Raw genomic sequence first — 72,089 nt, 5'->3', positions numbered from 1 at the left:
CATATTTGGCCATTATTTGCTATTTTTGTCCAGAAATAGGGTCAATATGTTGTCAAATGTCAAAAATAACCATTCCATTAAATTCCTGGGGTCAGAATTGTATGGGAAAATGTGTTCATTTGTCTCTGTATGTTGTTTACTTCAAATGTTATGCCACTTTCTATATAATTTTTTTATTTTATGGGTTCCGGTCGGGTGCAGCAAAGGGTTAAAAATGAAGCCTTTGGGACATTATTTCAGCTTGGTACCTGGCAGATTCTGAAAATAGACACTTTAAGGATTTAAAAAAAATCAGGTGGCATAAAAAAAGCCAGGGGGGGGGGGGGGGGGGGTGACCGTGGACCCCTATTTCCATCTAGACTATAAGTGTTGTGTGCTACTTTTTAAGTGCTTTGGCATTAGAAGTTATGACAGCAAACAAATTGTCACATCTTTTGTGTCGTAAATGTTCCCCATGGATAATGGTTCCCACATCTTCAGCATTCACCTATGAAACCACCTTTTGTGTTGGTCTCCCTTTAATACAATAAAGTCATGCTATTATTATCATCACGGATCTAACTGAGCCTTTCTGGGTCTGAGAATCAGGAAACTTTAATGAACCTCAGGGAATGTCGGGAATGTTTTGTTGTCTACTGATGAAATGTGATTTTATAACTAACTGAACTAGTTGACTAAAATTATTCAAAATAGTTTAGAATTATTGAGAGCAACCTCATGAGGGTCACCTGCTATTGTTATATTCTGCACTACTTGGGCTCATTTGCTTTTGCACTCAGTATGTCCTGTAAAAAAAGAGGAGCACAAAAACAACAACAACAACAACAAACAAAAAAACAAAAAACAAAACAAAAAAACACACACACACTTTACGTCCCCCAAACCTTCCTGCAAGTCAGGCTGCCGTTTGGACATGCAAAGAATATTGGACCACCCAGTCATCAAATACAGCAACAAATATGTTTCTATGCCAATGGGAAACTCAATGTGAGCATGATCCTATATTAATCTCTTGTGTGGCAATGAGTATCAAATCACATCAGTACACATTCTGATTTATGTTTCTTTGTTGAAACAACAATCAACCAAATTATGTTTCCCAGTCTGAACTGAATGTGGACCATTTGAGTAGCTAATCGACATTCAATCACAAGAACAGAAAGCTCAATGTCGAAGCTCAATTTCGAAGCTTTTCTTAAACCCTTTGACATGTTGGAGTCCTGAGGAAAAAAAGCAAGAAAGAGGAAACACACAACAAAGCGAAGGTATTTAAGGTATCATTTTCTCTCCGTCATGTTGTTCCAAACCTGCATGGTGATTCATACTGCGTACAACAAAAAGGGAAAAAAGTGCTATCATAAAAGTTTAATTAAAAGTAGTTAATTTGACTTCAATGTGTTTCATTCCAAGTATTTTGAAGTCCCTTTCATCTTTGTGTAAGAAACCGACTTGTCGCCTCCCTTCGCCTGAGCTCATGAATCTCATTAGTGCTTGCAAGACTCCAGTGGTTTGTGTGTCTCGTGATCAATGGGGTGATTTATGTTCCTCAATGAAGGATATTGTGGAAGGGAAGATTATCAGTGAAGAATGACTTAATAGTCACCTTTTACAAAAAGAGCAAAAAGTCCCAGTGCTGTTAAACTGTTATCTCAACACTCTTGGACCTTGGCCCTATAAATATAAGCACATTAGCATATGTTTATAAAGAGTACTTATGAAAATAATATATTTTAAAATAATATACTTAACTGAATGTAATGTATTTAATAAAGCAATAAACCACGTGAAGCCATGACTGACTGAATTTACAGCTAAAACCCACTCAGCTGTTCTAAATTCACTGTAAATCACGACTTCACAGGGGTTATTGCTTTTATAAAACGGTTATTTCCCATACCTGGCAAGGTTTCATAAAATAAACACACAGACACAAAAGTGTAATGCTATTTTTAAAAAATATTATTCTTACGCCAAGCAATGTAGTTCTTCAGAAGCAGAACTGTTGACGCTGCAACACAGACGTAATGGTGTAGTGATATTGATGTAATGCAGTCACAGGTTGAAAATCACAAAATATACCACATAACCTAGTGTATAGAAATGAGGAAAAAGAGTTTTAGTTTTAGTCTAGTTTTAGTCGACGTAATACAATAAGATTTTATTTGACTAAATCTACAGTAGATTTAGTCGACTAAAATCTAATGGGTTTAGTTAAATTGTAATGCATTCATTTAGAATTTCTCTAAAATTTCCAAACTATATACTCCAGGAGAAAACATATTAACCTGTTAAAATGAATGATTTTAAAGTTTGAACATGCAATAGAGACACAGATTTAATGTGGCAATGAAATAAAACCACTTCTCCTAAAGTAGAAAACAGTCTTTTTAATGAATAATGTATGCATTCTTTATAACAACTTGCATACATAATTTTTTTTTCTTTCAAGCAGACACATTTATCTGTATAAATTAAATATAATTAATCAGTAGTAAAGAGCAGTAAATGCTTTTCTCTTTTTCTTTTGTTGTTTGGTTAATATCAAGTGCACAGACGGCATTAGGTTTATTACGTAGGCTACTGTCACTTTAAGACCAAATGTGCGGATCCAATTGCACCAAATGCACATCCGATATTTTTCTCACAACTGTTTACATTCTGTAAAGACATAACTGTGTTAAACGTGAATACTCTCCAAAACGGACATTTAGACATTATGTTGTGTGTATTTGTCCATTCAGACGCGAAAGAGAGCTCGTTTCAGTCCTCGCAGTCTCGCTCGCTGTATAGCTTTCTATGTGGATGGCTGCACGCTTTGGGTGTGGGCGCAATGAAAACCGTACCTTATAGAGCGCTCTTTTGCGTCTTATCTGCTCTTCTCTTTCTCCCAGACGTTTACATTTTTTAACATTTTATAAAACATGCATCAAGCGCATGCCAACTCATGTCCCGCTGGGTAGCCTAGAGCAGCAAGTTATTCAAATGTGCGCATCTACCACCACAAACACAGGACATCAGTTCTGACCGGAAATCTTTCCTACCAAACATTTTCGTCTTGTTTTTATTCGTTGATGAAAATGTCAATAGATTTTCGTCATAGTTTTTTATTTAGTTCTCGTCTCGTCTGTGAAAAAAATTATAAAATGAAGAAAACGAAATGAACACTGGCCTGAACCTCATTTGGCTGCTTTCAACACGGAGGAGCAGCTTTGTCTCTCAGGGTCAGCCCAGAAATTGTGTCCGTTTGTATCCCTGATATGGTTCTTTCAATCAATACTCAAAAATTATAAACATAGGTGAGGTTTGGAACATTGATCGACTAGTAAATTGAGAGCTTTGCCCTCAAATGTAGCTCTCTCTTCAACATGATGGTCTGGTACAATGCCCACATTACTGCCACCACCGCACCGATCCGCCTGTCGATCTCATGCTACAGTATGACCTACTCTCACTCGTGAACAAGATCCCGAGATACTCCAGCACTTGGGAAAGCAGCTCACTCCCCACCTAAAGTGGGCAATCCACCATTTTCCAGCCGAGAACCATGACCTCAGATTTGGAGCTGCTGACCCTCATTCCCACCGCTTCACACTCGGCTGCGAACCACCCAAGTAAGCGCCGATGAGGCCATCAGGACAACATCATTCACAAAGAGCAGAGATGCCACCCTAAGGCCCCTAAACTGAACACCCTCTACCCCCGGCTGTGCCTTGAGATCCAGTCAGTGGTCCAGTGCTCAACAACAAGCTTGACTTATTGCAGAGAAAATGAACGCAGCGTTTCTCCGGTACCCCGTACTTCCGAAGCACCCCCAACAATACACCCCGGGGAACATGGTCATAAGCCTTCTTCAAGTCCACAAAACACATATAGACTGGATAAGCAAACTCCCATGCCCCCTCCAGGATCTTTGTCAAGATAAAAATCTGGTCCACTTTTCCACGTCTGAGACAGAATCCGATTGGTTCCTCCTCAAGCCGAGGTTTGACAGTCAGTCGGATTCTTCTTTCCAACACTCTGGCGTAGGCTTTCTCAGGCAGGCTGAGGAGTGTGACCCCTCTATAGTTGGAACACAACCTCTGGTCCCCTTTAAAAAAAAAAAAAAAAAATGGGTACCACCACACCCATCTTCCAGTCGGCAGGCGCTGTCCCGGATTCTCATGCGATGTCAGCCAAGACAGCCCGACTTCATCCAGGGCCTTTAGTACCTCAGGGTGAATCTCGTCTGGCGCCTTGCCACTTCGGAGCATTTTAACTACCTGACTTCCTCCAGATTATATTATCTGCATGTAGGTTTTAAAATATACTTTTAAGATTGGAAGTACACTACAAGTGCACATTCATTACAATTACGCACACTTCTTTAACAGAACTGTTGTATCATATTATAAATATTGTAAATATTAATTTGGTTCATGTCTTCTTTATTGAACTGTAAAAACAGTATCACTCATGCAATCATGTCGTCGTTCTGACATGAGCATCGTTGTAATCAAGGCAGCCGATAAAGGGGGACAACTGGTCCTTTTGTCTTTGGGCCTGGCTTGAGGAGGGCCCAGAAAGTGACATAAATCAAAAATATTTGTTCTTTCTGAGATCCCATTTCCAAAGTTAACACAGATTTCTTTAGTTTCACCATCACCTTGGTCTCAAAGCTGGCAGCTCCTCCCTCTCGTTTATCTGCATCTTTAACAGGTCAAGTCCTACAGTTCCCAGCCTTTGTTCCCAGAGCAAAGGATCTCTCATATGCCATATACATTTCACATAGGAGCTATAGGAAATTATAAAAGTTATATGATGATGTTTTAGACAACACTTTTTTCTGGGTTAGGTTGAATAACCATGGTCATAAAATGCACAAAGTAGGCTATGTGACACAGTTTGTTGAAAATAGGGCAGCTCAGACTACAACTGTCATACTCGTCATCACAAAGATGTCTATCACGCAACATCTGGAATAACTACAAAATTAGACAACTTTAGATAACATTATAGTTTGATAAAAAAAAATAAGTCAGCCAAGTCAAGAATATATCATTTTCTTTCATACATGAAATCAGTTTGAATAGAAGATAACTTGGTAACACTTTATATTACGACCCGCAAACAACTGCGTAAGTAAACCGAAATTACGGTGTACGTTTCTGTAATTATAGTGTACTTCCGTGTAGGTATAAGGGAACAATAATTAAGTTTTGGGTAATAAAGGGGTAACAAGCAGATATACAAGAAAATTATTTATAATGTAATTATTTTAAAACTAACAGGTACCAATTCTGTTAATATATTCCAGGCAAAAATTGTTCGTCTGTTGTATATAAAAGTTTTTTATCACATTTCTGGCAAAATATGTTCTTGTGCAATGTAGTTACAGGGTAATTTTGACATTTTTTGTCAATTTTTGACAGGTTGTATATCTGCTTGTTACCCCTTTATTACCCAAAACTTAACATATTGTTCCCTTATACCTACACGGAAGTACACTATAATTACAGAAACGTACACCGTAATTTCGGTTTACTTACGCAGTTGTTTGCGGGTCGTAATATAAAGTGTTACCGATAACTTTGTATCTGTCCAGTAAGTTTCAGTGGAAGTACCTCAATAGCTTCTTTATATAATATTCTTCATTATTCATGCTGTACCAAACCTGTATGATGCTTTCTTCAGTAGAACGCAAAGTTATACATTTTGAAGAATGTTCACACCATTCGTTTCCATACAATGAAATTATACCAAGGGCTGTCAAGGATAAACAAAATCTGATTAAAGCTACACTGTGTAACTTTTTTAGTTGATTCTTAGCAAAAAACACTTAGTTCTTTCAAAAATATATGTGCTCATTAATGTATATTTACTTCTTTCAAGTAATAAAGTATTCTCTTAAGTTTATAATCTGCCATTGAAAGTACATACGGGTGAGGGGTTCGAATGCCGGTCGCCATGTTGCGCCTCCATCTTGAAACTACATTAGCCAAAGAGGGACATACCTGTAAATTCAAGCTTCGCCTTTTGCGTTTTTCACTCAGTGACACCGTGACGAATGCGAGGGGGAGATTACTCGCGAGCTCGCGAGTGCCGGCAGATTTGAAAGATAGTGTGGTGTGTGTGTGTGTGTGTGTGTGTGTGCGTGCGTGCGTGCGTGCGTACTCACATTTGAAAGAGAGAATTAAAACGTCAACGCGACAGACAAATCAGCAAGACCATAGTCAATATTGGAGTAACTTTTCCTAGATGGAAAGAGCTCATGAGGAGAAAAGATTTTAAAACGGACGCCGAGGTTGCCTGCTTTCTTCTCGACAGGTAATTCAACCAGTTGTAATTCATTTGTGTAAATTCGAAGTTTTATAGTTGCTTGTCTAACCATAGCATGGTTGTGCATAACGCCAGAACGACCTCTAGTATAACTTCATCCTCGCGTCAATGGTGAAAAAGTATTGTTTACCTTGTAACATAAATCTGTGCTGCGACGGATCACAGGTGATGAATAGTTTTAAAGGCGCAATTTTTTAAGCTATATAAAAAAAAGGACACTGTAAATTTTAGTTATTTTTAATTGCTTTTACTTTGTACACATTGTAACGTTAGCCTAATCTGATTATGCTGGGATAGCCGATTCCAAGGGTGACGTTTACCTCCTGACATCTGTCCTGTAGTTTTATTCATTTTAGACGTATTGTTTATTATTGTCATGGACGAAGTCGATAACTGGAAGCCATGTTAATCTTGGAATAATACGGCCACCGTAGGAGTTAAAACGCCCTCGGTATTGAGAGGAACAGAAACTAATATTCACTGGGTAGTCATATACAATTTCACCGCTAGATGGGGGTAAAAATCACACAGTGTAGCTTTAAGTCTTTCCCTGCCATTGACGATATTTTCCATAGACTGTAAAAAAATATAGACGACGCAAATTCACTCTCTTCCATTGTAGAAAAGTGTCCCAATATGGCGCTGACATCTCACGCTGATTACACAGATTACCTAGTCTGCCTACTTCGCTCAGAGAAGCTGTCAATCTCACCTGTCAATCATGACATCACACTGCCGTTTTTATAGCATCAAATAACTAACAAATAATTAATTGAAAATCATTTGAAGTGCAATTTGATTGTTTAGTTTGGCTAGATTACATGGAGAGGGCTGGGTTTATGAGCTATACTGCATCCAGCCACCTGGGGACGATCAAAACATTTTGACTTCACTTTTCAGGCTTTGTGCAGCACACTTGGAATTTTCCATCATTTATGACACAATGGGTGCTTCTCAATACTCAAATTGATGCTTCCTCGTTTCCTCGCTCCTCTATCTTCCTGTCACCATTATGTTCTGTTCGTTTCTGTTTTCATGGACTTTCAGTTTGTTTTCATTTGTCATGTGTCCTTGTGCAGATTCCTGCCACTCATCTGTCTCCTTGGTTGCCGTCATTATTAGTTCATATGTGTCAGCTGTGTTTAATTAATTATCCTAGTTTGTCCTAGTTCAATGTATCTGTGATGAAGAGGCTGAGGCGGTCGGATCCATCTGCAGTATTTTATTAACACAGGTGATGAAACAGAGATAAGCAGACATTCAACTCAGGAAGGCATAAATGAAGGGACAATGCAGTACTCGAAGTGATACACAGGCAAGGGTCAGGGCAGGGGGCGAAGGTTGATTAACAGAGTCCAGAGTCCAGAGTCCAGGCAATGATCTAAGGTCCAGGGAAACACAGGGCACGGAGAAACACCAGGGAAATGCTTGGAATTGTCTGCGGGGCAAAATAAGACTTCACAAGGGGACAATGGAAGGAGCAGTCCAGATAAAGGGTAGATAATGGTGCACAGGTGATAGTGATGAAGGTGATCAGGGAAACCAGGCAGGGATGGATAATAATGAGAGCAGAGGGGAGTGATGGGAATTGCAGTTCTAGAACTCAGGAGAGAGGGAGCGAGTGAGACCAGAGGGAGGCGTAGCAGCACGTTCCGTGACAGACCCCCCCCCCCCACCCCCCCCACCCCCCCTGCGAGCGGCTCCGGAAGCGAGGACCTGACCAACGACGGGGTCTTCCACGGGGTCTTGGAGCAGGTCGATCTGGGTGTTTGCGGTGGAAAGTGGTGAGCAATGTAGGATCCAGGATATCCTGAGACCTGACCCAAGAACGTTCCTCGGGGCCGTAACCCTCCCAGTCAATGAGATACTGTAACACCCCGCCTCGGCGTCTGGAATCCAGGACCTCTCGCACGCGGTAAGTCTCCTCGCCGCCGACATCAATGGGGGGAGCCTGCACGGAAGCGACCTCCTCCTGGACCTCCTCTCTCCTGGGAGCAACAGCGGGTCTGAAAAGAGACACATGAAAGGTGGGTGAGATTCGGTAATGTGCAGGGAGTGCCAAACGAAAAGAGACTGGGGTGATCTGACGAAGAATCTTGAATGGCCCGATGAAACGAGGAGATAATTTCTTTCTTGGGAGCTTAAGACGAAAATCTCGGGTGGAGAGCCACACCCACTGGCCAGGTCGATACAGGGGTCCACCATGCCTCCTCCAATCCACATGATGTTGGTAGTGGCGGATGGCACGTTGCAAGTGGACATGGGCGGTGTCCCAGGTAGCCTCGCTGCGTCGAAGCCACGCGTCCACTGCAGGGAGGTCAGATGGCTCTCCAGCCCAGGGAAAGAAAGGAGGTTGAAAACCTAAAACACACTGAATTGGTGTTAGACCAGTGGCAGGCTTTAACAGAGAATTCTGAGCGTATTCCGCCCAGACCAGGAAGCGGCTCCAGTCCTGTTGGTTTTGATGGCAGTAAGTCTGCAGGAAGCGAGTGAGTTCTTGGTTTAAACGCTCAACCGCCCGTTGGCCTGAGGGTGGTATCCAGAGGTGAGGCTGACGTTGATGTTGAGCTTCGAGCAAAGTTCTTTCCAGACACGGGAAGTGAACTGAGGACCACGGTCAGAGATGATGGGAACAAAGAGGCGATCCGCTGGGCATTCTGGCGGAGCTGGATGTTCTTGCTGAGATGCTGTGACCTCAGAAATTATGTCCCACTGCACGGGTGCCACAATAAGAGTAGAGGGGAGAATGGGTTCTGGCTTGGAGGGTTCGCTGGGACTGTCGAACTGACGGGACAGGGCGTCAGCCTTCCCGTTCTTGGATCCCGGCCTGTAGGTGATTTTGAAATTAAATCTAGAAAAGAACAAGGACCAGCGAGCTTGACGAGCATTCAAACGTTTGGCGGACCTGATATATTCCAGATTTCTGTGGTCAGTGAGAACGGTGAAGGGCTGACGCGCACCCTCCAACCAGTGCCTCCACTCCTCAGAGGCTGCCTTCATGGCCAGGAGTTCACAATCACCCACATCATAGTTGCATTCAGCCGAATTGAGCTTGCGAGAGTGGAAGGCACAGGGGAACATCTTGACAGGACTACCATGGCGTTGAGACAAGATCGCACCCACTCCAGCTCCAGTGTTCGAAGCATCCACCTCTACGATAAACTCCTTCTCGGGGTCTGGGTGATGGAGAATGGGAGCTGTGGTGAACTTTTCTTTCAGCCGTTCAAAAGCCGAAGTGCACTCGGGAGACCACCTGAAAGAAGGGATGTAAGAGGGGCCACGATGAGACTGAAATGACGTATGAATCTGCGATAAAAGTTGGCAAAGCCCAGAAAGCGCTGTAACTCCTTCACAGATGTAGGTTGAGGCCAGTTAACAACGGCTTTGACTTTGCTGTCATCCATAAAGACACCCTCGGCACTGATGATGTAGCCCAGGAAAGCGATTCGGGTCTGATGAAACTCGCACTTCTGGATCTTGGCATATAACTGGTTATCAATTAAGCGCTTGAGGACGGCTCGCACATTCCTGACCTGCGCTTCGAGGGTCTCGGAGTAGATCAAGATATCATCAAGGTAGACTATGGGCCCTATCTTGCACCCAGCGCAATTGACTTTGTACACCGACGCATGTATCATTCCTATTTTGCACCCGACACACAGAGGACTTTTCCCTCCACAGACGCACGTCGGTTAACTAAGAAATACACTTGCGCTCCCGGGGGCGGTTCAGCGCAAAGAAGGAGGCGTGTTCCGGCGCAAACTTTTGCTAACCTCATGCTATTTTGCAGGTTTAGAAAACAATTCCGCCACTAACCGAAAAAAACTAGTTTAAAGTCAGTGGCGCGTTGCGCATGTTATTCATATGCTATTTTAAGGGCGCATGCTTGGCCATAATCAATGTAGAGTGTGCACAACGTTACTTGTTACCCACAAAGTTACTTGCGTTTTGCGCTTGATACTTGCATTTCAGACCGTTAAAATAGGGCCCAATGACTTTCTGATTAAGCATGTCTCGGAAAATTTCATTGACAAAAGCCTGGAAAACGGAGGGACTATTGGAAAGGCCGAAAGGCATTACCCGATATTCATAGTGGCCAGAGGTCGTAGAAAAGGCTGTCTTCCACTCGTCACCCTTCCGTATGCGAATGAGATTGTATGCATTCCGTAAGTCCAGCTTGGTGAAGTACCGGGCAGTCCGAAGCATCTCCAGAGCAGCTGGGACTAATGGCAGAGGATAACGATACTTCACAGTCACTTCATTGAGACCCCGAAAATCAATGCATGGCCGGAGACCCCCATCCTTCTTCTTTACGAAAAAGAAACCGGCAGATGCAGGAGACGTAGAGGTGGTAATGAAGAATTGCAGTCTAGAACTCTTGGGAATTGCAGTTCTAGAACTCAGGAGAGAGGGAGCGAGTGAGACCAGAGGGAGGCATAGCAGCACGCTCCGTGACAGTATCCTAGTTTCACATCTGTCACAATAATTTTCATTTATGCTTTACCTTTGCAGTTTAAATAAACTATACATCAACAGGACATCTTTCTTTATCTTTATTATTAATATATTTTTTTTAAATAGCCAAACTTTAACAACATAAGGGCATATCATTTGAACGCAGCTGATGACGCTGTGAAGTGACGCTCGAGTGATCAAGAATTTTCCAAGATACAAATAAGCTTTTCCTTCGACTCCTCCGTCCTCATTTTCTTTCCTTCCAGCCTTCCCTCACATCCTACAGGGGGTGGAGCTGAGACGTGAGGAAAGGAAACAAGGATGCACAAATAAGAAATGAGAAGCACCCTATGCTTTTGTGATTTTCGGGCAATCCATGTTTTCACAGTTATACGATAGGGGGTGCTATGACGCATCTTCTGAAAAGGTACTGAATCTCCCACAGAAACAAGCGGTAGAAGCATTGCTTACGTATATGAAAAATAGCGTAAACATCAAACATTCAACAACATACAGTATAAATCAAAACTGCCTAATGTTACTGAATGAAATGTCGACCCAGGACGACATACAGGACTGTGAAGCTTTGGGGGTGTTGATGGACTCAATCTACTCCATCTGTGTTTTGATATATTTCTTTTGATATATTCCATGTTCAGATATCTGTACAACCAAACATTCTGGGTGGCATGAAAGTTTTGTGAAAATGATCAAAAATACTGTTGCTGGCTGGGAAATATATAAATAAATACAGTGGTGGGGAAAGAGTTAAAGTCACCATAAAAGTGGGTAATTTGTCTCATGCACTATATTCCATAATGATAGCTTTATATGAGGAACAGACCAAAATCTAAGTTTTTAAGGCCCAATATAGCAAAAGACTGAAAGGGTGTGAATATCATTAAAACAGTTTGCCAAAGCAAACTTTCCAGAAATCTTTGCTGTAGTTGCAAGGTTACTTATAGTCAGTAGAATGTCTGTTGAGGAGCATTACAATAAAGTATTAGCAGATATTTAACTGACGATCTACTAATACTCTAATGACTGATAGATGACATGAAGTTTACTTAGGAGAATGTCTAAAACATATTAACAAAGTAAAGTGTAACACAATTAATGTTAGATGGTCTTATGTACCTTTTGTAGAAGTTCTGAATCCCAGAACAGTTTTAAGTAATAAAATCAATTTTATACTATTGTTTGTTTGTTTTGTATTTCACACAAAAGTTTTTGAAAAGACACATCAACTTTAGTGCCAATTTATCAAAGCTGACTAACTGACTAACATGACGATGACATTTTTTATCTCCCTTCCACTCTCTCTATATGTTCTTCCCATCAGTCCCTCCCTCTCTTCTTTTCTCACTGTTCCTCAGGGAATTAAGTTGGAGAGAATGGGCTCCCGCGGGCCCTACTGATTGGCTCTTTGGCCACAGGTGTTCCTGCTCTATAGCTCAAAAGAGTCCAAAACAACTTTTGTGCCTGACTATGTAAACCACTTTTTGTAATAGTTCAGGTATTGTCAAAGATGAGAGGGCTGGAGATACTAGGTGTTGTAGTTTTGGTGACTCTAACTCAGGTAGATTTATGATTCTGTACAATTAAAATATTTGAATATGAATGATTTTTACTAAATGGATTACATGTCTATAAATTATTTTACCAATTTGTTGTTTTTAATCTATTTTGGCACAGATATGGAGCACTCAGGCACAAGGTAAGTTAACTCTTCTAGAACAGATTTGTTTCATTACAGGACAAGTAATTCAGGGGTCCTTTCACATTTCAGATCTTTATGAGGTCTAAATTTATGATTGTATGAAGAAGTGATAGAAAAAATATATGGTTGCTCTAATGGAGCTAGTTAACTAGATCTAGGGGATTTTGGGATGGGTTTATCATTGTAAAAATATGAAAATGCAGATGTATAAGAGTATTAAGAAATATAAAACACTTCTATTTTGCCTATCATCATGACAATTTGAATTTTCGTAATATTTTATATGTATCACAAAGGTGAAAGGTCTCCAACTGTTCATTTATTACACTTCAACAGAGGCCACAAATAGACGTGCAAAAAGTTGCTATAAGTGCAAAGTGCAAAATGTTTTTGAGATCAACTCTTCATCATTTATATATATAAACACATTTTTACTTAACCTGAAGATCATGATCTTTAGCATTATGTTCCGAAGAACATCTGATCTTTTCAAATCAGTTAATAAGATCAATGTCACAAAAATATTTTTAGTGATTAGTCACAGTAGTGTTAGTGATCACATTAATGATTTTGTACTAGAACATGGCTCTTATGAGTGATCCTTTTTTTTTTCACAGATTGCACAATCTTTTCTATAACTTCTCCTACGGCATCATCACTGTTGGTTCAATGGAACAGAATCCAGGGAGCATCAAATTATTTTTTGGACCTTCGGGTTGCGAACGACACAAGCACCAGTCCAGTTGTAACGTCGGTCCCTGGGAGTGTGTCCAAGAAAGAGGTCTTTGGTTTAAAGACGGGGACATTGTACACTGTCACACTTAAAGGGTTTCAGCTTTATACTTCTGTGTGTGTCGATACAAAATTAGCAAGGACAGGTAATTTGTTGTTAAAACTGTTTTGTTTTTTTTCAATGTTTAAATGTATGTGAGCCAACAATCACAATTCATCATCAGGAAAAATAATATCAACACAATGAATAGACAAAGATTGTTAACAATGATAAGATATAATTTGATATGGCTTTCTTCAGCCTTCTTTACAACACAGCAATAAATTGTGTGCAGATGATATGATAACAACACTCTTTTCCTTTTGTGCCTGCTCTAGCACCGGGTACATCTCAGATAACCTATTCAAAGGCAATATCAAGTACAGCCATCGGGCTAGAATGGGATTCGGTGCCAACAGCACAACAGTACTTTTTGCTGATAAATTCAACATTGACCGCGGAACAGTACAACTTTTCCTTTACAAACAATAGCGCAGTGGTTAGAAATCTTCGACCGGCAACTACATATGACTGTGTTGTGGTCACATCCAATGCTGGAGGTCTAGGAGCAAGAAGCAATGTCCGAACTGTCACTACATGTAAGTGAACCTTACCCCACTTCTTCACTTTGAAAGTCTGTGAAAAAATCAAATCAAACGCTACAGTATCATTACCTCACTACTCAGATAAATGTTAACCCCACTGATCAATGTCTTGACTCTCAGTGATACAGCCTCCAGCAGTGATCACAGTCCAACAGACGGGGACCCAGTCTGCCCGCATCAGTTGGCAACCTGTAGACAAAGTTCTAGTCTACCAAGTTACGGTCAAAAATTGGAATTCACAAAACACTATAATATACTCAAACAATGTGTTTGGCATCACATTGGATGTGCAGAATATTTTACCCTGTTCTTCATACCAAATCTCAGTGTCTTCACTTAATGCTTTCTTGGAAGCTGGAGAACCCAAGCAGGTCAACTATACAACAAACAGTAAGCAAAGCATTTTTCGTTTGTATTATTATTATTATTTATATTAGACATGTATTATCACATTTTTAAATCTGATGGTACTCTAGATGCACTTGATAATGGAAATGGTGTACAGGTAATTGTATTAGCGATTTGCCAAATAGGGCATCCTTTTCTTGGTCCAGGGACAACATTCCTACCAAAATTATAATCCTAACCTACCCCTGAATCAGAAGGAGATGATAGGATAACAAGAACCATCACATTGTTTACATCTGGTATTAAAATGGACAAGTATTCAACCTGATTGCTTTCATAGTGTAGACTCTTGTGTTAGAACAGCCACTAAAGAATGTCTACTCTACTGACTCAATTTGTAATCATTGTGGGACATGGAAAGTCCACCAAAACAAGCGATTCCCACTTTGCTGCAGTGTAACAAAACATACAGATCACAGTTGAAGATGTTGGAGATGCATTTGAAATGCATTTTAATACCAGATGAAAACGGCGTGCGTCTTGGTTGACCTGTGATCAGATCACTGAAAACACATCTTAACACCAGGTGGAAACAGGGCCTAACTAACTTCAGTCTGTTGTTTGAACTCCAACCCCATATAAATACAATCTTAACCTTAACATATGACTGGTTGTTTAAGACTTAGTTCTTCAGTCAAATTCTGGTTATATTTGGGTTGTGTCTTCCTTCTTTTGGCCTTGAAACTTTAACAAGCTTACCCTGATTTTAAATTCAATTTTTAGCTCTAATTTTGGATTCTAACTTTGGACAATAGCATACCACATAATGATTACACCTGATTTTAAGATTCTGGGTAGGATATTAACCAAGAGATTGAACACAGCTGGGTATCTTTTTTACCACATTATTAAGTCCACAGTGGCATAAAGAACAAGAAAAGCACTTCTATTATGGTAGTAGAATGACTCCAGAAATACAGAAAAGCAGAGAGATAGTTACATTTTATTTAGAATTACTTATTGAGTTTATCACGTTTCCTTTGGATAAACATTGAAATCCTTACCTTCACCTAACCTTAGAAACCCTGACCAAAACCCTACAACCTGGGCTGCGTTTCCAGATAACGATGGATAGCACTTACGAGGATTTTCTATGAGCGACTTTACGAATTTCATTTCACGTGTGTTTCACAAAAACGCACTTAGCACGATCACACGCAGCTGTGCTTTAAGTGCTACTTAAGATTCGCTGTCCGTTGAAATGTCACCTTGTAGAATGGCTGGTAATTGTAGCACACACTTGTATTTTGAAATGTTTAACCTAACTGTTTTCATCTGATGTGCATTTTCTACGAGGCCAATAATCTATAAAAGCACAAACCTACGGGTGGAGACATCAGCAAAATGGCTGAACCAAAAAGACAAAGAAAATAAATTTTTCAAAAATAGGAGATTAATGTCATTTTAGAGGAGGTGGAGCTATACAAACATATTATTTTCAGCACGTTTAAGGGCAGTCATACAAATAATCAAAAACAAAAAATCTGGGAGGATATTGCTACAAAAGTCAGGCCAACTTAACAGGGAGGAAGATGAGGAGGAATAGGAAGAGGAGGAGGACAAAGATGGCATGGGACCACATGATGGCCAACCAAGAAATGTCTAATACATGGCTGGTTTTCTTGCATGTCAGCAAGACATTAACATTAGAAATTTTTTTAGTTCATCCCTATTTTTACTTTGAAGCATATTACATCTTTTATTATTATTATTTTTGGTCATTAATTTAATTTAGATAAAAAAGAAATGAGTAGTAAAGCGTACAATAAAGTACATTCAAAACCTTATAATCACATTGCACTTGAATACAGTTAAAGGTGTAATCTGCCGGTTGTCCTGCAGGAGACCTCATAACTTGAGGATTTACGATTACTCCAGAGCACTCGTAGATCTACGATGATTTTCAAGTGCTACTTAAGTTACGATACTTTTGGGAAACAGACCGTAATATTAAGATCAGTCGTATGATCGTTTTTACGATGTACTTAGGCTTACGATGCTTTTGGGAAACGCAGCCCTGGTTGGTTGATAAGAATGCTGTTCAAGGCCCAACCCCAGCCCTAAACCTAACCATTATCTTTAAATCATCATTTGATAGCAATGTTGTTCCAGGACTAACAAAGATGTCGATCCACAAACTTGCCCTACTTGGGTAAATCAAGTTAAGCTTGAAATGGTAGTGTGATGAGATGAAACCATGGGGAACTGTAAGAGTGCTATGCTTTGAATAAATAAATAAAGCCTGTTAATTATGGAAAATTGTTAACTCTCTTCAATTTCAGTTTTGTCCATTAATTCAGAAGCTCTTTCACACGTCTCTCTCTCTCTCTCTCTCTCTCTCTCTCTCTCTCTCTCTCTCTCTCTCTCTCTCTCTCTCTCTCTCTCTCTCTCTCTCTCTCTCTCTCTCTCTCTGCCAGCTTTGGGTCCAGTGACATCAGTCTCGGTGGACTACAGCTGTGCTAACAAATCTGCGGTGATCTCCTGGGCAGCTGTGTTTGGAGCCACTGCCTACCGTGCCACTGCCATAAGCCAGAGTGGTGCAATTCTGTCCTGCACCTCAGACAGTATAAAGTGTCAAATCAGAAATCTAACATGTGGGGAGAACTATACGGTATATGCCACAGCCCTGTCAAATAACTGTGAGAGCACCGGCAATGCCACCACTTACTTTCAAACAGGTGAGATGATGGAACAAAAAAATCTCCAACCTCTTTTCCTCTCATTCATCTTTCATAACCTTACTGGTGGCATTCAGGGAACTAATCTGAACAAGAATCAGCATTTTGCCAGCATTGTGGTGTGCATCCTGCATATCTATACTGCACTTCTCATTGTCAATGCCCTCTATTCATCCATGATGTTTAAAGACACCCGATCCAATATAGAGAAGTCACACTTTCCCTGGAGATACCATTGTCTCTGCTGCATTGTTTTTGAATAGTCTCATAACAGCAAGTGTTATTTTGTTATGCTGACCCATTTCAGATAGATTTCTGTTGTTAGACAAAGAGCCGGGTCACAGTTTGGGTGGGAAGCGAGAAATTGCTCTTCATTCAATAGAGCTGTATTTGTTACAGGAAAGATATGATGCTTATTGCCATTTATCTTGATTGTGAGGTCGTGAATGTGGCACATCATCTGAGAAGGCGTTGATAGTGTGGTGATAATCCACTTTAAAGGGATAGTTCACACAAATATGAACATTTTGTCAAAACTCGTAAGACTTTTGGTTATCTTTGGAACACAAATGAAGATATTTGTGATGAAATCTGAGAGCTTTCTGTCCCTCCACTGACAGCTACGCAAAAAGTTCATAAAGAGATTGTAAAACTAATCCATATGAATTGAGCGGATTAGTCTAAATTTTCTGAAGAGACTTGATCACTTTTATATGATGAACAGATTTAATTTAGGCTTAATTCACATTTAAACACTGATCATTAAACATGAGCAAAAGCTCAACCTGCTTGACGCTCAAGAAAAAAACTCTTGCTGAAGCTCAAACGTGATGCGTAACACGAGAATGAACCTCATTGGCTCTTGCTGAAGCTCAAACGTGCTGCGTAACACGAGAATGAACCTCATTGGTTCTTGCAGAAGCTCAAACGTGATGCGTAACACGAGAATGAACCTCATTGGCTCTTGCAGAAGCTCAAACGTGCTGCGTAACACGAGAATGAACCTCATTGGTTCTTGCTGAAGCTCAAACGTGCTGCGTAACACGAGAATGAACCTCATTGGTTCTTGCTGAAGCTCAAACGTGCTGCGTAACACGAGAATGAACCTCATTGGTTCTTGCTGAAGCTCAAACGTGATGCGTAACACGAGAATGAACCTCATTGGTTCTTGCTGAAGCTCAAACGTGCTGCGTAACACGAGAATGAACCTCATTGGTTGTTGTTGAAGCTCAAACGTCCTGCGTAACATGAGAATAAATGAATGGTTCTTGTAAAATCTAAATAAAATAAAATTGAATAATTTAATGAATTGAATAACAGCCTAAATTAAATCTGTTCACATTATAAAGTGATCACGTTTCTTCAGAAAATTTTGACTAAACCGCTCAATTAATTTGGATTAGTTTTATGATCTTTTTATGAACTTTTTGAAGCGTCACAGTGTCAGTTGTGTAGCTGTCTGTGGAGGGATAGAAATCTGTCAGATTTAATCAAAAAGATCTTCATTTGTGTACTGGAGATGAACGAAAGTCTTATGGGTTTGGAACGACATATCAGTGAGTAATTGATGACCGAATTTTCACTTTTGGATGAACTATCCCTTCAATGGTATTAATTCTCAAATAATGATATTATGGATGGTTCCCTGGATATATTCAAAAAAAAAATTGGACAGACAAATGCAAGCAACAAACTCTAGTGCTCAAGGGGACGATAGAGGTATCTTCAAATGTCTGTGCAATTAATCTGGATGTTAAATTTTTCAAGTAGCTAGCAATACAAATGTTTAACTATACGTTTCAATTTTTATAGTTCACTTTTTTTTTAGTTAAGTTCCAACAAATTTTCATCAAACTGTTGCTGCATCATAATTATGGAGAAAATGTTATAGTGCCACTGGTGGCAATGCTGAGAATACAATGAATACTTCTAAATTGTACTCTGGTTTCAGTGCAGTTTCAATTCTCTACATCTGAGAAACTGACCTTCAACGTGACAAAATTCCACTGGGCCTGTGCATTGTTCCCCGTTTTGAAACTTGAGGAATGGCAGTATAAGTAGACTTTTAGTTAACTCTCAAAATAAAAGAGTTATTTTGAACTCTTTTTCAAAATCAGACAAGAGCTATCCCAGGTGTTGCGTGATCTCAGAGTTGTGTTCTCCCTAGAGAACATCTTCTTTTTTGAGTCTTGTGGTCTACGTTACATGCATCACTCTTTTCAGAGCAGCAAGAATTGGAGTAACAATACACTGAAACCCATTATAGAAATTCAAATAACAAGATTTAAAGATTGAGGACGCCAAGGACTTATATTTGCTTTGTATTGGCAATTTTATTTGTTCTTCCTTTCATGCTTATCTAACTAAACTTTTATCCTTCTCTTTCCATGCACACCTACAGTTCCCTGCTCCCCATCCAATCTGATGCTGTACCGGGAGTGCAGCAGCAATGTCATTGTCTTTTCCTGGGCTCCAAATAATTACTCAGCTTACTACCTTGCGAGGGCCGTTGACTCCAACAACAAGATAATGGAATGTATGACCAGAGACACATCCTGCTTCTTTACCGACACCACATGTGGACTCCTTTACACCTTCACAGTCTCTGGTCTATCATCGTTGGTTGGAGAGCAGTGTACCACCGCAACCAGTTCATCCATACAGATACGAACCGGTAACAATAAATATTTTTATATATATATATATATATATATATATATATATATATATATATATATATATATATATATGTATATATGTTTATCTTGACTGTAGGCTTAAGTAAGGCTTAATTTTGACTTTAGGCTCGACTAAACTCACATTACAATACTTATTTAACTTTAATCTCACTCCTCAGCACCCTGTCCAACAAGGAACATGCAGTCATCAAGCAACTGTCAGACAGGCCTTCTGACCAGCAGCTGGGAAGGTGCAGAGGGAGCAACGAGTTACACAGTGGAGGCTTTTGGTAACAATGATAACCAGAGCCACTATATGTGTAGCTCAGTGACACACAGCTGCACAATCCCTGGCATTAACTGTGGGGAGAGTCTCACCATGATAATCACCACTGCTGACGATGAGTGCTCCAGTGTTCTGTCTCTGGGAGAAGTAGGCCATACACGTAAGTGACAACGCCCCCTGGTGGACAAACAATATGAGCACATGCACACAATTAGTCTATCAGAGCAATTAGTGAAATAGGTGATACAGTGGCTCAGTGGATAACACTGCGGCCTCACATCAAGAAGGTCCCTGGTTTTAAATAGTAGAATCAATATGACAAGTGGGTCTTGGAAGCTTTAAATTACATTTTGTCAACTTGCACCAAACTTAGCCACTGAATTAGACTGCCCTCCATAATTTCAACCACATACCTTCTCCCACAATCCTGTCCTCCAAAGAAATGCAAGCAAACCAGAATGTGGAAAATTTGCTATGCAGAGAACTTTTCTAATTGGCTGAGTGTTCTGATTGGCTAAAAATGTGCTGGCAGCTCTCAGGTTCATCTTTTGCTGTTTACAGTTTATGTGACAATTTCCACATGTTTTAAATAATCTTATGCTGTTGTTTATGTTTTTTATTTGATTTTTTTTATCCAGCCCCCTGCGTACCTCAAAATGTGACCGCAGTGATGGACTGCAGCTCAAATTCCATCAGTTTGAGATGGCAGGCCTCCTTAGGTGCTTTCATATACATTGCCACGGTGGTGGATCAGTTCGGGACTGTTCACACTTGTAAATCAATGGATCCAAATTGCCAGATAACTGGGCTTAGCTGTGGAACCATGTACAGCGCCTTTGTGATCGCATCCAACTTCAAATGCAACAGCTCCTTAAGCCCCACCATCAGTGTAGAAACAGGTACACACATGCAGATATACAAGAGTGTAATTATCGTGACGTCTGACATCTCATAACCAACTCCCTGCCCCCTCTTTCAGCTCCCTGCCCCCCTGGGGATGTACAAGCTCTGCTGGACTGTCAAGAGAATCAGGCGTTTGTGAGCTGGCTCGGATCTCGGGATATGATATCCTTCACTGCCACCATGGAGGACCAGGTCGGTGGTCTTCTCAGCTGCAGCACCACTGCCAGCAGCTGCCGCATCCCCAACCTGAAGTGCGGCCAAGCTTACGCCGTTAGTGTCATTCACCATGATGGAATCTGTCCCAGTATGCCTTCCCAAGCCATACAAATGAAATCTGGTAAGGGAGGTTTAGTGCTCTTCGCTTTTGTTATAGATTGTTCAAGGTGCATTCACACTAATTATGAATAAAATCATCGGAGGTCACCAGTCTCTGCTGTTGGTTTCTAGTCGGTGTTCTTTCTCAACTAGTTCAAAATGTAAAACATCTTGCAGAATGTTGCAGTGTTAATTATTAATGATTTATCCATGCGCATCATTATTTTTAACTTGATTCGTTATTTTTTTTAATTCATTTAATTCATCAATTGTTTTTGACGTGAATAAGCTTTAAATAAATGTAAACAAAAGTATATTATACTGCACGATGGCAGCATAAAAACGACTTACCTTATTATACTGCACATAAGGTTGTACAATCAGAAGTAATTCCAATGCTATTCTTTTGAACAGTCTATTCATCAAAGAATCTTGAAAAAAAAGGTAACAGTATTTTACAGTGTCCTTGTTACATGTTACATGTACTTACCATAGTAATAACAGTAAATTATGCATAATTACATGCAACTAACCCTCAACCAAACCCTAATCCTACCCTAACACTATAGTAGGTACATGTAGTTAATAAATATCACTCAGTACTTAAATATATAATTACACTGTAACAATGACACTTAAAAATAAAGTGTAACCAAAAATATAAAATATAAAGTAGCACAACTCTTCAACATTGATAACAATCAGAAATGTTTTTTGAGCATCAAATCAGCATGCTTTCTGAAGGACCTTATAAAATATACTTAAAATATATTTGTCACATTCACTCTAATGGATGAATAAATGAGACAAAGTAATTCCAATATAAATGTAGTTTATAGTCCAAGTGATGAAACACAAACGAAACAGTGTGCGGGGACAAACAATACCGGACAAAAAACTGAATGCAAAGAGGAACTTAAATACACAGTGATAATGAACTAAATACAGACTGGTGTGCTTGTTAAATGAATGTCCACGAAAACTGATTAGTGGCGGGAAACTACAACAAAGTAAACAGATAATTGAAGAGAAACAAGAACAAGAAAATGAAACTAAAGCTAAAGTGAACATAATGGTGACAATAAAAACAGTTCTTTAAAATGACAATAATATTTCACAATATTGTTGTTTCACTGTCATTTTGATCTAATAATTGCAGCCTTGGTAAGCAGAATAAACTTTCAAATACATTTAAAAAAAATTTTTTTAAACATAAAAAAACAGACCCCAAGGTGTTAAACGTTAGTTTATGTCTCCATGTACATGCGTGAGTGTCGGATGACTCTATTTTCTGTCAGACAATGGAATGAATATGAAATAGTGACTGACTATGTTAACCAGCAGTCCAATAAGTCACTAGATTTGTCATTTGTCGCTAAAGGGGTCTGAAAAGTCAATAATCTGGCGAAAAAGTCACTAAGGTAGCAAGACTGGTCAGCAGTGAGTTCAGCTCCAACCCTAATCAAACATACTGGAACAAACTATTCAAAGTCTTCAGAATATCTAGAAAGATAAAGGCAGACAAGTTTGATCAGTTTTGGAGCTAAACTCTGCAGGACAGTGGAAACCCTCGACCCCCAGCATTGTGGTTGGAAACTGTGCATGGACAAGCACCCTCAAAACTTGTATTTTTTCTCTTGCTATATAACATTAAATAAACTTTTCTTAACCAAATACCTTCTCTGGCCAGATATCTGAAGAACTTTCAAACTCCTTCCATACCAGATAATAAAGATAAAATGATCTCTCCACAGTGCCGTGTGGTCCAACACATGTTCGGGGTGAGGTACAGTGCCTCTCAGGGGTTCTCTCAATGAGCTGGGACAGGACAGAAGATGCTGAAGGTTATATCGCCACTGTGGTCTCCACGAGCACTGGAGGACTGGTTTACTGTAACTCCACCATGCCTGCCTGTAACGTGAGCAATCTTCAGTGCGGTGATGCATACTCTGTGCAGGTCAGGTCGTACAACGGCTCCTGTCTGAGCATGCTCAGTGAACCTTTAGTGATTAGAGAAGGTGAGGCGCTGGTACACTCTCAAAACATTAGTTTCATATCATCATTTGATTCAGTGCTGCCATTTGAGTGTTATTCTAATGCTTTCTACCCTGCCCTGCTAGTGCCATGTGTTCCTACTAATGTGACGGCTCAACGGACCTGTGGCAACAGCTCAGTGGACGTATCATGGCTTGCAAGCCGTGGTGCTCAGTCCTATGTTGCTGTGGCTGTGGGTGAAAGTGGGCACCGGACCAGTTGTTCCTCCAACACCACGACATGCAGCATGCTTGACCTGCACTGTAGCAGTGTGTACTCCATCAGCTTGATGGCTGTAGACAGCAACTGCTCCAGCCTGGAGAGTCAGAGTGTGACCCTGCACACAGGTGAGGGGAGTCTGGTTTACAACACATCGTTCTTTTGAAGGATTCTTATGAACCAGTAGCCTGGTTGACACCAGACCCTTCTCAGTCGTAACTGAGATTGGGTCTGGGGAAGCTTTATTCACATCCCATTTCCAAAGGGGCGTCACCAACGGACGTTGCTCAAATGCCTCTATAGGCGCAATTGGATAGACCTAAAACCAATCAGAGTGATCGTCATCGTGTAAAGCCCGCCTCAACGTTTGTGATTGGTGCCAAGATTTGGAAAGATTGGAAATGGGCTTGAATGGGCTCTTGGCCAGACTGACTTGCAGAGCAAATCTAAATTTGCTGGAAGTTCATCTGGGTTTTCCCAGGCTAATGAACCAGTGTTGTTATTGTAGATTGAAACTAAAACTAATAAAAATATTTCTTGTTAATTTAAATACACAATATCCATCCATCCATCCATCCATCCATCCATATATATATATAATAACTTTAAGTTGAAGTACTAAAATTCCAATATCTTAAAAGCTAAAAATAAAAGCTAATTCAAAATATTAATAAATACTATAGTTAGTATATACTAAAATATGGGTTTCAAAAGGGGGTTTTCACAGTGATGCCATAGAAGAACCATTTTTTGTTCCCCGAAGAAACCTTTCACTGAGCAGCTCTTATTTTATTTTTTTATTTTTTTATGTGAAAAACAGTTTACTAATCTGAAGAACCATTTTCCTCCATGAAGAAACTTTTGTGCAATGGAAAGATTCCACTGATGGTTGTTCATAAAACCATCAATGCCAATATAGAAACAAATTAATATCATTTAATAATATCATTATACATAAATACTTGTATAATTTTTAATGTCACACCACAGGACATGCCAACTTCTTATGTCAGCTGCCCATAAAATATATGAAATTATTCATATACAAATTCCTACATAATGTTTACTCAGAATTCACTCATACATTTGTATGTCTTTCACATAGACATAGACAAAGTGTAGTCTTTCACATATGAATATGATAATATTTTTTAGCATTTTTTAAAATGACTTTTAGTTTTAAATTCTAACTGATGATTTAATACAAATGTCAAAATGTCTATGTATTTGTACAAAAAGTATATGTACAAAATATCAAAAATCAGTGGCTTTGTAATATAGGGTGCTCAATACTCAAATGTATTAATTTTCTCTTTCCTCTCTTTCTCCTGTTCAATAGTTCCTTGCCCACCAACTGACGTCCAGAGCACGGTGAATTGTAGCACCAACTCCGCCACTCTGTCCTGGACCACCAGTCTTAACGCTGTGTCCTACAGAGGCAGGGCGTTAGGCAGAGATGGCCATCATGTGACGTGTGATGGCAGAGCTCCAGCGTGCCAGTTAAACGGCCTGCACTGTGGACAGGAGTATGTGTTTGTTGTAACTGCTTCTGACGGTCTATGTGAAAGTCCAAACAGCGTGGAGTACAGACATGAGACAGGTAAAACAAACAAACTCTGATTGTCTTTATCTTTCACTTGTTTCTCTTATCTGAGTTACCCTTGTGAAAAAGAAGTGGCCTCTTACATGCACGTCTCATCATATCTGTAAATAGAGAAAAGTCATTCCGGCTACTTTGGCGAGTGTCTGGTGTGGGAGAGGCGTAGGTTAGTTGTCACAAAGAGTGAGAAAGGTTGACATGGAGCAGCTAAATCTCAAACCTCCAGAGAACCACCTGTTTAAAACAAACACCGAACAGAGGAGAGTCTGCGACCGGCAGCAGAGCGCATAATAAAACCAGAACCAACATCGGCTTGGCTTTTCGAAGTTTGACATGTTGTAAAAGCGACGCAGAGATGATGGCGTTTTTATTACTCAATCGATGAGAAAAGTATTTTATTGAACAGGTAAATTGCCATATATGAGCCATATAAGTTCCTTGTAAAGCATTGTCTATAGTGAAGGCTCAGTTCATTAGGGTTGTTGTAGCGCTGTGCTGGAATTTATTTTCAAGAAAGTACCGTACTATTAATGGTTAAAGCTACAGTAACGTCTTCAGCTAGTCAGCTTGAGATTCTTTCCATCTAAACTGTTATATGTCTTAAGCCTAGTAGTGAATGTTTTATGAGCATCAGAATAACCATATTAATCTGCACAGTCACGCAGAGCCGAAGCACAACCAAAACAATGTTCTTCCGCAAATGCATGTAGTCTTGTTTTTAACCGCTAGAGGGCCAAAAGGTGCGCCTTTAAATGTACTTAAAGAGAGTATACTTTCATGACTGTTTCATAACACATAAGTTCACTTTTATAGCTTGTCATAATGACTAATTAAAAGGTGTACTTAATTGTACATTTTAAATAATTGTATTTTAATAATCTTGTGTCATGCTTTAAAGTACAATAATTTTGATTTGTATATGTATTTGTATATTTGTATATGTACAAAGCATATTAATTTTAACTGTAGTGTGTTGTTCAACATTACATTTAAACTTCAAATGTACTAAATTGCAACATCGATACAAATGTGTAATTACAAAAATATGTTTAAATACATGACATACAAGTTTCAATAGAAATTACTTCAAAGTACATTTTAGTTTTAGTCAGTACATGCAACAGTACCTATATTTTATATTATATTACATTTAAATATGTAATTCAGAGGGTCAAAAACACTCTTCAGTTCAACTAATTGCATTTAATAAATGTAAACATTAATAAATATAATTTAATTGTAAATAACATACAATTAAGTGTCCAAAAACATTACGTTCAGTTCACACATAAGTATATTCTTTTAAAATATATTATTTTTGCAATAAATATGCTTTTTAATGCTACTTCTTTTTCACAAGGGCAAATTGTAAGAAGTGGAAAAGTAGTTACTTGATGAGCTAAGACTAAATAATCTGAGTTCCAGTTAAATAAAAGTTTAATTAAGTTGTCTCACAGATTTCCATTGTACATTTCCTGTGGCAATCAACAGCACTGTTTTGAAACCAGAGCATTACATAAATCTCTCTCTCTCTCTCTCTCTCTCTCTCTCTCTCTCTCTCTCTCTCTCTCTCTCTCTCTCTCTCTCTCTCTCTCTCTCTCTCTCTCTCTCTCTCTCTCTCTCTCTCTCTCTCTCTCTCTCTCTCTCTCTCTCTCTCTCTCTCTCTCTCTCTCTCTCTCTCTCTCTCTCTCTCTCTCTCTCTCTCCTCATGCGTTGTTTTCCAGCACCGTGTGCCCCTCAGAATGTGTCCAGATTCCTGGACTGCGCCTCTAACAGCCTGAACGTAAGCTGGGCTCTTGGTCTCCGAGCTTTAAACTACACCGTCCTCACCAGGACTACAGGTGGCGCTGTGCTCAGCTGTACCACAACGGCCTCCAGTTGTATCGTCACTGGCCTGCAGTGCGGTCAGAACTACACCGCGGTCATCACAGCAACCAATGGAGAGTGTCAAGGGCCAGAGAGCGTAACCCGTCCCGTCCAAACAGGTGAGATCAGATCACAACATGACAGAAGAGCAAAACCTTCCAAGTCATCTTTCACCCCTCAAAAAATAAGACAAAAATGACACATAAGAAATCCTCCCTGTCTCTGTTCTGGCAGTGCCGTGCATTCCCACATCGGTCCGCGCCAGCGTGGAGTGTGCGAGTAACACGGTGAGGGCATCATGGGATCCAGCAGCGGGAGCTGTGTCCTACATCAGTGTCCTGACCGGCCCAGGCTATTACAGAGAATCCTGCACGACCTCTGACCTCTCCTGCTCCTTCAGGGGCCTGACCTGTGCGCAGACCTACACCCTAAATGTCATCTCTCAAGACACCCAATGCAACAGCTCAGTCAGTCCCAACGTCTCTGTGACAACAGGTAGGAATTACAACCCAGAGCGGCTCTGGACATTTGACCAAAAGCACAAATGTTACTGGTTGGCCAGTTTTCTTTGCAGTGCCATGTAAAAGCCGTTCATTCGAATATATTTGTTTATTGCATCAAATTTTGCACCGAATATTCACCTTGGTGTGACTTTAATAACTAGCATTAAAATACATTAAAATATTAAAATGCAGATTTGAAACTAAAAGTTGACTGTTAGCCATCAGCATGTTGCTAAAGCTAACGATGCAATAGTTAGTAATTAATTAAATTGATCTATTTTTACAGATACTTTCTGGCGGTTTAGATATTTTTCTCATTCTGGTGTTGTCTTCTCTGGCAAGCATACAGGCAACACCGCCTTCGAATTTGACCAAAAGATGCTTAGAAGGCAACATCATTATGCATATACAGCATACAATGTCTAGGTAGGCAGAAATAAAGCTTTGGACTAACCTTTGACCTTTTCCAGCTCCCTGCGACCCTGAGAGCGTGACTGCAGTGCTCAACTGTGACTCGCGTATGGTGAATGTGTCGTGGCATGCTGGCGCTGGTGCCACCAGTTACACCGTTCTGGCACAAACACAGAATCAGAGCATTCCTTCCACTTCCTGTCGTTCCTCGGCCACTTCCTGTGAGCTCGCGCAGCTCCAGTGCGGGGAGGTTTTCAATGTCACAGTATTTGCTGATAATGGAGCCTGCAACAGCTCGGCACGGGCCAGCACTACACTGGAGACGGGTATGGAGAGTTTAGAGTCCAGTTTAGAGCGGTTAACTAAATTTAATTTAGCCTAATCTTGACTTAATTTCCCTTCGTTTCTCTTCCCGTGTATTGTCTCAGCGCCGTGTGCTCCGACAATGAGGTCTCCTTCACTGAATTGCAGAAGTAATTTGGCGCTGGTGTCTTGGGCGGAGGACCCGGATGCTGTGAGGGTCCGTGTCAATGCCACCTCTGTCCTGGGACACACTGCCACCTGCAGCTCTTCTGGAAACAACTGTTCCCTGGCTGCCTTACTGTGTGGTCAGACGTACAGTGTGTACGGTACGGCCCAGGGCCCTCGGTGTGAGAGCACACCTAGTGCTCCCTTCAGCATTATCACAGGTAAATACACCACATATTCATCATTCAGCACCACATGAGTCTGATTTTTCAAAACTGCATGTACTGCATGGTGGTTCATTCTGGCAGAAGTTACCCAAACAGCTGAAGTAGATATAGCACCTTTAAATTCTGCAGCATTTTTTGCAGAAAAAAAAAATGGATTAGCGCATCAAAATGTTTACTGATATTGCTGATGGAACTGATGTCTTATTTTTAGTGCATACAGTCTATTTTAATTCTTCAAATTTAAACTAATTTAGAAATTTTTTTTTTTGTCTAGAAAAAGAGCTTTAATGCAAATAAATTACATGACAATTACAATGTATCCACATTCATAAATTGCTCCCATTAAAGCAAGGGCACTTTCAATTTATTTGGACTAACACAAACTAAATGCTGAACATTTTTCACTGGATCAGTAATTTCATGGTCCTATGAACTTCACTTTTGCATGTTACAGTTCAATTAACCCAGGTTTTTCAGGGCCGCTTTTCTCGTAGAGATTAAAAATGGTTCAAAGGACGAAACATTTTTTTGCAGAGCTTAATAGAAAATCAGAGCTATATAGTCATATTTTTTCTGTGTAAATCTATAGATCTATACCTACAGATTATTTATTGCTTATTAATATATCTGAGACATTTCATTTAATTTGAGTAAAACATATAGCTGACAATACGTCAAATATATAAAATCATTTTGTTACACTTTATTTTAAGGTGCCCTTATTACAGTGTAATTACACAATTAAGTACTGAGTAATTTACTGGTATAACTACAGTAGGTACATGCAACGTGCAACACTGTAAAATAAAGTGTTACCACAGTAATTAAAATATTACGGTGGCTGAATGGTTGATACCCATGTACAATATTTACATATTTTATTTAAAGAAAAATTAATTGACAATTAAATTGAAAGTCAACTGTCTACTACAGTTTTTGCTCAATATAAACAATTGTGAGTTATAAATTCAGAAGTGCGTGATATAAAGTCTATATCTAAAAAGATATATATAGATATGTCTATAAAATCTAAAGTTTATATCTCGTAATTCTGAATTTATGACTCGCAATTTTATAAAGCGCCATTATAAAGTCTGAATTTTGAGATATAAACTTCTGAAAAAAGTCAGTCTTTTTTTCTCCTCAGAATTGAACTATAACTCGCAATTGCGAGATTATGTCTCACAATTCTGAGAAAAGAAGTCAGAATTGCGAGATGTAAACACGCAATTGTGAGAAAAAACGTCAGAATTGTGAGATATAAACGCGCAATTGCGAGGGACAAAGTTTATATCTTGCAAAAAATCTCGCAAATTTATACCTCGTAATTGCGAGTAAAAAAGTCAGAATTGTGACATAAAAAGTCGCAACTATCTTTTAATTGTTTTATTCTGTGGCAGAAACAAGCTTCTTTAGTCGGCATTATTGACAGACTTATAAATCAGCCAGGCCAATTTAGTCTTTAATATTCTTTTATAGTCTCAACATAAACATGTTGAGTGAGTTAAACTGCTGTTCTGTCACTGTTTGCCAGCGCCCTGCAGCCCTGCTGAAGTGAGCGCCAACTACAGCTGCGGCACCAGCACGGCTCTGCTGAGCTGGACCGAGAGCCTGGGCCGAGAGAGCTTCTATGTGCATGTGGAGACCAGCGCTCACTCAGACTCCTGCAGCACGGCCCAAACCAACTGCTCCATCAACTCGCTGAGATGCGGGAGTCTTTATAATGTCTCTGTGGATTCAGTGTCTGGACGCTGCAACAGCAGCAGCGCAGCTCACACACAACTGCAGACAGGTGATCACACATTTAAACACACCACTCATGCAGGAAACATTTGCAAAATCTTCTTTACCTTGTTTTACTTGCTTTTCAAGGTTACTTGCACCAAAAACAGTAATTTATTTATTTTTCATAACCATCTTTCACCCTCTTTATGATCCTTAAAATTAAATAAGCCTTTTTTTGCTGCTGTACATTTCTTTGAATGTTCACTTATTGCATATTTAATTTTAGTAAATACTCTATACATGATGTTTTGAAAAAATACTTGATAGAAGACAATAATGCCACTTCTCTATCTCTCAGCCCCTTGTGCCCCAGAGAATGTGACTGTAACGCTACAGTGTTCGAACAACACCGCCTTTGTGTCCTGGGCGGGCAGTCCTGGAGCCGTGGCCTATAACGTCACTGCTGTTGGCCGCGATGGTGATGTCAGGCGCAGTATCGTCACTGGCACCAGCTGTCAACTACCCAACATGCACTGTTCTCAGACCTATGACATTGTAATCACACCGTTCTCTGAAACGTGTGCTGGGTTCCCTTCCACTCCCTTCACTTTCAGTGCAGGTGTGTATTAGCAATTTGGTACAAAACTGAAACCCATTACCTTTTAAGGTACGCCCAACTGTGAGCTACGAGGCTGTTAATCCATGGTATTTGCTTCTGCTGAAGCCGTTAGCCCGCATTATTTCAGCTTATTTTTAAAATAATCGTGTTTAACAGCAGAATTTGTGGTGATAAAACTACATCACCCATGATGCTGTACAGAAAATTACACCAATCAGAGAGTCGAAGAAAGCAACACGGGTCAAAATATCTCTTTAGCTCCGCCCACTCCCATGAAACACTGCGAATGACGTAATCGAGACGATCTCTTTACACTCTCAAAATACTGAAATGTTTGTATATATATATATATATATATATATATATATATATATATATATATATATATATATATATATATATATATATATATATTATCTTGCAATAAACTTAAAACACATATAATAAACATTTCTAAATGAGTAGTTTTAAATTTCATAATTTTTTTTAATTCGATTATGCTGTTTGCAATGCTTTATGGGATTTTAGTTCTTTCCCTCACTAAAACCGTCTTGTACCTTTGTCTTTTTGTCCGATTAAAATTGAATTTTTTGCTTCAAATCAAAGTTTGTAGTTTTGTAATTCACCTCATAGCTGATTGGCTTGGTTAATGGCTTATAACTGTTTAACAAAAACTATTTTAAATCCCTATGGGAAAAATGTATGAAAAGAAAAATACCTCCGGAACCAGTGCCACTGAAAAAGGGGGCGGGCACTAATGCACTCTATTAGATAAACTATTATGTAACAAACTTAAAAAGTAGGTAGTTTTAAACACATCAAAAATGTACAGTCCATGTCTCACCTGCGTCCAACATCATAATTCTGTAAATTAATTGTAGAATCTTTTTTTATAATTATTAATCTATTTTAATTACCAAGCACACAACCAAGTTACCATATGATTTTTTAAACTATCACAAAGATGGAACATTAGATATATTTGTGATATCCAGGAAGTAACATGATTTGGACTAACAACACTGTAAAAAAAACAGTAAATTATATTACTCCATTTTCTCTATTTAGTGCAAGCCGCCACTGAGTGACAGCTTGATTTAGGCTGAATCTACTACCTTGTGGATGAACAACATTTTCGGATCAGTGCTTACTAATCATTTACTAATCATCTGATGGCTTTTTAACAGTTGTGCACCCTATCTGTGAAAGGTTCCTGTTATAAAGGACGCACTAAGGGTCTTAGTTCAGCAACCATGAATTTGTTACATTGGGGACTAAGAAAACCATTTTCTTCCCTAAAAAACCCCTTCAGGTTCTTGTCCTCCCAGTCGCGTTGAAGTTTCTCTACAATGCAGTGGTAATGTGGGACTTGTCAACTGGACTGCCGCCAGGAATGCTGAAATGTACATTGCCACGGCAAAGGGTTTGAATGGCCACAGCCACACTTGCTCCTCCAATGGCACCAGCTGCACTTTCAGTGAACTTCACTGCGGTGAGAACTACACTGTTACTGTGTCTACAGTGGAACGGGGCTGCCAGAGTCAACCCAGCACACCTGTCAACCTGAGATCAGGTCAGGAGACTGGACACACAATTTTAGAGAATTTGTCTTGTCCTTGTTTTCAAACATAGGCATTACACACAAATGAACAGGTCTTAGCAATTAAAAGTCTAACTAGTGTTTGATTTTGACCCAATTCCTCTTTCTTAGCTATCTGCCCACCTTCCAATCTGGCCGGTCATACCAACTGCGCTACTAATGACATCAGCATTACATGGGACCCCAGCACAGCGCCTGGAGCCACTTACTTCCTGTTCATCCGTCAGGTGAATGAGCTGAACTCCACCACCAGCACAGTGCAAACATCCCACGCTCTGACAGGGTTGCACTGTGGAATGAGCTTCATTGCTCAAGTGGCTGCTCAGGACAGCACCTGCACCAGTCCGTACGGAAGCCCAACACAGGTCTACACAGGTACAAATGTCGAACATTACAACATAGCATTGGTCTACTTACTGTATATTATCAAATATGTAAATATGTAACGTATGGTAAGCCAGATATTATGGCAAAATAATCCCAGACAGGATGATCAGGGTCTTGAATGGGTTTATGTTGTGCTAATGACTATCTGATTGTACATTATCCTGCTTTTTACATGGCAACAAACCAAATAAAAGAAAAAGAAAAAAAAAGAAAAGAAAAAAGACTCGAACGTGGGTTGCCTTGTGCACAGCTATGGCATAGCTGTGGCTCCAACATAACAGCTTATTTTATCGTTATATACATCTTTGGGTCGTTATATTTCTTACAGATTTCTGCTCATTCTAAATCAGATACAGATAAAGTAACACAGTAAAGATTACATTTATATGTATGCATTAGTGAGAGAGCAATTGTGTGTGAATCTATTATACCGGGTAGCGTTTCTCTCTACTAATAGTGAAGCTGTGTGTTTTAGTTACTAAGAAATATAGGTTAGGACTTCTCAGTTTCTAAGCTATTTAATTGATCAATCACAGAACAGTGTTGAAAAATCTGCACTGCTTAATGTTTGTGTGTGCGTGATCTTAGCATGATGTGTGTGTGTGTGCGTTACAATGCAGGATCGCATTAGTATTGAACGACGATTTACTTGCGTGTACAATAAGCTGTTTAAAACGTGTATTCACCCGATCAATTCTGAGCATCCAGATGGTATAATAAAATATGTCTTGTGGAGCGCTCTCGGAGTATGCATTTGTTTGACATTTTAACTGTTGGAAATGGAGCATAAAAATGAACTTCAAAGATTTCTTATCCTGTTGAAGGACCCCTTTATAGGTCATGATCAACGACTAGTCGACGTCAAGCTTAAAGCGTCATGACAGAGCATTAAAGTCTGTGCAACCCCTACCACCAAGTGGTCCTACTTTCCTTGAAAGGGACTTTGTTTAGGGTTAGGAACCATTGAGTGATATGAGAGATAAGAAACTAGCACATTTATGTAGGAAATCACTTTCCTGGAACAACAGGAGTTTTCACATTGTTTCACTGCTCAGTTGCATGTTTTGCATAAAGTTAAATATCTGGACATGCCCACATTATGCCACCAATGGCTGCGGTCAGAGAAAACCGCCAACTCTCATTAAAAAAGAATGTTGAAAAATTTCTGAATTTTAATGAAGAAAATTAATGGAATATTAAATACGGTCACATTAGCAAGGCTGCTGAAAACGTGTATTGATCTGAGTCTCATCCATTGATCCACAGCTCCCTGTCCACCCAGTAGCCTGGCAGCTGCTGCCAGCTGTGGCACAAACAGGGGCACCATCAGCTGGCAGACTGGAGCAGGGGCGCAATCCTATACTGCCAATTTAGTGGGAAACAATGGACACATGGTTTCCTGTACATCCAACACCACTTCCTGTTCTGTGAAGCTCGAGTGTGGACTTAGATATACGGCCACTGTGGTTTCCGTGGTTGGCTTCTGCAACAGCACCACTAACAACAGCATCCAGTTTGACTCAGGTAATTTAAAACATCAATCTACAATCAATGTAACTGCTTTTTTAAAGCAGATTTTTTAGGGTAAACTTGACAAAACATTTTCCTCTTTGTTTTACCTTCACAGCACTGTGCCTGCCAAGTAATGTGACAGCGCAGTTAGATTGTAATGCTAACACTGTAGCTGTACATTGGGACCCCAGTGCAAACAACCCTGACTCCTACACAGCCCTGGCCATTGGTACGGATGGCACTCGGGTTTCCTGTAACACAAGCTCAACTTCCTGTACCATTCAGAACCTGAGATGTGGCCGTACCTATAGCATTGCTGTGACAACATCCCAAATTAACTGTGGAATCATTGAGGGTTCAGACTACCATATCGAGACAGGTAAACTGACTAGATTAATCCTAACATTTCTAAACCAACTCCAAACCAAAAAAGCTGAATTACTGTAGCCCTCTATCATTTGTATCCCATCAGCCCCCTGCCAACCACAGAGTCCATTTGTTCTAATGCAGTGCAGCACTAACATTGCTACGGTAACATGGGACAATAATGGGGCAGATCAGTTTGACATGGTGACTGCGCTCAACTTTACCGGTGATGCGACGGTATGCAACAGCACAAAGAGATCTTGCACATTCACACAGCTACACTGTGGAGAGTCGTACACACTCAGTGTGGTTGGATTCCATGGAAACTGCACCAGTGAACCCAGCGAGAACTTCAGTCTTGACACAGGTGAGACAAAGCTGCACACAGGTTAGGGTTAACCTTAGCCTGAGACTGATATAGCTAATAAAGAATCAGACTGATGCAGCTGATAAAGAACTGATAATAAAGCAGTTTGAGAACTCTCCCCCAAAAACATGATACAGAAAGAGTTTGTTATGGGTCCAAACTCTTCAACAAATATTTCTATTTAGTGGACGCCACATACCTTTTGCTATAATGCTTCATGAATTATTTTTTTTTTTCTGCCCATGTTTGTGGATATGTGGCTTTCCTAACACACACTGTTGTCTCTCTTAGCTCCCTGTGTTCCCACTTACGTTGTGGCGACAACAGACTGCGAGACGTCCATCACCACTGTAACCTGGGATTCAGCACGGGGTGCCAGCTTTTACACTGTTCATGCCGTGAGCGCCTGGGCGAACAACAGCACATGTACCAACACAGATACAACCTGCTCTTTCTCAGACTTGGACTGTGGACAAAACTACACCATAACAGTCACAGCTGAGGATGGCAACTGTGTTAGCATGACCAGTGCACCCACCACTGTCACAACAGGTACTGGTCACAGACACTTAGAGTGGGATAAACTACTGTTAAACAGCCAGTTAAACAAGCAAGAACTGAGTGCACATTTAAAAACTAGTCATTATTCCACAATAAACATTTCAAAGTAGTATGCTACATTGTTGACATTATAATGGTGGAGAAATTTCACACAGCAGCTTTAACAAAACTACTACCTGTTTGTATCCCTCTTTACTAGTCCCATGTCCACACTCCAATCTGCAATCAACTCTGGACTGCAGCACCGACACCGCTCTGATCTCATGGACGCCCGGTAGAGGCACTCTGATGTATAACGTTTCTGCCGACGGCTTTGATGTAGATCACGAAGTCAGTTGCCGTACATCTGGCTCCGCCTGCAATATCACCAACCTGTACTGTGGCAGCCGCTACCAAGTTAGTGTGAGCGGAGAAGGGCTCATCTGCCCCAGCCAATCATATAACTGGATTGCTCTCAATTCAGGTAACAACCTCATAAGTCACTAGTTTATATGCTTGTGTATGGTTCATCAGTGTGCTGTTCTAAAGAAAAAGGTTTATCACCGTATACTTTCAGCTAAATTACTCGGCCTCTCAAATAACTTTTCCTATGATGACATCACCATGGCCATGTGGGCTGTTGGTTAAAGTAATTTATACTACAGGGCCGTTGAATGCTTGAATCTGATTGGTTGACGAACGTTCTAAGGTGTGCATTATTTTCAGGGAAACGCACGGCTAAAGTAGTTCCAGGCAGGTCTTGACCGCATTACAGTTCCATATCACTTCGCGTAGTTAACGGTAATAACGGAAAATAGGATACAATTCATAACAAGAAAAAACATTTAGCCGCATGCGCTTGATCTGGAATTTTCAGTGTCTAGCTTCACAATCAATGGAAACATGCAGTTTAATGTGAATAAATAAAGTATATAGTCCTATCTATAATCAATAGAAAATTAAACTGAATATAGGCTAAATAAATGGATAATCCTGCAGCACGGATTATTATTGCAGATAATATAACAAATAAATAATTATTGATAGGCCTACTTGTTAAAAGGGGTTTGTGTTTCATTTATTTGGCTAGTCTGTCAATAATAGAAAAAAAAAGAATGAATTCGAATTAATTAAAAGGAATTGAATTAAAAAATAAATAATAATATTGACGCACATGCTTTTCTGTCTCATTATTGCAACATCTCTCTCTAATATCTGCATTAATAACTGCATAAAGCCGGGGACACACTTTAAGGCCGGTTATGAATGTAATTTGATACTTATGACTGATCATGTCCAAACGCGTGTTCAGCGCGTTCAGTCTGTGTTCAAAGTCGGTGTTTAAAATCTGCTGCAGTCAATGAAAACAGTCAGAGAATGTGTCAGCTAGTCGTGTGTCCCCAGCATTAGTCTGCTATCAGTGGCTCAACCCTCCGTTACTAACTCTAAAATGACGTTTTGGAATTAGCAACGGAGGCAGTGGATTAGATGCGTAAGAAATTAGTCCTACATACAAGAGCATTTTAATGACAAAAACTTTACAAACGTCTAGAAATATATAATCTGAACAATGTTTCGAGGTGTGGTAACTGTAGTATAAGCGGAATAATTGACTTCAGGCCGTTGAATTATTAGAAAAATAATGCACACCCGAGGTGAACGGCCACTCCGCTTCGCGTCGTGACCGCATTACCACCTCGGGTGTGCATTATTTTTCTAATAATTCAACGGCCTGTCGTCAATTATTCCTTACTGGTAACACTTTATTTTACAGTGTCATTGTTACATATTACATATAGTTACTATAGTAATAACTTTAAATTAAGCATAATTAATACTAAACAAAACCAAACCCTAATCCTAACCCTATGGTAAGTACATGTATTTACTTAATATTACTCAATACTTAAATGTATAATTACAGTGTAATAAAGACACCTTAAAATAAAGTGTAACCAAGTAATTCTTGTTGAACCTGTTTCACTCAAATATATGTCATATTACAGAAGTGAATTGGATTGCCAATTCCATGTTGATGTAGAATTTTTCCATGAGATTTTCTATACTTCATATAAAATGTTGACATTACCGATTAGCATGTTACTTTGATGTTCTTTTGCTTCTCCAGCACCATGTCCACCCACTAATGTATCCATCCAGTCATCCTGTGGCTCAAACACCGTGTCCGTTTCTTGGGAAGCCTCTCAGGGCTCAGTGTCCTACATGGCTGTTGCCGAGGGCAGCGGAGGTCATAGGGTGACCTGCGACACCACCCAGCAGACCTGCAATATTATCGGCCTGCAGTGCGGACAGACTTACCAAATTTATGTTTCTGGAGTGGATGGTGGCTGTATTGGATCCAGGAGTGAAGTTCACATTCTTGAAACAGGTGAGACTTTTTGACATCCATTTGCAATATATATAATACATCTAAAGATCTCTCAGAACACTTTAGCTATTGCACAATGACATACTTGTAGCCACCCAAAACACCCTAACACAGGCAAAACTCAACGTATAAATCACCTACTGCAGTCAGTGGTCTTAAATGACTATATTAAAGGCGTGTGATACACCAATCCCACGATCAGACAAAGTTAGGCCATTCTTGGTCTTATTTGTCCACTTTCTATGACTTCTGTCCGGATTTCTTTGAGGAGAGGGTATATGGGCGGGTAAATGTATGGGCTTTTTCAGATCTTTTGATCTACTGGATAAAATAACCTTGAGCAATTTACATATGAATGCGCTCGGAGACGACGGAAAAACATATGTAGAGCAGCAGCTTTCATTTCTGCTCTGACAGCCGCAAGATCAAGTCAAGTCAAGTCAAGTCAAGTCAAGTATATTTGTATAGCGCTTTTCACAATACAGATTGTATCAAAGCAGCTTCACAGTATTAAATTAAAATAATACAACAAGGTTTGTTTCTAGTGGAATTTATTGATTGATAAAATTAAATTAAATATCCCCAAAATATCCCCAACTGAGCAAGCCAAAGGCAACAGTGGCAAGGAACCGAAAATCTCCATCAAGTGACCTAATGGTGACCTAAAACTCCATCAGGTGACCTAATGGAGAAAAAAAAAACCTTGGGAGAACCCAGGCTCAGTCGGGGGCCAGTTCTCCTCTGGCGTTTATGAACTAGAGGCCGGATTGTAGTTTGAACTGTAAGATTAAAAATATTATATGAATGCCTGGCCGAAAAGATGCGTCTTTAATCTAGTTTTAAACTGGGAGAGCGAGTCTGAGCAACAAACAGTATCAGGAAGACTATTCCAGAGTTTAGGAGCTAAATGTGAAAATGCTCTCCCTCCTTTGGATGATCTGGATATCCTAGGTATGACCAAAAGCCTCGAATTTAGTGATCTTAAAGAGCGCGATGGATTATAGGGCGATAGAAGGTCCGTTAAATAGACTGGAGCTAAGCCGTTTAGGGCTTTATAAGTCAGTAGCAATACCTTGTAATTAATACGGGACTTTATAGGTAACCAATGTAGTGATGATAAAATTGGTGTTATATGATCATATTTTCTTGATCTAGTAAGAACTCTAGCGGCGGCATTTTGGACTAACTGTAGCTTGTTTATTGAGGATGCAGGACAACCGGCTAATAAAGCATTACAGTAATCTAGTCTCGAGGTCATAAATGCATGAACTAGCTTTTCTGCATCAGAAACTGATAGGATATTACGTAGCTTAGCAATGTTTCTAAGGTGGAAAAAGATCACGGCTTGAAATCAGGAATGGTGAGAAAACATTGTGCTTGTTATGTTTTTCATCTTCAAGCCAAAGTCTAACCAAGCCTCCTGTTTGGCTAGCACGCTTCCCATAATGTTTACGCATTAGGTCAGTAGGTGGAGAGAACACGGTCTTTTGTGGCTATTCGAACGCATTTGACCACATGAGTGTTTACACTACGAAAGCAATCTGGTCGAGTGCATTTTCGACAACCTCTGGAAGTTGTCGAAATTGGACAAGCTCAAACTATTTAGACCCCATTTACAGCTGTATTTACAGTCATCTGTAGTGATCCGATCTACCAAAATGCATCTTAGTACCAGGTGTAAACAGGGCCTGAGAAGAAAAACGGAATTAACTAAAGCAAGAAAACAAATACAAATGACAAATACCAACTACTGACACCTGCTGGTATGGAGAGTTATTTCATCTCGCACGGGCGCAGAATGTACGTCCTAGTTGGCTGTAGTGTTGCCAACTTTTTGGCCCAGACACAACTAACGTGAGGCGACACTGCAGTCAGCTTTAAACGCTGCAAGTTCATTGATGTCAGTTTGATATGTCTGGGCCTTTAGGTGGGTGGTCCACTTGTAGTGACCTTTGACTTCTGTGTCCCCTTCAGCCCCTTGTGTGCCTCAGAATGTGTTGCCTATCATTGAGTGTCCATCTACTGTTCTCAACATCACCTGGCAACAGACAGGTCAAGCCCATCACTACCACACCACAGTGAGAAGCAGTGATGGACAAGTGCTGGGGTGTGACTCTAATGCAACCTTCTGCCAAGTACCTCACATTCTTTGTGGCCTGACTTACAACGTGACAGTGACTGCCTATAGTCAAACCTGCAACAGTTCTCAAAGCTCTGTGCAGCATGTCACCTCAGGTACCTGTGAAAGATAAGATATATAGTGTATAATAATGTTTAGTATTTAATTGAATATTTTGATGTCTCTAACATATCTTTTCTGGATTCCTCAGCCCCCTGCCCACCAGATGATTTTTTTGCAGTCTTGGACTGTACATCAAACACTGTCTCTGTGTCCTGGAACTCTAGTGTGGATGGTGTCCTCTACATTGCAAAGGCCTTTTATTCCAATAATGACCACAATTACTACATGTGTAACACTACAAAGACCAGCTGTGACATCACTTTGACCTGTGGGAGAGATTATAATGTGACTGTAGTGCCAGTAAGGGATGGCTGCACTGGGGCAAATGCTCCAGTCCAGTATTTTATGGCAGGTTAGTCACATTTAATGCATCATATTTTTCCATAATTTAATATTAATTTGTTTATCTGTTTGTCTGTCACAAATTTCACTTTTGGGATGTGTGTTTGTGTATAAAGCTCCTTGCACTCCCCTCATGTTGGGCGTCGAGATGGACTGCCTGTCTGATTCGGCTTGGCTGACATGGGAAGAGTCAGCAGGGACGGAGCTCTACATCGCCATGGCAACTGACAGTGATGGACAGGTGTACCAGTGTAACTCAACTGAAAACCAGTGTACAGTTGAACAGCTTCAATGTGGAAGATTCTACAACTTCAGTATCACTGCATCTAACAGTCAGTGCGACAGCCACTTGAGCAACACTATGGAATCTGAAACGGGTGAGAGAGTGAGACGGGAAGTTTTCCACTGTAAAAAATATAACATCATAACATAGTTGTCAGGGTTATGTTATGTTTTGTCTTTGTTTGATTCATCTTATTCACCTGTCCCTCATTAATTATTGGGTTAGCTCCATTGTTTGCCCTTGTACTTAAGCCCTCAGTTTCTGTCAGTTCTTTGTCCTGGATTGTTTAGACTCCCATGTTTAACGTCAATGTGTATGTGGTTGTGTTTCCTCTGAGTTACAGCTACCCACCGTGACAATAATAAGATAATAATTATAATCCTGTCTCCTTTTCCCTTTCAGCCCCCTGTCCACCTCAGAATGTGGTCACGTCAGTGGGGTGTGACTCTGGAATGGTGCGTGTGTTGTGGGATGAGAGTGTTGGCGCATTGAGCTACACTGCAACTTTGGAGCGTGCAGATGGAGATACCACCTGCTGCACGGCAAACTCCACTTCCTGTGAGGTCACTTCCCTTCCCTGCGGCCAGATGTACGTCCTGACGGTCACTGCTGAAGGACGGACATGCAACAGCTCTCAGAGCATTGAGGTCATCATACGGTCAGGTAATACACACTGACCATTTAACCCTGTTACCAATGCTGCTTTAAGAAAATGAATACAAAAATATGAATCTAAATTTGATGTGTATAATTTATTTTTATTTACCGTACCTATTACTGTAATTTGCATGTTCATTGAATCTTTATTGGTAGAAAATCAAACATCAGAGTAAACTCAATTGATATCCCAAAATGTACTAACAGGATTACAAAACTAATGAGAAAAAAATAAGATTATAGAAAGTCAAAAGTGATAAAAGGCTAGGCACCTCCTTCCACTTACTCGAGAAATTTTGATTCTTTTTTGAAGAGTTTGAAACTCTATTTTGTATCATCTTTGTGAAAAATGCTATATAGCCTCTGGATGCTCTTTTTTTAGTCATTAAGGTGTATTTCAACCCACAGTTCCCTGTGTCCCGGAGAGCCTGGTGTCCAGTACAAGCTGCAGTAATAACGTAGCCACCATGTCATGGATGAGCAATGAAGTCGGTGAGCTCTACATGGTTAGGGCCATCAGCGATGACGGGCTTCACTTCGACAGCTGCTCAGGGTTTGGTCTGTCATGTGATCTTACAATGCTGATGTGTGGTGTGCCATACACTGCCACAGTAATAGCACAAGACAGCATCTGCACCAGTACACCCAGTCAAGCTGCTCCAATCAGGACAGGTTTGTGCGATTTTATTGAAATATGCATTGTAATTGCTGATGAACCAGATGGTGCCGAAAAATCTGCCGTAGTTACTCACAACATACCTAAACTTTTCTTGTTCCTAATCGATTTAACTGACAGTCACTTCTCTCATGTTCAGTGCCCTGTGTGCCGGATTATGTGACCGCTAATGTGACCTGCCAAGGGAATGGCCTGTCCGTGTTCTGGCAGGAGAGCGCAGGCGCAGGATCTTACACGGCTACGATTGAGGACAGTTACGGCCATTTCACCAACTGTCAGAGCATGAACGACACCACCTGTACAGTTAACAGACTCGCCTGCGGACAGACCTACCATGTCAGTGTGACAGCATCAGACGGATACTGTGACAGCTCGCCCAGCACCGTCATTGACGTAGATTCAGGTAGAAAGCAATGAGAACATATTTACACAGACACAACAGTCGAATTCCCCCAAAAGATTCTGTTGTAGATTCTGTTATTTGAGTCCAGAATCCTCATTCTCACTGGGTCACACTCCCCATAGTATGTTGAATTGAAATTTGAATAGGAAAAATTTACTGAATTGCAATTTAAAGATATTCAACACAGTCAGTCAAGGAACAGACCAACACGTTTTGCAATAAAACATTTCTGTATCATATCACATTAAAAAGAAAAAAATACACTTCTGTGAATTTCAGCCATTTAAATATGTTTAAAATTCTTTTGGAATGTAATTTGTACTTCAGTTCTGAATGCCGTGTGCTGGTACATGTCAAAAGGTTGTTAATACTTTTGCTTTTACTAAAAACTTATGTAGGCTTGTAACATTTCTTTGAATTGCTAAATATGACTGGAGTATGGCAATTATATATTACAACGTTTACTTCTATGGAGAAAGTGCCATTAAATGTATCAAATCTTCTCTCTCACACATAAACGATGCAAAATACAATGTGGCATTCTATGCGCCATAGATGCTGTGAAATTTTCAAAAAGTTAATCTGGACCCTTCTTTTTGGTTTCTTAGTGTTTTTTGATGTAGCATGTCATTTGTCTGTATTTCAGCTCCTTGTATGCCTCGTGACATTCGGGCACTAATAGACTGTCAATCGGGTACGGCTACATTGTCATGGCAGCCAGGCACTGGGGCAATGCAGTACATGACCACAGCAGTGGGTGAATCTGGTCATGTACTCACCTGTGAAAGCAACAACACCAACTGTGAGCTGACAGGACTGGCCTGTGCAGAGAGCTACAACATCACTGTGTCAGCAGAAGGACAGACCTGCAGAAGTTTTGCAACCATGATGGGACAACTGAAGACAGGTGAGCAAAACTACTCAGAACACCTCCTAGAATACTTGAACAAACTCCCAGGACAATCCAGCAACCCCACAGCAGCACGTTAAAACACCTTGGAGCACCTCAACAACCACAACTACCCACAACACTGAATTACATTCGCAACTACCCACAACATCACCCAAACAAATACCCAGTAATGCCCTAGAAACCATCCACAATGCCCTCTCAACCACTCAGAGCAGTATGTTAAAACCTACACAGAACACCTCACTGTTTTCATCAATCAGACTACAAGTGGACGACACTAAATTCAGTTGTAAACGTGGTCGAAAGTGGACAAGCTGAAAACGTCTTAGACACTTTCCAGAGGTAGTCAAAAACGCATTTGACCGGATTGCTTACCTAGTGTAAACGCTCATGTGGTTGAATGCGTTTGAACAGCCACAAAAGACTGTCTACTCTCCGCCTACTGACTTAATGAGTAAACATAATGGGAAGCGCACTAACCAGACAGGATTTAAACTTTGTCGAATGAAGACCTAAGTTTGGTTTGAAGATGAGAAGTTTGGTTCTCTCACCATTCCTGATTTCTAACACACTCACAGCGTTCAGCGTGATCTTGCAGCTGTCAGAGAAGAATCGAAAGCTATGTTTTTCTATTTTCTCCGGCCCTGTTCATATGTAAATTGAGCAGGCTTATTTTGTCCATTAGATTCGAAAGATTCGATTTCTTGAAGAAATCAGGACAGAAGTGGTGGAAAGTGGACAAAAGAGACAGATTGAAACACCCGGTTTAAACAGGAATGTGTCTCCCTCATCTACCTCGGCCTTAGCAATCACCCTGGCAATCACCCAAAACAGCATTGCAACTGCATAGAAGTGCTCTGAAAGCCACTCAAGACACCCAAAAATTGCATAGCAGCATCCTAGCCACCACTCTCAACATCCCAACAAACGCACAACAGCATGCTAAAAACACTCAGAAACCTTACCAGTCGGTTATAAATGCCATGGAAACTACACCTAACATCCTTGCAGTACTGTAATACTGTATTTTGCACCATGATAATGAATTTCTTTCTCTTCATTATGAACTTAGGTCCCTGTGTACCTCAGCATGTTGAAGTGCAGTACGGCCTGTCTATCGGCCAGTTGTCCTGGGACAGGAGCAGAGGTGCTACCAGATACAACGCACAGGCTGCCACTGATCTGGGATCAGTGTTGTCCTGCTCCACCAGTGACACCTCCTGTGTCCTCTACAATGTGTCCTGCAGTCAGACATATGACATCACTGTGACAGCACAGAACAACATCTGCCAAATAGCTGCTGTATCTGCATCAGCTACTCTAAACACAGGTGCATTCAATTTACCCCATTTAATTTAATTTAATGCATTTAATTTATTATCCCAATGATTTTAGTGCTTTATGCGTCCAACAACTGACTGTGTGTGCTTTAACAGAACCCTGCCCACCCCAGAACGTGCAAACCCACCTGAATTGCTCAAGTGATGTAGGGACTGTGTCTTGGGAAGAGAGTTTGGGAGCGGTGGCATACGTGGCTTTCCTGGAGGGTCGTAATGGTCAAAGCCTGTCCTGCTACACGACAAGCTCCAGCTGCAGTGTGACCGGGTTGATCTGTGGCACTGTTTATAACACCCATGTGCGAGCCATTGGAGGAACTTACAACAGCACAGACAGCGAGACAGTTCTTCTCACATCAGGTTAGGCATTTTTTCTTGCTTTCATTTATTCTGTAATGAATCCAATGGATTTAAGGCAAGTTTGGAGGCAAGTTTAACTTAGTGATGGGCGATTTCAAAACACTGCTTCATGAAGCTTTGAAACCTTTACAAATCTTTTGTTTCGAATCAGTGGTTCGGAGCATGTATCAAACTGCCAAAGTCACGGGATTTCAGTAAACGAGGCTTCACTACGTCGTAACCGTTTCGAAATGTCAATGGTTCACCGCTAGGGAGGTGATAATCATGAATCATGTGGATTCACTGAGATTTCCCCCGCAGTGTCAAGTGTTTATGGGTTTTTACCTGATCTCTGATCAGTTTTATACATTTGAACATGTTTTAATTAAGCATTAGTATAATTAAAATGAACAACAATAGTTAATAGACTCTAATTGGTCTGTTTAGCTAAGCCATCCATGGACCAAACAAAGCAAGCCCTAAAAATTGATAAAAGAACACATTGCACAGATACTTGACATTTAATCTTAATAGATGATTAGTTAATTGCATTTGATAGATTTTACTCTCAATAAAACATTTGGCCTGTGTTTGTGTTGTATTTACACTGTTCTGACCAGTAGTCTCACCAGCATGTGGCGTTTCGAGCGCTTTGAAACAGTGAATCATTTTGCGAAGCAATTGGTTCAATTGATTCAAAACTTTGAAAAGCTTTGTTTCTCCTATCACTAAGTTCAACTGAACCCATGTGCGGATTTATTTAACAAAACTTAATCAAAACAAATGCAAAATAAAAAAAGACTAGGCATATGAAATGAACTTGGACAAACAAACTCAACAACAGCAGTGAACATGAACAAAGTTAGACACCAGACAACTGGAACATGAGGGCTATATATACCCAAAGACTAATGACTTAACAAGACACACCTGAAATCAATAAACAATAAACCAATGACAATACAGAACAGAGAAGCACATGATTAGAACAACCAATGGAAACATAACAATGAAGCAATGGGTACACATGACATGACTTAGAGAATTCAAAATAAAAGTCAAGAAAATGTGAACAAAACCAAAAGTAGGTGGCAGTATGCACCTGATAAGTCATGGTTGCAATCCGCCATAAAACTAAAAGAAGAAAAACAAAAACAGACATGAGACATTATTTGGTATAACAATAGGAATTTGTTGCTCTCATGTGTAAATAAAATAGCTCTGACAGCTGCAGATATATGTATATATATATATATACATACCACAGTACAAGTTTTAAAATGTCTACTAGTATAATGTCATACTGCTCAGCCCTAAGTGTTCGTTACGACTGAGCAGACTTGTGATTCACCGCTGTGTCTTTGTGTCTAGCCCCCTGTCCACCAGTTTCCAGCTCAGTCACTGTCAGCGTGATCTGTGATAATGCAACAGCATTGTTCAGCTGGGCCTGGAGTGGCGGAGCAGCGTCCTATGAGCTCACTGCCATCAGTGACAACGGCTACATCGCCACCTGCATCTCTCAGGAGAATTACTGTAATATCAGCCAGCTAGCCTGTGGACAAACTTACAAGGTCAGGCTCACAGCAATCAATGATGGATGTCAGGTTACAGAGGAGACGGGAGTGACCTTCCAAACACGTGAGTTGAATTTTTTATTTGCAAAAGGGACGAAACACTTGCAATGTAACTGCAGAAAAGGAATATAGCTGATAACTGAACTAATCAAAATGACCTATTTTGTCCTTTGAACTCTAGGCCCTTGTGCTCCTTTGCATGTGAACGTAGACTTTCAGTGCCAATCTAGAGCAGCCGTACTGACCTGGGAGCAAAGGGATGATGTGCTATACTACCTTGCTAGCGTCACCCTCAGCACAGGAGAAGTGGCTACAGTTTGTAACTCTACAACTGACAGCTGTGAAATGAGTGGGTTGAGGTGTGGAGTGGAGTACGCCTTCACCGTCTCGGCCTACAGTAGATATTGCCACAGTGACGTCAGCAGCACTGTACACATTCAAACAGGTAGATCATTCTATAATTCAAATTTCATTTTTGTTATCTAGTAGTGGACAAATTAATGTCCGGCCTAGGAAATGAATTTTGTCAGATCAATACCTTAACCAAATTTAGTGTTTTGTTCTTCCCTTGAGTTGACACATGGTCACAAAGTGTATATAAAGCATAGGTAGCCAAATCCTGTGGCCTATTTCACAAAGCCAGGTTTAGTGGCCATGTAAGGTTTTATTCTTGGTAAAAGATTGCAAATTAAAACTGGACCAATCAGTTGTGTGCAAAGTGACACATATTTGATGCAATGAAACCCCTCTATTTTTTTAACCAAATTAAAGTGGTTCACAGTGAAAGCATTTTAGAGATGAAATTGCCAGACTTCCCTGCTGAAAAATCTAGCATTGCTCGTCCCTTGAGTTTACCCAGAGAGACCCAACCCTGCGTTGACAGATAACATTTATCCCGAGCGATGTGAGCCTACTGAACTTGAACTAAACCACATTGGATTTCTTTGGCTTTAATGACTTAGTTTTCTTTGAATGACACTAGGCTTTAACATCGCAATGAAACCTTTGCATTGTCTGTTTCTTCAGAACCTTGTCAGCCAACCCAACTGACAGTTTCAGGATCATGTGATAACAACACAGTTCACTTGAACTGGAATCACAGCAGCGGTGCATTGAGTTACTCAGTGCTAATCGCAAGCAACCTAGGATATGCCGACTCATTCCAGACATCTGAATCGATGCTAACAGCGGAGCTTCTCTGCGGACAGACCTACACCTTCACAGCAGTGGGAGAAAATGATGTCTGTGACAGCATACCAAGCACTCCTGCCCATTTTACGACCGGTATGACCCAACACTCATAAAGGCTGCACTAAAAGGCCGATCTTACAAGTGACAAAATTGCAACAGAAAAGGTTTCTGACATTTATACTACATTTGAGCAGTGTCATTAGGTTGTGTATCAATCACTGCTTTTTTTCTATAGCCCCATGTGTGCCGTACAACATTAAGACCTTTGCAGAGTGTGAGACTAACCTGGGTGCTGTCAGTTGGGCTGGCAGTGATGGCGCAGATATTTACACCGCCATTGCCGAAGGACAGGATGGCCACACGCACATTTGCATAACAAACACAACTTTCTGTATTTGGGAGGAACTGCACTGTGGGGAAATTTACGTTGTCCAGGTTGTTGCCAACGCACAAATCTGCAGCAGTAATCCCAGTGAAAGCACAATCATCAACATGGGTGAGTTGCTGATAAAAATAAAGGTATAATTACATAAAGTCAACATTAAATGAAACAACTTTCTAGAAATGGCTAATCGAGATTGCCTGTATTGTGTATAGCTCCATGCATCCCTCAGAAACTGGTGTCCTCCTTTGACTGTGACGTGAGAGTGGCTTCCCTCACCTGGGAAGCAAGTGAATATGCTCTGATGTACCTGGTGTCTGCAGAATCTAGCAGCGGTCACCGGGTCGAACTCTCCACCAATAACACAAGTGCACAGTTCTCAGAGTTCAACTGTGGTCAGCCTTACTTTCTGACTGTGCTAGTTGTGGGACATGTATGTAGGAGCCCCCCCAGCAATGCTTCAGTACTGCAGACAGGTTAGGACCTTCTTACACGCTACCAAATACACGGTGCCAAAAGAAATACGCAACTCTTTTTCTTTCGAAAGTACAACACAGTCTTGACTATAGGCATAACGATGCCACACTTCTTGAATGACTTGGATTATGTCTTTTTCCAGAGCCCTGCACTCCCACATCCATCTCTGGCTTTAATGACTGCATCTCCAATATTGCTACAGTATCCTGGGAGCCCGCTGATGGTGCAGAATACTACACCGCAACAGTGCAAGGCCCGGATGGGCCTTTAGGAACATGCATGTCCTGGTCAACGAGCTGCGGCATGCCCAAACTATCCTGCGGCAATACATACAATGTTAGCGTGATTGCCTCCAGTCGCCAATGTAACTCAACACCCAGTGCGCTGAGCGCTATTAACACAGGTAATGCATGCATAAATATTAGACACAAATACACAAACCCCAGCACAGGTGTTGTTCTGGTGAATTAGCATTGCGTGATTTTGTTCCTGCACACTGTCAGAGCATTTCCGTGTCTTGATCCCAGTACTGAACCTGTTATTATGGTTGGATTTTTTAGATTTAATATGCATTTCCATTTTTTCATTAAAGTGCTTTCAACAAACAAGGATTTTTCATATGCTCCTGGCTTTGGGGGATAAGGCTGACTCTCTCTCTTTTGCAGTGCCCTGTGTTCCTACAGGAGTGTCTGCGGTGCTGGACTGTGCCACTGCTGAGGCACATGTGTCCTGGAACGCAAGCATCGGGGCGCTGTACTACACTGCTTATGCCTGGAGCAGCACATTCAATTTCGTATCCTGTAATAGCGCTGGGCCTGTTACACATTGCAGTCTTAGTGATCTTATCTGTGGAGATGATTACACTATTCAGGTGATCGCTGTTGGAGATGAATGCTCCAGTTTGCCCAGTCAGACAGAATACTTCCACACAGGTACAGTTATCTAGTTTTGGTTTTGTTGTTCTAGATGAAAGAAATCGGTTCTGTTATTATTTTTCTCTTAAATATTTGTTCTTTGTATAACATTACATTTTTTGTTTCCTGTAGTTCCCTGTGCCCCAGAAGTTACTTCTACACACCTGGACTGCTACACCGATGCTGTACTGCTGCAGTGGACTCCCACCAATGGGTCTGTTTCCTACACCGCTGATGCCAAGACACCTGAGGGGCTGATCTCCACCTGCTCCAGCAACTCCACTAACTGTGAACTGAGGGGACTAGCTTGTGGACAAACATACAATGTTACCATGGTATCATATGATGGACATTGCCACAGCCAACCTGGCACAGCCCTGGCAGTTGCATCGGGTATGAAAGAGGAAATTAATTAAAATGCAGCAATAGCAATATAGTAATCATTTTTCAGGAGTCATCCTCAGGGATGTCCATAAGATTGGCTACTAGTATAATTAAAGGGTTACTTCACCCAACTATGAAAATTATCCCATAATTTACTCACCCTCAAGCCATCCTAGGTGTATACTGTATGACCTTCTTCTTTCAGCCAAACACAATCGGAGTTATATTAAAAAATATTCTGGCTCTTCCAAGCTGCCGGACCGGTTCAAACAAATAGGGCTAGGCAACAAACTCAAGCTCCTCTTCTCTTATATCGAAATACTTCTCTTATATCGAAATACGTTCGACGTAACGTCGACGTGACGACGTAATTGGGATCCCATGGAAAACGCCACGGTTGCTGCCACATCCAGCGCCCTACGCAAGACTCTCAGACCCCCAACTGCTGGGGCGGAGATCTGCGTAGAGGGAGTTCAACTGCTGTTCCATTATACCCCACACAGCGGAACTCTTGGATAACACTGGGAAAGCGTACCTCTCCAGGGGAAAGAACGCTGCGGAGCCACATCCTGCCCGAAGGGAGGTAACATGTGGAGAATACACATATGGACTGGCCGAAGGGGCAGTGCGACATATGGAATGTCACTGGGGTGGCTCCACCCGAAGGGGGAGACACACCGGACAGTGACGGCAGAGCAGACTCTGCCAAGGGAAGACACGGGCTCACCGCAGGGAACTGGTCGTGGAAGAATACACATATGGGATCGCCGCAGGGATCACCACATATGGAACCCAGCCTAGCACAAGTTACACAAGCATACGAGCACTAGGCCTGGCGTCGGACGCTCCGCAACGTCCGACTGCCGAAGGGGTGCGGAGGAACTCACAGGGTTCGCCAATGGGGAACTCGACTGGAGTAAAAAGCGCACGTATCCGTTGCTAGGAAGGGAGTGGCGCAGCAAGCCGACACTAGAGCGGGAACTTCGGTGTTACCGGCTAGTAGAAGCGAGCACACAGGAAGAAACCGGCTCAACACGTAAGCTATAAAACCTAGCGAACGTGTTAGGTGTCGCCCAGCCCGCAGCTCTACAGATGTCTGTCAGCGAGGCGCCGTGAGCCAGCGCCCAGGAAGAAGCGACACTCCTAGTGGAGTGGGCTTTCAACCCAGGCGGGCAGGGCACGCCTTGGGCTTCGTAAGCCAAGGCGATGGCATCCACTATCCAGTGGGCCATCCTCTGCTTGGAGACAGCCTTCCCTTTCTGCTGGCCTCCGTAACAGACGAAGAGCTGATCTGAGGTCCTGAGGCTTTGCGTTCTGTCCACGTACAGACGCAGAGCGCGAACGGGACAGAGAAAAGCCAGGGCTGGGTCTGCCTCCTCCGAAGGCAGCGCTTGCAGGTTCACTACCTGGTCCCGGAAGGGAGTGGTAGGAACCTTGGGCACGTATCCGGGCCGGGGTCTCAGGATGACGTGAGAGTTATCCGGGCCGAATTCTAGGCACGATTCGTCGACCGAAAATGCATGCAGGTCCCCTACCCTCTTGATAGAGGCCAATGCAACCAGGAGTACTGTCTTACAGGACAGAATTTTTAACTCAGCTGATTGCAGAGGCTCAAAGGGTGGTCTCTGAAGTGCCGAAAGGACCAGAGACAAGTCCCAAGAGGGTATAGAGAGTGGGCGAGGAGGATTCAGTCTCCTCGCTCCCCTCAGGAACCTGACGATTAGGTCATGCTTTCCCAAAGACTTACCATCAACAGCATCGTGATGTGCGGCAATAGCGGCAACATACACTTTAAGGGTGGAGGGAGACAGCCTTCGCTCCAGCCCTTCTTGCAGGAAGGAAAGCACGGCTCTGATCGAGCAAGATCGGGGGTTCTCCTCATGAGAGGAGCACCAGTCAACGAACAGGTTCCACTTCAATGCATAGAGGCGCCTCGTAGAGGGGGCTCTAGCGGAAGTGATGGTGTCAACTACCGCAGGGGGTAGGTCACTTAGAACCTCCGCGTCCCGTCCAGGGACCAGACATGGAGTTTCCAGAGGTCTGGACGCGGGTGCCATAGGGTGCCCCGTCTCTGAGAGAGCAGGTCCTCTCTCAGAGGGATGGGCCAGGGAGGGGCTGTCGCGAGGAGCACTAGTTCCGGGAACCAGGTCCGGTTGGGCCAATACGGCGCAACTAACAAGACCTGCTCCTCGTCCTCCCAGACTTTGCACAAGGTCTGTGCAAGAAGGCTCACTGGGGGAAACGCATACTTGCGAAGGCCCCGGGGCCAGCTGTGTGCCAGAGCATCCGTGCCGAGGGTCCCCTCGGTCAGAGAATAGAACAACTGGCAATGAGACGTGTCCGGGGCGGCAAACAGATCTACCTGAGCGGTCCCGAAGCGCCTGAAAATCAGCTGGACCACCTGGGGATGGAGTCGCCATTCTCCCGGTAGCACCTGCTGCCGTGAGAGCTCGTCGGCTGCACGGTTGAGCAGGCCCGGAATGTAAACGGCACGAAGCGACCTCAGATGCTTCTGACTCCAAAGGAGGAGATGGCGGGCGAGTTGTGACATGCGGCGGGAGCGTAGACCACCTTGGCGGTTGATGTACGCAACGGTCGCAGTGCTGTCCGTACGGACCAGTACGTGCTTGCCTAGTAGCAGCGTTTTGAAACGGCTCAGTGCAAGACGTACTGCTAACAACTCGAGGCAGTTGATGTGCCAATGCAGTTGAGGCCCCGTCCACAGACCTGAAGCTGCATGCCCGTTGTACGTGGCCCCCCAGCCGGTGGTAGAGGCATCCGTGGAGACCACAGAGTGCCTGGACACTTGTTCCAGGGGAACACCTGCCCGCAGGAACGAAGGGTCCGACCACAAGCTGAGAGTTTGGCGACAGTGCGGAGTCACTTGGACCCGGCACGAGCCGCTCTGCCACGCCCATCTCGGGACTCGATCGTGGAGCCAGTGTTGGAGCGGCCTCATATGAAGCAATCCGAGCGGCGTAACCGCGGCTGCAGATGCCATATGCCCCAGGAGCCTCTGAAACAGTTTCAGTGGTGCCGCTGTTCTGCGTCTGAGCGTGCTCACGCAGTTCAACACTGACTGGACACGGGCCTCGGTGAGGCGCGCTGTCATGTTGATCGAGTCCAACTCCATACCAAGAAAAGAGATCCTCTGCCCGGGGGTGAGTTTGCTCTTTTCCCAGTTGACCCGAAGCCCTAGATGGCTGAGGTGACTGAGCACCATGTCCCTGTGTTCGCACAACTGATCTCTCGACTGGGCCAGAATCAGCCAGTCGTCGAGGTAGTTGAGGATGCGAACACCACGCTCGCACATGGGAGCAATGGCCGCCTCCGCGACTTTCGTGAAGACGCGGGGCGACAGGGTCAGCCCGAAGGGTAAGACCTTGTACTGATATGCCCGTCCCTCGAACGCAAAGCGGAGAAACGGTCTGTGTCGAGGGAGAATCGAGACATGAAAGTACGCGTCCTTCAGGTCGATCGCTGCAAACCAATCTTGGGGACGGATGCATTTGAAAATGCGTTTCTGCGTAAGCATCTTGAACGGTAGCCTGTGAAGGGACCGGTTCAGGACGCGCAGGTCCAAGATTGGTCGTAACCCACCACCTTTCTTGGGTACAATGAAGTACGGGCTGTAGAAGCCGGTCTTCATATCGGCTGGAGGGACCGGCTCGATCGCGTCCTTCGCCAGTAGGACTGCGATCTCCGCCCTGAGCACGGGGGCATTGTCCGCCAGAACACGGGTGAACAGGATGCCCTTGAAAGCAGGGGGGCGCCGGGCGAACTGAATCGCATAGCCGAGTCTGATGGTACGGATGAGCCAGCGAGACGGGCTGGGAAGCGTTAACCAGGCTCCCAGAGACCGAGCAAGCGGGACTAACGGCACCACAGACGTACCCGGGGTGGGGCAGCGCGGCGGAATGCAGGGACCCGACTCGGACGGCACAGCGGCCCGAAGTGGGGTCTGAGTGTGTGGTGCAGCACATACCTGCTTCCGTCGAAGGGCAGAGTGAGTGTGTGGAGGCGACAGCACGTCCGGAACACAGCCACTGCTGCTCGCTGGCGATGAAAGAGGGGCTCGGGAGTGACAAGGCATGGCGGCGTCGTCGACTGCCAAGCGCGCCCTCTTGGGGCCCAGAGGTTTCAGAAATTGCTCTTTTTTTGAAAATGTGGGTACCACTGACCCGTGGGTCAGTGGCGGAACAAAAAGAAAAGGAAACAAAAGATTCTCCGCCCGGCCCTCCACCGGGGGAAGGAGTGGCGCCTTCGCCATCTCCTGAAGAGCAACTTGATCCACCTCCGGGCCGCCCGTCTCAGGGTCGTTTGCACCGTCGCTTGCCTCCTGGTTTGGCAGCGGCCTGGACGGGCGGGGTCGGCTTCCTGCGGCTTGCTCCACGCTGAGGCCTGGATGATGGCTGCTGCTGCTGGGGCTTGGCGGGAGCGGAGGACGCCGCAGAAGGCCGACCACGGCGACGAGTAGACGGAGGGTCTGCGGCCGGCGGACGGGTGGGAGCAGCAGGGGTCCGCCGGGGCAGGATGTGCCGGATGGCCTCCGTCTGCTTCTGTGCGGCCGAGAACTGTTGGGCAAAGCTCTCGACCGCGTCGCCGAACAACCCAACCTGGGAAAGAGGGGCATCCAGGAACCGATATTTATCGGTGTCCCTCATATCCGCCAGGTTGAGCCAAAGGTGGCGTTCCTGGACCACCAGAGTGGACATCGCCTGACCAACCGAACGTGCGGTTTCCTTCGTCGCCCGGAGGGCGAGGTCGGTTGCCACACGGAGCTCCCGGAGGAGCTCTGGGTCAGAACCACCCTCGTTCATGTCCATGAGCGCCTGGGCCTGGTGGACCTGCAAAAGCGCCATGGCATGGAGGGCGGAAGCAGCCTGTCCACAGGCCTTATAAGCCTTCGCCGTTAAGCCGGACGAAAACTTACAGGCCTTGGACGGGAGGCGTGGATTACCCCGCCAAGAGGAAGCGGACGCCGGACACAACTGCATCGCGACGGCCCGCTCCACTGGGGGGATATCCACATACCCCTTAGCTGCCCCGCCGTCGAGGGTGGCGAGGGGTGAGGAGCCACTAGAACGGCTTCGGGCACTATACGGTGCCTTCCACGTCCTAGAGAGCTCCTCATGCACTTCCGGAAAGAAAGGTACCGGGGCGGCGCACTGAGAACCAGCACGGCCCGCCCCGAGAAACCAATCGTCCAACCGAGAAGGTTCGGGACGTGGTGGAGGATTCCACGCAAGCCCGACCTTCTCGGCGGCCCGGGAAAGCATAGCAGTCCATTCTGGATCTGGCTCGGACAACGCTACACACCCCGAGGGGGGCAACGCAGCCGAGTCGTCATTTCCAGAGGACAGCTCCCCCTCCGATGCTGCGATCGACATCTGATCGTCAGCCGGAGCCCCAAAGGAAACGGTTGGCCGTTCCGGAGAAGGACCAAGACGTTCACTAAGGAGCCCCAATGGCGACAGCGCTTGTGAGGCGTGAGGGGCCCGCGGAGGATGACTCGACGGGGAAGCCCTCACGGTAATCCTCAGATCACCCTGGTCATGCACCGAAGTAGGTCTATTCTGGGAGGCAGAATAGACACTAGATCGGGGCATAGGCGAGGGGACTGCACCTCCCTTGAGGTAAGCGAGTCTCGATCTCAGCGCTGCGATAGTCATATTCCCGCAATGGGAACATGAACTATCCACAAAAGCTGCCTCAGCGTGTTGAATGCCCAAACACGAGAGGCAACTGCTGTGGCCATCTGCTGGCGCCAGGGAACGACGGCATCCAGAAACGCACAAGCGGAATGACATCTTGAAAAAGACGCAGGGTCACGCTTGTGTTGCTCTTTTAGTAAAAATAAAAAAGGATTTAGAAAACTCTCTTTTGTGTTGAGGCACCCAGGGGTAGCCGCAGTGTGAATGCACACACAGGGGAAACGCCCACCGAACCGACACACACACACACAAACACAAACACAGTGCTGTGAAAACAGCAGTTGAGAGCTGCAATGCTCGCGGCCACCGCTGATCGCGCCGTCACACCAACACAGGAACAGAGAGATGATCCTCTTTTTGAAGTCTTCAAAGGCTGATTCTGATAGACAAAAAGTCTCATAGAAACTCGGCTCCGAAGTGAAAGACAATGTGTGCTTGCGCCCGCTTCCTGTTTATACCCGCGCTGCGGGGCGGGGGCGCGTGACGCGATTCACGCACGCCAACGTTCATTGGCTCGTTCTGTAGACACTCGAAGTTGATAGGGCTCCCTGAAGTGATCCCAATTACGTCGTCACGTCGACGTTACGTCGAACGTGAGCGACTGAAAGGGAACCAGTGATTATAGTTTATAAAGTTATAAATATGAGTATTTTTCTTACAAAAACACATCACTTTCCTTCAGAAGGCCTTTATTAACCCCCTGTAGCCATATGGATTACTTGGATGTGCTTTTTTTGGGCTTCAAAAAACAAGGGACCATTCACTCCCATTATAAAATTTGGAAGAGCCAGGTTTTTTTTTAATTTTTTTTTAAATATAACTCCGATTGTGTTTGACTGAAATAAGAAAGTCATATACACCTGGGATGGCTTGAGGGTGAGTAAATTATGGAATAATTTTCATTTTTGGGTGAACTAACCCTTTAACAGGACACAAAATTTAATTAAAAATTAAAAATGAACATTTTCTTGAAAGTTTAGCAGTTACCTAATTAAATGATTGTATGTGTATTGTATGCTTTTCAATGATCTCTTTCTGACTTTTCTCTCTCCCTCATACGAACAGTGCCCTGTCCACCTCAGAGAGTGGAGTCAGATTTGCTCTGTTCTTCAAACTCTGCCCATGTGGAGTGGAATCTCGGTACGGGGGCAGAATCATTTGAGGTTCATGCCATCAGCACAGATGGCCAGATGACAGGATGCGACACCACAAATACTTCCTGTGTTGTGCCTAACCTTGTATGCGGTTCCATTTACAACATCAGCGTGCTTGCCATTGGCCACCACTGTAATGTGTCAAAGAGTGCGATCACAACACTGCATTCAGGTAGGTGACCTCTAATAAAGCACAATACAATGCACTTGAACGTTTTCCTCATAAAAGTGACAGCATCTTCCATTGCAATTGTACAATGACCCAAATATCAATTCCCATTTTTTCCCCAGTGCCATGTGTTCCCAACCAGATTCAGGCAAACCTGAGCTGTGCATCTGGTGTGGTTGATGTGTCCTGGCAGACTAGCAGAGGAGCTTTCTCTTACACTGCTGTCGCTCAGGGCAGCGGGGGCTTTGCTTCATCATGCAACAGCACCAACACCACATGTGAGTTCACTAATCTACTGTGTGGCCTCACATACAGCATCAGCGTGACTGCCTCCGATGACAGGTGTACCAGCACACAGAGTCAAAGTGTAGGGCTGGACACAGGTAGGATGACTGTACACACAATTTACAGATATTACCTTGAAATAAATGTTTCTTGTCCATTCCTATCATTACATTTATGATCTTCTTGTTTGCAATTGAACAGTTCCATGTATGCCACTGGGAATCACCACTGAAATTGAGTGTGGCAGCCACACAGGTGTTGTGTCATGGGAACAAGGAGAGCACGTTGCCTCCTACCTGGTCCTTGCATCTAGTCCAGATGGGCACCAAACACATTGCAGCAGTCCCACCTCCAGCTGCAAATTAGACAACCTGCATTGTGGCCAAGCCTACAACCTCACAATCACTGCCCAGGACAGCCACTGTGACAGCAAAAATGCCCTTTCAACATTACAGTCAGGTTAGGAATTTTCCCATAATACTCTTTTATTATGCATGCAAATGCAATCACACAAATGGATAAAATGTTATTCAATGGAAGCACTGTGCCACTTTTAGATCTATTGACAGTAGGGCTGTGTTCAGAATCGCCCCCTATACACTCATTTACTATTCCTTGCATTACTCCAATAATATAGTCCACTTGAAGGAGTAAATGAAAATGAGTGAGTGAAATTGGACACCGAGTGCTGGAAGAGCTGTCGCTTTTGCATAGTTTATGCTTGCTGTTTAATAATAATCATTTGAAACTTAGCAAACTGGCAGCTCCAGTAGTAATAAAAAGATTTATCATGAACTCTGTCATGGAAACTATGTATAAACCTTAATTAAACAATTTAATAGTCAATTAAAAAAGGAATTTATACCTGTATGATATTATGCTGTAGCCACATTGGACCCGCTGTTTGTAAAATGGATGGATGATTAAGCTGCAGGCGCCGCCTTCTGGTCAGACGCGGGAATTCGTCCGGCATGTGACCCTCACAGTGCATTATGGGTATTCTCTAGCCATTGAGTGTACATCAGTTGTACACTCGTTTTTGCGGTGCATTATGGGATTGAATGAGTCCACTCAAAGTCCACTATGGTTTCGTACACCACTACAAATGGCTGTTCCCTCAAATAGTGTCCTATTTAAGGGTATAGGGACGATTTCGGACATAGCCTAGCTTTACTGACGTAATCGGCTGATGTCAGATGTCTGTCTTTGTTGACAAACCCAAATGGACTTCACTATGCATTAATGCCTCATCTTCCTCCTCTTCCTCAGTTCCATGTACACCTATCAACGTGCAAGCATCTCTCGTTTGCCTGTCTAACTCTGCGGCTGTTACGTGGCAAAGTGCCGGTGGGGCGCTGTCCTACCAGGCTGAGGGCATCAGTGTAGATGGCACCCATACGGCCAACTGTAGCAGCAGCGGCACGACTCACTGCAACCTGGAGCATCTGCTCTGCGGACGCACATATAATGTTTCTGTGCTATCTATGGACCTTGCATGCCGCAGCGAAGGGAGTTTGTTCACACAAGTGCATACTGGTGAGTAGCACACTCAGACTGTTAAAATGCACACTATATGTTGAAGGTGATGTGTGATTTTTTTTTTTTTTTTTTTTTTTAAGTAAGCCATTTGTTGGTTGATTTTTTTTTTTTTGTAAACCATGAGTCTCCAGCCCTGCTGCTGGAGAGCTACCATCATGCAGAGTTTAGCACCAACCCGAATCAAACACACCTGAACCAGCAATAAATGTGTTCGAGGTTACTTGGATTTCCAAATTGTGTTGGAGCAGGGTTGGAACTGAATTCTTCAATAAGGTCACTCTCCAGGAGAAGGGTTGGAAACCCCTAGTGTAAACACTGTGGCACTTTCAAAGCAGCCATTTCACTACACTTTAGCAACCCCATAACAACACGGTAACATCCACTTAGAGCACCTTAGCAATGCATCCTGGCAGCCACCATCAAGAACAGATGTATGAAAAGTGCCTTTCTTTTTTAGCGCCCTGTCCACCTCAGGCCGTTGATGTGCAGGTGAACTGCTCTGCTGGATTCATGACTGTCACATGGGCAGCCAATCCAGATGCAGAATCTTTCCATGTGAGAGCAGTGACCAGTGGCGGAGCTTTCCTGTCATGTGATTCCACTAGCACCAGCTGTTCAATCGCTGGCTTGCCATGTGGACAGTCATATTCTATCACTGTGACGTCTGTCAGGGGTGGCTGTGAGAGCCAGCCCAGCTCTGCTGTCAATGTTTCCTCAGGTAATGTTTCACAACAGCACAAAATCACCATTAAAACCACCAATATAGCATGCAGATATTAGTGAAGCGCAGATCATGGTTATATCCGCGGATAATCTGTTGGGCGGGGCAAGTAATAAAAAATAACCTTATGAATTAACTACGGTTGGATGAGATAAATCATTAATGATGGAAATATTAACATGTTTAAAGCAAGCGGCTCCGCCCACTTTGGGCTTCAAAAACGCTTTTCAGAAAACTGCGGGTGACGTCACGGACACTACGTCCATATTTTTTTTTTTACAGTCTATGGTTTAAAGCTTAATGTTTAGTCAGGCACTAATTTGCAGACTCTCATTAAGCTACGCAGTTGCAGGGCAAATCATATCCGAGAGAAATTTCAAAAAAGGAGAATTAAAAACTAAAGAAAGGAAATAAAATTACAATGTGGGGGCATTTTAGTAAAGTAGCTTGTTATCCAGGACAAATCAAGAGCTGGGTATGATGGGCCTGAATGTAACAGCTGTATGTCAATAAACTAAAACATTTGCTTATTTCCAGCCTTTGCTTGGGCTTGACATATTTAATTTCTTGTGTGTGTGCGTTCGGGAAGTTACAGTGATGAAAACAGTGACATTCCAGTTGAAGTTTTATTAAGGAAATGTAATTTTACTTCAAATAAATGTCCATTTAAAAGCAGCCTTCTTCAGTGTAACAGGCATATGTTACCATATCATCACGCCTAACACTGAGAATTAGAACAATTTTATTGTGATGATCGGGTGGGGGTCGGGTGTGGATATCTAAATCAGAGAGAATCATAGGTTTGGGTAGGTGGTGGGTGGATGATTTATTTTTAACAGTGGATTCGGGTGACAGAGATGATCTGCACATCTCTAGCAGATATATATATATACATAAAGTGATTTAATGGCAGCACACAATGGACATAGATATCAGCTCACGTTACTAGGCCAAATACCAACTGATTAATTCATCCTTGTAACCTGTACAGTACATACAGATCCCCTAAAGGGACATGGTCATGGAAAAAATATGAGATGGGAGGAAATAATATATGTCAATGCTTTTGCGTTCTCTCCCAAAAGTTTTGCGACCCACTTTGTTTGTGCTCGCAAATAGGTTTGGGAGCGAATGCAAAGTTTCTCGGGGGAACGCAAAACTTTTGTGAGAGAACGCAAAAGCATTTTTTTTCCCACCACCATGTCCCTTTTGGGGCTCCGTATGTACTGTACCAAATCAAAGTTCCTTTAAGACAAGTAATTTCACTCGGCGGCCATCTTTGAAACACCTCTTGGGCGGCAAGTGCAGCTCCTGTCTCTTTGAATGGGGAAACATCAAATTCTCCAAAACTGTTCGCCAAGCTTACGATTAAATTTCATATTTGATATGACCAATTAAATCTGACAACAACTGTCACTCGTCTGACGGTCTGACGGTGTAACGGCTGCAGTGACACGATGACTTTACCAATTGCCGACTGGCTCTTTTTTAGAAGCTGGAACTTATTCCGCCATATTGAGCATTGCACTTTTCCCCATTCAAAACAATATGAGTGACGCGTCTTGTGTAATTCTATAGTCTTTGACCATATGTACTGTACTGTCACAGACAATACAGAAAACTGCTGTTAATTTTTACTGCAAAGGATGTCTTTGTGGAAATGCCTATTGATCCTAGCAAGCTAACAGATTGTATTTCCATGTCTTTAGCTCCTTGTGTTCCAGGAAACCTGACAGGAAACCTGGACTGCGTTACAAACTCAGCCTGGGTGACGTGGTTACAAGCAATGGGGGCGGAGTCTTACTCTGTCCTGGCAGTGGAAAGGGGCGGAGCTAATTCCAGCTGCTCAGCTTCAGTTCTGCACTGCAATGTTCCCGACCTGCAGTGTGGAGCCACGTACACCTTCCACATCACTGCGGTGAATTCATTCTGCCGAAGCGGACCCAGCAACACCTTCCAGATTCAGACAGGTGCAAACACACTCAAACACCCTAGTCTTCCATCTGGTGCTCTTCGCGTGTCGGTCAAAAATGACCGCTAAGTATTTTATTTTTTTGCCAATTAAATTAATGTAAAATATTTTAGTTTGATGTTTTTTATTTAATATTTTGCATTATATATATATATATTTTTTTTAATACTAAATTATATTTACGCTGTATTTATAATCCATTTATTCACTTTTTGACCATAGACCTGAAAATTCCAACTTAAACTGTCGTAAATCTTGAATGCTTTAGAGCACAGACTGAAGTTTGATCTCTTTTCAGAGACGACACTTAGCAGATTATTGCTGAAGTGAAAAAAGTTACTTTTTTACCTTAACCGAACAGCTTCGGAGTCATTGGAATAGTTATATGACTTTTTTCAGGTTGAATGGTGGTCGTCTCGCACCCCCAAGCGCCTGTGAGCCGAAAAACCACCCTTGCAACTTTGGGCCGGCGAGCCAGGTCAGCGTCAGGAAGTATCACGTGATATCAGGTCTCGCGATGTAACGAATTGCTTTACGGCAAAAAAAATCTGCTAAAATTCTGTCATTAGCGCTCCCTCACGCTGTTCAAACCCGAATGAAGAAGACATTTTGAAGAATGTCCCATCTGCTTTGATGTCGTTGATCTATAGCCTCTGGTATCTGAGAGTCGCCAACAAGTTTTTCGACAGTGTTGTCAAATATCTATTCCGAAGCTGTAGGGGGAGCTCTATAGAGAAACCTGCGAGCAAAAAGCGAGAATACAGCGAAGAAATTCCCGAAACTGCATAGCCCTGCTTTAAAAAAATGTGTGTATTGTTATGAAAAATGCACAAAAATACTATTGAATTTTTATATGAAATATATACTTTTCAAAATCACGTTTTACACTAAAAACTGCAAGAAAATCAAAGCCATAAATCTCAGCATGTTCCAAAGTTGTGTTCCAAATTTGAGCTCGATATCAAAAAAAATAAATAATTAGCTTTCAGTAAGATTTTGTTTGGCTGCAGTACCAAAAGTTTTCACTAGATAAAATTTGTCTCCCATTCGTTTCCATTGCGGACATTTTTTGGCATTTTTACAGGACCATTTAAACTTTTCGAATCATGCCCATTTTTGTGTGTGTGTGTGTGTGTGTTCACATAGCAAAGTGCCAAAACCTTTACCAAGTTTCATACCATTCCAATGAAGTAAAAAATAAACTAACAAAAAAAACCACGTCAAATTTTTCGGTCAAAACGACCGAAGAGCACCAGAGGGTTAAAAATTCTGATTGTTACTCCTGGAGCTTTCAAGCTACATCCACCAAATGTCCGACTCCGAGTCTGTGTTGTCTGTCTGTCTTCCTGGCGGTCTGTCAGTTTCTGATCTCTGTCTTGTCTGTCCACAGCTCCATGTGCTCTCACCTCCATCACTGCACATACGGACTGTTTCAGCAGCCATATAACCGTTAGCTGGCAGCCAAATGAAGTATCCTCCTTCTATGTGGCCACAGCTGAAGGTCATGACCAAAGCATTTTGATGTGCAACAGCACAAGCACGTCCTGTGACCTCACCGGAGCGAAGTGTGGAATGCAGTACACCATTATAATCTCTGCGTCCTCCGACAAATGCAGCAGCTTGCGGAGCCCCCCTCTTAAGATGAACACAGGTACACATTAAAGGAGTAGTTCACTTTAAAATGAAAATTACCCCATGATTTACTCACCGTCAAGCCATTCAAGGTGTATATGACTTTCTTCTTTCAGACGAATACAATCGGAGTTATATTAATAAACACCCTGACGCTTCCGAGCTTTATAATGGCAGTGGATTGCAACCATTGCAACCATCAGTTCAAAGTGATGAGCTTGTGTTAGAAAAATATCCATATTTAACACGTTACAAAGTAAAGTTCTTCCAGCCAAACGAATGTACTACTTGTGTCTAAAACGCAGCTTACGCAACTTGTGACGTCGGAAGTAGTGTAGTGCGTCATGGAGTAAATATCAGCAGTATGTCGCATTACTCACATACACTCACCTAAAGGATTATTAGGAACACCTGTTCAATTTCTCATTAATGCAATTATCTAATCAACCAATCACATGGCAGTAGCTTCAATGCATTTAGAGGTGTGGTCCTGGTCAAGACAATCTCCTGAACTCCAAACTGAATGTCAGAATGGGAAAGAAAGGTGATTTAAGCAATTTTGAGCGTGGCATGGTTGTTGGTGCCAGACGGGCCGGTCTGAGTATTTCACAATCTGCTCAGTTACTGGGATTTTCACGCACAACCATTTCTAGGGTTTACAAAGAATGGTGTGAAAAGGGAAAAACATCCAGTATGTGGCAGTCCTGTGGGCGAAAATGCCTTGTTGATGCTAGAGGTCAGAGGAGAATGGGCCGACTGATTCAAGCTGATAGAAGAGCAACTTTGACTGAAATAACCACTCGTTACAACCGAGGTATGCAGCAAAGCATTTGTGAAGCCACAACACGCACAACCTTGAGGCGGATGGGCTACAACAGCAGAAGACCCCACCGGGTACCGCTCATCTCCACTACAAATAGGAAAAAGAGGCTACAATTTGCACAAGCTTACCAAAATTGGACAGTTGAAGACTGGAAAAATGTTGCCTGGTCTGATGAGTCTCGATTTCTGTTGAGACATTCAGATGGTAGAGTCAGAATTTGGCGTAAACAGAATGAGAACATGGATCCATCATGCCTTGTTACCACTGTGCAGGCTGGTGGTGGTGGTGTAATGGTGTGGGGGATGTTTTCTTGGCACACTTTAGGCCCCTTAGTGCCAATTGGGCATTGTTTAAATGCCACGGCCTACCTGAGCATTGTTTCTGACCATGTCCATCCCTTTATGACCACCATGTACCCATCCTCTGATGGCTACTTCCAGCAGGATAATGCACCATGTCACAAAGCTCGAATCATTTCAAATTGGTTTCTTGAACATGACAATGAGTTCACTGTACTAAAATGGCCCCCACAGTCACCAGATCTCAACCCAATAGAGCATCTTTGGGATGTGGTGGAACGGGAGCTTCGTGCCCTGGATGTGCATCCCACAAATCTCCAGAAACTGCAAGATGCTATCCTATCAATATGGGCCAACATTTCTAAAGAATGCTTTCAGCACCTTCTTGAATCAATGCCACGTAGAATTAAGGCAGTTGTGAAGGCGAAAGGGGGTCAAACACAGTATTAGTATGGTGTTCCTAATAATCCTTTAGGTGAGTGTAAGTTGCGCTTTAGACTTAAGTTGAATCCGTATGTTCGTTTGGCCGGAAGCTAGTTATTTTACTTTATAAAGTTTTAAATATGGATATTTTTCTCACACAAACTCATTGCTTCGCTTTAGAAGGCCTTTATTAACCTCCCGGAGCCGTGTGGAGCCCTTTTATAATGAATGGATGCACTTTTTTTGAGCTTCAAACTGTTGGTTGCAATCAACTGCCATTATAAAGCTCGGAAGAGCCAGGATATTTTTTATATAACTCTGATTGTATTCGTCTGAAAGAAGAAAGTCGTATACACCTAGAATGGCTTGAGAGTAAATCATGGGGTAATTGATTGAGATTTGAGAGCTACATCAAATCTGCATAATCCACCCATTTAATTCTCTTACAGCACCTTGTGTTCCTCAAAATGTAACAACGAATCCGATATGTGACTCAAACGGAATGGTGGCGTCATGGTCACCCTCTCTGGTGGCCGAGTCGTACTCGCTCACGGCCAACGGTGGAGACGGAGATGTGCGAACCTGCAGAAGCACCACGAACAACTGCACCCTGCTTCACTTGCACTGCGGACAGATTTACAACGTTAGCATAACTGCTTCAGCTGGAAACTGCACCAGTTTGGCCAGTCAGCAGGTCACCTTCCATACTGGTGAGACCACACATTGGCTCTAAATGAAAAGCATTATGTTTTGGCGTGAAATCTGTGACATACTGTATTCCTTCTGGTCTATAGTGCCCTGTGAGCCACAGAACATGAGTGTAGCAGTGCAGTGTGACACCAGGACTGCCACACTCTCCTGGGGGGAGAGCCAAGGTTCGCTGAAGTACTTTACATGGGCCCAAACCATGGATGGGAACACACTTCACTGCGACACCACGGGCACTTCATGTAGCCTCCGAGGATTGACTTGTGGGACAATGTACAACTTCACAGCGCATGCTTCAGATGGGACCTGCAACAGCTCCGTCACTGCGCCAATCCAGAGGGGAGCAGGTATATGACCAGATATGTCTGAGAATGTTTAGCTGTTTATCTCAAGAATATAGTAATATAAAACAAAATATGTATGTGTGTTTTAGTATGATATTTACATTTCTACAAGAAATTATATTTTGCAAAAGGAAAATTACATTTCCTTGCGTTCTTGTGATTATATTTTCAGTCAAGCACATCACCTGGTTGTTTTTTTTTTATATCATATTTTAATGTAACAATAATTGGTTAAATTATTTTAGTAATAAGCGCAAGTTCAATGTACTTACAGTGTACTTGCCCACAAAAGTACTGAGTAATGTAAAGTAACTACATGGGTTAAGTTAAGGTTTAGGGTTAAAACCTAGTTATTACCCAGTTATGTTTCATTACAACAATAAGTACATACTGTAGTATGTTCATGCGAAACAGGACTGTGAAATAAAGTGCTACGTTTTCTTTTCATATTTCGGTTTAGCTTTATTTTTATTCCAGTTTTAGTCATTTTAGTACTTCAAGTTAAACTTACAAAATTTCTCATTTTAGTTTGTTTATTAATTTCAGGTTTATTTCAATGTAATAATTTTGCTTTTAGTTATCAATAACAACACTTATTAATTAACCTTCTGTTGGACTCTCCTGTAGTCCCATGTCCTCCTGCCACCGTGCGGGTGAGAGCCCATCTGATGGGCGATGCCACTCTAATCAGGGTCTCCTGGAGTTTCGTGGACTGTCCTAACGTCACGTACCTGGTGCAGGTGACCGGCCAAATCCAAGACGACCCTCAGTCCAAATTGGACGTGTCATCCTATTGGACAAACGGCAACTACTTTGAATTTCCTGTGCCCTGTAGCACCCCGTACAATGTGACGGTCCTTGCAAAAAACTCAGCTGGGATCGGCAGACCATCTCAGGCTGTTACTGGTGTCACAGGTACCAGACGACAATTATTATGATTTTTTTTTACCTTTGTTAAAAAAGTTTAAATGCATATAAAAAGTCTAAGGCATATGGATTTCTGAATAATGATGCCATATCAATAATTGTCAAGCCAAGATACTAAAGACAGTGTATAGTAAATAATTGGTATAAACTGATATAAAAACAGACCTTCTCTAGCAAAGAAAATGCAGCATTTCAAGATAACTCTGCTTGTATAGAATATTTTCTTACTTGGTCTATTACTTTGTTTTCTCCTTCAGTGCCCTGTCCGCCGATGAACGTCACCTTCACGGGTGATAATTCCTCTGCCACAGTGGCCTGGATGTCGTCAGTTCTTACCACAGGATACAAGGTTTACCAGCTGGGCCCTGACGGCCAGGTGCCAGTCTGTCTCACCTCAAACCTCAGCTGTCAGGCCTCGGGCCTGCTGGCCTCTAATGTGGCTGTGACGGCCTGGAACGGTGCCGGAGAGAGTCTTGCCTCTAGAGTTATTACTGGTAAGAAGAAATACAGACATGTGGTTCATAACTAAGCCCTCGTTTAATGCACAGCTAGCTGTGGATTATCCCACTTATACCATGGTCATTTGCCAGCATTGACAGGTTAAACCTCTTAATGATGTTTGCAGTGCAATATTTGACCGGAGAGGTAATGATTGTTATTATCGTCAGTTACGGTTAGTTAGATCTAGCATTCTGCCCGATTTCAATTAGACAGAAATAAAGTAGTGCGTAAGATTACATTTATTTGAATGAATGAATTTATAGCATTTATTTGAATTAAATATCGAGCGAGAGAGAGAGAGATAGAGAGAGAGAGAGACAGAGAGAGAGAGAGACAGAGAGAGAGAGAGACAGAGAGAGAGAGAGAGAGACAGAGAGAGATGCGCGTGTGAATTAGCCGATATCTGTCTGTTCAGCGTCTCTCTCTACAAACAATTAAGCTGTGAGTTTAATTACTTTAAAACCAGCTATGTTACTCCCTTGTTGCTGAGAAGTATAACATATAGTAATAAATAGCTTTGCTACTGAATCGAGAATAAGTCACGGGGCATCGTTAATGTATCATCATCTGAACAATGCTTTGAGGTGTGGTAACCGTAGTATAAGCAGATTAATTGACTCCGGTCCAATGAATTATTAGTAAATAATGCACACCTGAGGTGTAAAGGCCATGAAGTGACCTCCTCTGGTGTGCATTTTTTTCTAATAATTGAACTGCCTGTCGTCAATTATTCCTTACTTATTTCCAGGGGCCCCTGGGCTAGGCCCCCTACCCCAGATCATTTTTTTTTAGCTTTCTGCCAATTATGTCGGAATTTATCTTGTCGGTACACCAGTTAATACAACACAGTGTGTATGCTTCATAAAAATATGGGTCATATACTGTATAGGTGAATATCCAAATTCACTCTTTGCCAGTAGGTGGCGCTTATGGAACAGCAGGAGCAGGTTGCATAAACAAAGCAGCGCTGCACTTATAAACACTTCATCATTATAGGCATTATACGGAGTTAATGTGAAAAGAAAATGCCATCAAGAAATTCCTGTCCGAAATGCGTTTACAGGAAGGCTATCGCTCCATGATTAAACACCGGTTGTGATTCTTGAACATTTACAGGTGTGCCTGTTTGTTTCTAGAATGCTGCTCTCACTGATGCGAACTCCTGTTTATACAAGTTATTAAAAATATTTGACAAATATAACTTTTCTGCAGCCAGTAGGCCCCTCCCGAGAGTAGGCCCCTGGGCTTCAGCCCATGAAAGTATTCAAACAGACCATGGTATAATTATTTTTAATGAACAGAGAAAAATGTAAACTACCCAGCAACATATCAGCCCAGATCCGGCCCAAATTTGGTTTGTGTGGATTTCACACGGTCCAGATGTGGGCCGGATCTGGGCCGACACTATGTTGCTGTCTGGGTATTTTCTGCGGATGCTGACCTTAACTGTTATTTAAACAATCCATATTACTTTAAATAAGTGCATATTTGACAGGTACATCTTTATTTAATCTTGCATATGCAAAATGAAATGATGTATTAACACAAATCTTTTACAGGCCAAACCTTAAACCGTCGGAAGAGAAATCTGAAATATGCAAGGATGAATGCAGCACTGACTCCTGGTGAGATGAACTACAGACACATTCACAGCTTACTGCACAATAATTAAGAGCTGTTTGGATACACAGAGCAATATATAAAAATTATTATATAAAATATACAGTATGGTAACACTTTATTTTAATGTCCATGTTACATGTAGGCTACTTTGTAGAACATTTTACATATTCTATAGTAATAACAGTAAATTATGCATAATTCCATGAAACACCCTAAACGAAACTCTATTCCTACATGTTGTACATGTTGTTAATTAATATTACTCAGTACTTAAAAGTATAAATGTGTAATAACACCGTACAATTACAGAGGAACAAGGAAACCTTAAAATAAAGTGATATACATACAAGACTTTAAACATTAGTTGAGGATGAGAATAGATTTTCATTAAGTCTAAGGTAGGCGACAAAAACATATTCATGGCAAAAAAAATAATTAAGCACATTTTTTCTGAAAATTCTCATAACTGTAATTGTCATGGCAGACATTCATTTGTTATTTTTTAGCACTATCTTGTGGCAGTTTGGTATAACAACAAACTGAACATTGATAACTGTGAACTGTTTTCTTAGTGGTTAGTTCGGATCATGTGACTCTTAGTTTAGAGGTTAATCAGGAAATAACCTCAGTGTTCCTTATTCTCTCCAAGCGGTTGGTCAAGAAATCTCATCTCTCAGTTTCCTTTAAATTTTGTGCCTTGGAGAGCTATTGCTCTTTTACAAAAGAAGAGGAAAACAGTAAAAACCTTCAACTTTACTCCTGCGTCTGACCTTTTCTGTCTCCTGTTAGCTATCTGTCAGGTTTGAGTAGATGAAACACGCATTTGGGACAGAATAGTAATGTCTGGATGTTTGTGATTTTCACATTAGATCCTTTTTATAGAATACTGTGATACAATGTTTTAAAAAAATCACCGTAAAGGCAGTGCAACAAGTACATATATATAGTATATATAGATAGATAGATAGATAGATAGATAGATAGATAGATAGATAGATAGATAGACAGACATATATATTATTGTGGTGAAATGTTTCCTGGACGTGTGCTTAAAGCATTATATAGCAAACTGAAGTGACATATTTAATCAGATGCTGTTGCCTCTACAGACCAGCTGTCCATCCCTGAGGTGAAGGTTGCTCATGTGACAGGACAGTCACTGCAGGTCGAGTGGTCTCATGTGACAGGGGCGGATTCCTACACTCTGATCCTAACAGAGGACACCCCGTCTCTGCCTGCGGAGGAGGTCCTGTCCGTGTACAAGACTGAGATCGCTACAGTTACTGACCTAAAACCTGCAACGCGTTACTGTGTCATCGTGTCTGCCAAACACGACAGCAACCAGAGCGCCTATTCCCAGCCTTTGTGTGTCACCACTGAGTAAACTGGCCTTGCCGTGTGGACTGTACAGGAATGTAGATACAAAACCAACAGAAGCGACATTCAGTTCTCCTGAACTAGCATCTTCTCTTTCTTATGTTCCATGATCACTATGAAAAAGAAAACAAAATCAGCCTATTTGTCCTATCAGAAAATCATTGACTGATTGTCTCCTTAACTAATCCTTTCTAATTAACAAATTACAAAATTTCTGTGATGTAATATCTAATATATAACCATTTCTGTTGATTGAAAAGCAAAGAGAAGGTCACTTAAAATTAAGAATAGATGTGAAGAATACATTGATCGACTGTAGAAACGTTGTAACTCCTAGTTTTTTAAGAAAGTTTTGCATTTATCTTAAAAAGTACTTTTCTGTAACCAGATCATACAATGATTCAATCTTTATGTAGTTAGATCAAATAAATGGTTAATTTATCAAGCATTATTTTTAAACTATACATTGTATTTTCTATCTGATGTATACAACTTGCATAGCTTTGTTAACAATCTGCATAAGTACTTTTATACAAAAAGCCATATGAAAGAATTAAAGTCTGTGAATCAAAACTTCAAATATTTTGGTTCAAATGAAGAGCCAAGCGATGTACTTCATCTTTTCTTTTAATCCCCCGTTATAAAGCAACATGCTTTTCTTCTCCTAAAATCATGTTGCATGATTTTTTTTTAACAATCTGAAATCAAGATATCACCCCATTCATGCCTTGATTCGACCATCGTCCTGGCGAAATTTTCGAGTATTTAAAATTTTTGGAAAAACCTACTTTAGCGAACTAGTCCTAGGTTTTTGGCCCGGTCAGAACCAAACAAGTGCAGCAAGATTCAAAAAAATCAAAAACAAGTCGAAATTTCGATTCATTGTCTCTAAGGGCCGCCAAAATGTTAACATTTTTAACTTTTACTAAAATGACTATTACTCGTGAACAAAATGAGATATTTTCACCAAACTCGACACACATATGTTTGAGCTCATTCTTTGGTCGCGTGAAAAAGCATGTGGCGACTGGCCACTTGGTGGCACTATAACATGGAAAAAAAACATAAACATGGCTATAACTACACAACCCTAAGTCTGATATACTTGAAAATGCAGTGTCTTTGTCCAAAGTGCCATGATTGTCTATGAGGACATTGGCGCACCTCAAAAAAACATGGCTGCCATTGGTCAATGAAGTTTGAGCACCTATTAGACAAGATTAACGGAGGCCTATCGGAAAGAAACTCGGTGAGCATGTTTCACTCATGGCCCTAGAGGTCTGTACGAATTTTGAAAGAAATCGGCCGCTAGGTGGCAAGTAACGAGTTTTATGCCTCTGAATCACGAGGTGTTTCACACATACACACAAAATTCATATCACCTCCTCATACTGAACAAATTTGCCTCAAGAACCAAATTGATTGCCTCAATCAAATTGTTCATTGAATATTTGTGATTATCTAAAATAAAACTTACTTTTGCTAACTAGACCTAGTTTTTTTTTTTCCCCTCAAACTCAATAAAACCACTGCGGCACAATTCTCAGGACTCTCTAGGTCAATAACTATCAACATTTTTTTAAACTTTACCCTTTGGATAGCTATATCAGAGCCATTTAGAAAAAGCCTATAAATCCTTAACGGAAACTCTAAACTTCATGATATTAGCACATGCGACATATGATTCTAAACAAGCATGCAAACTTTATTGAGATCGGACCATAGGTGGCTCTATAACTCTTAAAAATTGCCTGTATTGGCTGTAAATGGTATTTTCCATATGATAAATGGTTACA

The 72,089-nt window shown here is 42.0% G+C and overlaps 1 protein-coding gene and 2 long non-coding RNA genes across 3 annotated transcripts; all 3 read left to right on the top strand.

Annotated features, from left to right (window-relative positions):
- Window positions 1–12,273: 12,273 nt before the first annotated feature.
- On the top strand, window positions 12,274–13,135 carry LOC307145791. Its single transcript, XR_013819000.1, has 3 exons — window positions 12,274–12,349; window positions 12,466–12,487; window positions 13,108–13,135. It is a non-coding gene; the product is annotated as an uncharacterized lncRNA (long non-coding RNA).
- Window positions 13,136–13,291: 156 nt separating this feature from the next.
- On the top strand, window positions 13,292–14,042 carry LOC307145790. The gene is made up of 3 exons (XR_013818999.1): window positions 13,292–13,368; window positions 13,601–13,861; window positions 13,988–14,042. It is a non-coding gene; the product is annotated as an uncharacterized lncRNA (long non-coding RNA).
- Window positions 14,043–20,578: 6,536 nt separating this feature from the next.
- fndc7b (fibronectin type III domain containing 7b) lies at window positions 20,579–71,003 on the top strand. Its single transcript, XM_079849568.1, has 49 exons — window positions 20,579–20,816; window positions 20,897–21,157; window positions 22,890–23,153; window positions 23,256–23,516; window positions 24,728–24,988; window positions 26,713–26,973; window positions 27,089–27,349; window positions 27,828–28,094; window positions 28,197–28,457; window positions 29,998–30,255; window positions 30,547–30,807; window positions 32,120–32,380; window positions 32,519–32,782; window positions 34,061–34,318; window positions 34,422–34,685; window positions 34,779–35,039; window positions 35,331–35,591; window positions 35,800–36,063; window positions 37,708–37,968; window positions 39,943–40,203; window positions 40,299–40,562; window positions 40,669–40,929; window positions 41,238–41,498; window positions 41,901–42,164; window positions 42,308–42,571; window positions 43,218–43,478; window positions 44,557–44,814; window positions 44,921–45,181; window positions 46,532–46,798; window positions 46,916–47,179; window positions 47,761–48,018; window positions 48,161–48,421; window positions 48,523–48,783; window positions 48,927–49,187; window positions 49,450–49,716; window positions 49,831–50,091; window positions 56,862–57,122; window positions 57,242–57,502; window positions 57,606–57,863; window positions 58,674–58,940; window positions 59,401–59,661; window positions 61,374–61,634; window positions 63,027–63,287; window positions 65,263–65,523; window positions 65,608–65,868; window positions 66,493–66,780; window positions 67,050–67,286; window positions 68,853–68,918; window positions 70,026–71,003. The coding sequence occupies exons 1-49, from the start codon at window positions 20,588–20,590 to the stop codon at window positions 70,298–70,300; spliced, it is 12,612 nt and encodes a 4,203-aa protein (XP_079705694.1). The 5' UTR covers window positions 20,579–20,587; the 3' UTR covers window positions 70,301–71,003.
- The last annotated feature ends 1,086 nt before the right edge of the window (window positions 71,004–72,089 follow it).

The sequence above is a fragment of the Squalius cephalus genome (assembly GCF_949319135.1).
Source record: "Squalius cephalus genome assembly, chromosome: 18".
NCBI lineage: Eukaryota > Metazoa > Chordata > Actinopteri > Cypriniformes > Leuciscidae > Squalius > Squalius cephalus.
This window is presented reverse-complemented; position numbering and strand designations above follow the sequence as displayed.

What these genes read in the sequence shown, in the direction of transcription:
- fndc7b (XM_079849568.1), top strand. Translation starts at nt 20,588, where the DNA reads ATGGACTGCAGCTCAAATTCCATCAGTTTGAGATGGCAGGCCTCCTTA. An exon ending in AGTCCAGTATTTTATGGCAG is followed by an intron (nt 40,563 to 40,668) that starts GTTAGTCACATT and finishes TTGTGTATAAAG; the next exon opens with CTCCTTGCACTCCCCTCATG. An exon ending in GAATGCAGCACTGACTCCTG is followed by an intron (nt 68,919 to 70,025) that starts GTGAGATGAACT and finishes TTGCCTCTACAG; the next exon opens with ACCAGCTGTCCATCCCTGAG.